General features: G+C 32.3%; 5 protein-coding genes across 17 annotated transcripts in view; 1 reads left to right on the top strand and 4 right to left on the bottom strand.

The window, feature by feature from the left end:
• LOC141528057 (uncharacterized) overlaps window positions 1–7074 on the top strand; it is an 11139-nt gene extending 4065 nt beyond the window's left edge. For 8 of the 12 annotated variants that reach the window (XM_074243909.1, XM_074243907.1, XM_074243906.1 and 5 more), the window contains 3 exons: window positions 1–367; window positions 485–772; window positions 904–1764. The exon at window positions 1–367 is cut by the window's left edge. In XM_074243909.1, coding sequence (XP_074100010.1) covers window positions 66–367; window positions 485–772; window positions 904–1618 — 1305 coding nt within the window. In that variant the 5' untranslated portion in view covers window positions 1–65 and the 3' untranslated portion in view covers window positions 1619–1764. Of the gene's footprint in view, window positions 368–484; window positions 773–903; window positions 1765–1891; window positions 1939–4685; window positions 4895–5224; window positions 5323–5421; window positions 5525–5712; window positions 6142–6608 lie in introns of those variants that run through there. The other 4 variants (XR_012479286.1, XR_012479287.1, XM_074243911.1 and 1 more) reach the window with 4 other exon arrangements.
• Window positions 7075–16837: 9763 nt separating this feature from the next.
• On the bottom strand, window positions 16838–18673 carry LOC141528078 (uncharacterized). Its single transcript, XM_074243934.1, has 2 exons — window positions 17846–18673; window positions 16838–17784 (listed from the first exon to the last, which is right to left on the bottom strand). Exons 1-2 carry the CDS (start codon window positions 18640–18642, stop codon window positions 17706–17708), a joined length of 876 nt encoding a protein of 291 aa, XP_074100035.1. The 5' UTR covers window positions 18643–18673; the 3' UTR covers window positions 16838–17705.
• Window positions 18674–43084: 24411 nt separating this feature from the next.
• Window positions 43085–43903, bottom strand: LOC141528061 (uncharacterized). Its single transcript, XM_074243916.1, has 3 exons — window positions 43728–43903; window positions 43529–43663; window positions 43085–43351 (listed from the first exon to the last, which is right to left on the bottom strand). Exons 1-3 carry the CDS (start codon window positions 43741–43743, stop codon window positions 43173–43175), a joined length of 330 nt encoding a protein of 109 aa, XP_074100017.1. The 5' UTR covers window positions 43744–43903; the 3' UTR covers window positions 43085–43172.
• Window position 43904: 1 nt separating this feature from the next.
• LOC141528060 (uncharacterized) lies at window positions 43905–53595 on the bottom strand. The gene is made up of 10 exons (XM_074243915.1): window positions 53470–53595; window positions 52932–53125; window positions 48203–48295; window positions 47760–47852; window positions 47492–47677; window positions 46524–46709; window positions 45499–45609; window positions 45240–45396; window positions 44686–44783; window positions 43905–43940 (listed from the first exon to the last, which is right to left on the bottom strand). Exons 3-8 carry the CDS (start codon window positions 48266–48268, stop codon window positions 45316–45318), a joined length of 723 nt encoding a protein of 240 aa, XP_074100016.1. The 5' UTR covers window positions 48269–48295; window positions 52932–53125; window positions 53470–53595; the 3' UTR covers window positions 43905–43940; window positions 44686–44783; window positions 45240–45315.
• On the bottom strand, window positions 49023–51331 carry LOC141528059 (uncharacterized). 2 transcript variants are annotated; one of them, XM_074243913.1, is made up of 3 exons: window positions 50587–51331; window positions 50311–50517; window positions 49023–50229 (listed from the first exon to the last, which is right to left on the bottom strand). In XM_074243913.1, the coding sequence occupies exons 1-3, from the start codon at window positions 50747–50749 to the stop codon at window positions 49145–49147; spliced, it is 1455 nt and encodes a 484-aa protein (XP_074100014.1). In that variant the 5' UTR covers window positions 50750–51331; the 3' UTR covers window positions 49023–49144. The 2 variants fall into 2 exon arrangements, with proteins under 2 accessions (XP_074100014.1, XP_074100013.1); XM_074243912.1 differs by having other exon boundaries at window positions 50311–51331.
• Window positions 53596–72089: the final 18494 nt, after the last annotated feature.

Raw genomic sequence — 72089 nt, 5'->3', positions numbered from 1 at the left:
TGTTTACGTTTGTGTTTAAGTAAGAGTTTGATTAAATTAAAATTTTTAATTGTATTTATAATAAAATGAGGATTTCTATCCAAGAAGTTTGTAATTTCGCATGTGCTGAGCCTAGCCATAAAAGTTTTGTAGGTGGAGAGAGTATACTTGAAGCAGGACATCTCATTAAATGTGGGTTACAATCATCAGCCAGCAGTGATGATATAATTGCATTTTGTTTACAAACATCTCACTTAAAAGATGATCCACATGACATCGTGGGAGCAATTTCCAAGGATGGACAAATTCTAGGAATGTCATGCTCATGTAAGGCTGGTTTGAGTGAAGCATGCAAGCATGTAGTTGCTACGCTTTTATTTTGTAATAGGTGAGTTTCTATTTACAAACATATTTATATGTCAAATATTACTGAAAAATAATAATAATAATAATAATAATAATAATAACACAACTGATGTTCTTAAGCTTGTTTTTTTGTTTTCAGAAATGATGTTGATAAGTTGTCAATTATTACGTGCACTGATAAAAAGTGCATTTGGAGTGCTCCTCACAAAGCAGCACTTGAAAAGTATGAGCCTAATCCTTTAGGACAGCACAGCTGCTATGAGTTGAAGAAACAAAAAAATTTAGAAGCTTCCACTAAAAAGCATAAGAAAACTGAATCTCAGGTAGAAAAGGATTATCAACCGATAATACTTACTCAAGAAGATAATGATAAATTATTAAGTATCATGGTGTCAAACATGCATTTTAGTGCATTGGCAGAACACATGTAATTCACTACATAATAATAAAATTGCCTTTAAAAAATTTTTTTTATTTTTTTTTTTTTTCAATTTACTGTTTGCCTTATATGTACAATGTAATAAAGTAGACTAACTTGTGATTATTTATTCTGTTTAGAGCTGGAAGGCATGACGTTATTGAAGAAATTAATAATAATTCTACAAGTGATCCTATTAAGATAAATGCTATTTTTCAAAACCAACGTTCTTCTAAATTTCTAAACGAGCTCGAGCAAGTAAAAGTTAATCCTCTCAAAGAATGCTGCCAAAAAATAATTTCAAATTTAAGTGGTGACGTAGTTGATGTCGGCTTAAAAACTATGGAGTTCCACTCTACGTGGCTTAAAGAAAGACAATTAAGAATAACTGGCAGTGATTCTTATCAACTCTTTACATACAATAATAATAAAAACCCTGATTGGCGTAAAAAATCAATCAAATATTTTTATTCAGAGTCGGTTGTTAATTGCTACACTCAGCATGGTTTAAAAAATGAACCATTAGCGCGTAATCTCTATGACGAGTCAGAGCCATCTTACACCGTAATAGAATGTGGTCTTGTTGTCTGTCACAATAATTCGTGGCTTGGTTTTTCACCTGATGGTGTAGTATTTGATAGTAATAATATTCCTGTCAAATTAATAGAAATTAAATGTCCTTATGAAGGAAAGAAAAATAATTTTCAAGAAACCTTGCAAAAAGTCAAATGGTTAGTTATTGAAAATGGTCAAATTACTCTAAAAAAAAAACATTTGTACTATGCGCAAATCCAAATAGGAATGGCTGTTTTTGTAGTTGGCACTTACTTCTGGAAAACTAAAAAAGATAATTGAAATTAAAATTGACAATTTAAATTATTATTATTGAGGACAAGTGAGTTAAACTAGATTAAGATGATAGAAAGTGATAAAAGTAAACAAGCAGCGACTAAAGTATTTAACGAAAAAAAATAAAAATACAAATTTTTTAGAACACTAAACATATTTTACTTACGGTCGACAAACCTCATCAAAAATTTCTTTTAAACCATTGTTTGTTTCTCGCGCTCGTTTTTTCATTGTGTTTAAAAGCACTGTCCATTGAGCTTTGTATGGATTTTCTTTCAGATTTTCATCCACGCACTCTTCAATGTCACCAATATCCTTTTTAAAGTGTAAGTATGCATCACAAGAAGATTTTAATTTGGAGCATCGAAATATTTTTGTACTCTGTATATCACGAGCGTAGGTAAACCCTTTATAAAAGAGGACCTTTGATCCTCTGCTTTTCCCCGGGATAATAAACATAATTAAAAAAAATTTAATGAAAAACCACAATGAATTATAATAAAATAATTAAAATTAATCACGTAATTTATTTAATTTGAAACAAATTTTTATTTTACTTTAACTAAAACTTTCATTATTTCAATTTTCATTATTTAAATTATAAAAAAACATGTACAAAGACTTGCGATCAGATAACGAATAACGTAATTAATATACGGTGTTAAAATAAAAAAATTATAAACAATAATAAACGACGCTCGTTGTCATGGTAATATCGTGATTACCGATATTTATTTATTTTACAATAAATATAATCATAATTAATTATTATTATTATTATTATTATTATTTTATTTTTCTTAATATGAAATAAAATTATTGGGAGTTGTGCCTTTCATGGTTTCATATCATTCTCACCAATAATCAATTTATGTTGATAAGTATTTAGGCTGTATTCGAAAATGCTCTATCTCTATGAAAATTAATATATCATATTTTTTATGACATGAAAATTAGCAGTTACTTAACAATTTTTTAATTTTATTTATTAAAAAAATTATTTTTAAAAAATTACATATTTTATTTTTTTAAATTACTACATGTCAATTTATAAAAATTTTTTTGCAATAATTTCTTTGTCATAAAATTTTTAAAATTATTAAATATATTCTTACCTAATTTTCATGATTGAAATTTTTGTAACATAAAAATTACAGCAAAAAAATTAATATGAAAAAATATAAAAAAGTAAAAAAATGAAATTTTTAAAAATTATTTTTTTATTATTACCATTGGTAGTAACTATTAAGAAAATAATAAATAAATTTATAAAATAATTTTGAAGCTTTTATTTAACATTAAAAAATGAATGACATTAAAATTAGCACTTGATAATTTTTTTATTTTATTCAACAAATATATTCTATAAAATTATTTGCAGTAGATTTAAAAAAATTCAATTATTGCAGCTGTCCTCGGCGCAATAAAAAAATTTTCAATTCAACAAAACAAATAAATAGTTTAAAAAATTAAAATAGCACACTTTTATAAATGAATCAAACTAAAAGTACAAAATAAAGAATAGTTTAAAAAAATAAAAACACATTTTTTTAAAAACCGAACTAACAAATAGAAAATAAATTTTGATAAATTTAAATTAAGAAAAGTATTAAAAAGTTTGTTAAAAATAAATTAATTATAGTTTAAATTAGAATAAAATATATTTTATTTAAAAAAAACCACAAATAATTTGTTAAAAAATTTATAAAAATTATGAAATATATGCTAAATTAATTTTCTTGAAAATTTTTATGTCATTAAAAATAAAAAATAAAAAATTGACAGTTTTAATTTTTCAAATTCTAATTTTAATGATCCTAAAGTTAGCTGTCAGCTGTCAATTAAAAAAATTTTATTAACAAATTAATTACAATAAAAAAAATGCTTTTAAAAATTTTCATTTATAATGTTTATGAATTTTCACAGGTGAAATTTTTTAATTAAATTTTCTTTTCTGATAATATAAATTTATAAAAAAGTTTCTCATGTCGACAAATCTATCAATTTCAGTGTCACTTATTTAGATATATTTTGATAAAAAAAAATATGTACAATTATTCTACAATACTAAAGTTAGCCGATGTTTTTAATTTTTTTTATTTACTAATTAGAATTCAAAAATATCTTAAAAAAATTCTACTTATAGCTTTTTAAAGGTTTTTACAAATGAATATTTTTTTTCTTTTTTTGTAATAAATTTCTCAATGAAAAAAAAAATTCTAAAAATTTTTAGATGTCAGTTACTTTGATTTTCATAATTATTTAATGAAATTTTTGGATATTAAAATATTGTGGACTCCATTTTCAAATAAATGACCAAAGTTAGTTTAAAAAAGAAATGAAAATTAATTTAGCCGACATCTAAAAATTTTTATAATGTTTTTTTAATTGAAAAAATAATTACAAATCAATAAAAAAAAATTTCATTTGTAAAAATCTTGAAAAACTATAAGTGAAGTTTTTAAAAATGTTTTTTAGTTCTTATTTGTTAAATTAAAAAAATAATCAAAAAGTCAAAAACGTCGGCTAAATTTAATGTATAAAATGAAAGAAGTTTTTCAATTTAAGTAAGTTTATTTAAGAAATAAATTTTTTTTTATTTTTAAAAAGTATAACAATCAATAAATAACAATTGATTGTTCTCAACTTAAATATTACTGTTGTATATTTAATATTATATCACCCATATATTTAATTAGATTAAGCATAGTTATTAATGGGAAGACGTCCATTACCTACAGACCGATGAGTCAGATTACCGGTGACTTAGATAAAAGATACAAGCTCATCCTGATGTTACATTTGTCAAGAGCTTTAATTTTAGTACCCACATCAATTTTTCATATATTTTATATATTTATATGTATATATGAAAAAGATATCAAAAATGCATGTGGGTACTTAAATGAAAGCTCTTGATGAGCATAACATCGGAATGAGCTTATATTTTTAAAAATGTCAATAATTAAAAAATTACCGTGCAATTTTTTTATTAATTACTCATTTTAAATAATTTATTTTTTTCTAAAATTTTTTAATTAAATAATTAAAAATTAATTTTATCTCTCTTCAGTTCGTCAACCATTTTTTGCATTCAGAAGGCTTGCTGCCGATGAGGGAGCCGTTCAAGCAGCTGCTGGTCCAGGGGATGGTCATGGGCAAGAGTTTCAGGGTCAAAGGCAACGGGAAATTTGTAATTTATATAATTACTTATATATAATTACATATAATTACTTGTGAAGCTTTTTATAACGAAAATTTAGTTCCAGTAATCAATAGAAGGTATTTTTATTAAGAGATGTTTAACATTTATATCTCAATTCAATCATAATAATCATAATAATAATAATAAATACAAATTAAACTTTCAAGTTAATTATGTATGTATACTTAAGTAAAATTTAATAGTTTCGCATGTTTAAATATTAAATAATAAAATTATAAATTTAAATATGTATTAATTAAATAATAGCAGTTTAATTTCGCGCGCCATTATTGTCTGTGTATGGTTGTGGGCATGTCTGGTCGTGCAACGTCACGCATCAATATATTTCAATTGTCATTTGTTTAAACTTTTTTTTTTCTATTGAGCATTCAATTTTTCTTTTACAGCGTCTCATTATCAATCTTATTATCATTCTAGACGTGGATACATATTATAATAATGTTTTATCCATTTGAGGCTTCTTGGGCACATGATTTAAAACGATGTAAGTCGAATTAAGTGATCATCACTTGAATGTTTTTATTATATAAATTTTCAAATGTGCATTCAATTGATTAATTAATTATAATTATTATTTTTGCAGGGACTTGGGCCGAGAACGATCTCCTCGTCTGTCTACGACTGCATCGGTATGACCGAACATTTATATTTTCGGATTTATACGAAGACCATGCTGATATCTGGAAGTAAGTTTTTCGATTAATTTAAAATAATTTTCTATTAATTAGAAAACCTTTTATTTAGTTATTAAGTTATTGATTTAATTAGTAATTATTTAATTACTTAATAGTAAATTAGTAATTACTATAAAATAATAATAATTAATAACTTAATAAACCATGCTAATTATTCATGTACGGAATTTTTTTTAAAGCGCCATTGCCGAAGAACAAATATTTTGTAGACGACAAAAAAATTCAGAGCAAATTAAATCACGTTTTTTTCACCTTCTTGAGGAGGCTTTGATAAGTTCTATTAAAATATTTAAAAAAGTTGACTTACCACACCCTGATTAAAAATACTGATTGAAAAGAATTAAAAAATATAAAATGTGAATTCTTTTCAATTATTTTAATATACAGGTTTCTTTAGATATACAATTTGCATGGAGTGACCGCTTCTCAATTCTTTTCAATTAGTATTTTTAATCAGGGCGGCCCAACACCAATAAAATGTAATTTTTTGTTTGCAGGTTTATTTTAATTTATTTCACTATCAGCAGGCAGTGAGAGAAAAGCCAGCCCACTACACGCAATTCATCTATTTCATGAACTTGTGTGAATTAAAACGGGCAGGGAAAATGGTTTAAACAATTTGTATTCACTAAATAATTTTTTTTCAATTTCTTATATTAAAAAATAAAATCTTACGAATTAATTAACAAATAAAAATTACACTAATTAAAAATTTTAATATTTTTTTCTTTTATTTCGTATTTTAATTTTTTTTCAATTTTTTCAATCAGGATAAGCTTATATCTTTAAAAATATAATAATAATAAAATAAAAATAATAATAATAATAATAATTGAAAAAATTATCCTAATATTTTAGCCTGAACCAATGCCTAATTATTTTTACACAATTAAACACATTAATTTATACGAAAAATTTCTGACTTAAAATTTTTCTTCGTTGCCATTAAGTTTTTACATTCATTTATAAATTACATGGCTTTGAGTCTGTTTCTCGTCGGCTGTAGAATAAAATATACGCATTACTGAAATCTTCTTCCTGTGGCTTCTATTTACTCGTCATTTCATCATTATAGTGATACCACACATCTGTATGAGGATTCTTCGCGTATGCTGTATAATGCCCAGCAGAAACACCGTAATGACAGACGCAAGCATACAGATCGTACATATGCTTGCCTAGACTCAGTCCGGCTAAAGGAAATGTTACTTTATCATCCAATTTCATGCTAACGCACTCATGAAATACGAATCTTTTAAGATAAACTATGAGGTACTTAGAATAGCGATGAACGGTCAATGTTTTAGTAGCACACTTTGGACAAAACCATGGATTGTGTTCTTCTAACATTTCACTTTGACTAAATGCCTGTAAACAATCATACAAAGACAGTGGATGTGGTGGACGCTGTTTCCTAACGCTGGAGACGACAACAGGTAGCTTGGTAGTCAGTGGCGGAGAAGAAGGTGAGCTACCTGAGGCATCCCGACCACCATGGCCTCTTGGTTGTTTGCCAGAAGCATTTAAGAAAGCAATTCAATATATAATTTGATTAAAATACATTTTAAAACTGTAATTGAACTATTTCAAATACTATTATATGTTTTAAAATAAAAATATTATGAAACAATTTCCCTGCAATATTTTAAATTTTATTAAAATTAGAAAAAAAATTTATAATTTTTTACAAATTTTTTAGAACTTCTGGATGCGGTACAAGTGATACAAAATTTTTAATGGCTTTTATTATGGCAAAAATAGCGTCATTTTTTGATTCATTTTTCGCCTCATTTTCCAACTTCTCGTCCGTTAATTCGTCCGATATTGCCGACACTATATCCTAATTTAATTTAAAGAAGTCCATACTATTAATCAATTACTCTTTATTTTTTAGGTAATTATGTACAAGTCTGGTCAACCCATGCTGAACCATGTTAATTTTTTTTTTTAGTCAAATCCATCATTTTTTTTTCTAAATGTTCCTTTTTTTATGTACTTTTTAAAAAAAATATATATCAAAAAAAGATAAAATAGAAATTTTATCCAAAAACAAGAGAGCTGAATTTTTTTCCAACTTTTAAAGGCAAAAAAACTATCGAAATCTTTATTTTTTCCTTTGACGACATTCTTTATCATAAATTTTATGAAAAACTAATATCATTAAAATAATATATGTATATGTATAGCTACCCTAAAAAAATTTAGAAATTCGATACCTCATACTTTTTTACAAATTTCTGATAAACTAGTGGAAGCAAATTAGCGATATTTCTTAAGAAGAATAGCACTATAGTAAGAGAAAAAGAAACCAATAATATAAATTTTTCCTTGGGAAAGAACTAGTTAAAGCGAAAAAATCTTAAACGATCATTATTTTGAAGATTTTAATTATCTTGGATCAACAAAGAAAAATTCTTGAATCAATTCACATTTACTTAAACCAATAAGATCAATTTCGTGATTCAATACCTTTTTTCTTCAATACCAAGTTATTGAACTCTTTAGAATGATGGTCATACTTCAAGATTTTTTCCCTTGAATCTAGATAAATGTTTTATCAGCGTTTTCTCATCGATGAAAGGGGGAAATATCCGGCATTTTAAATTACTTACATTAAATTTTAATTACTTTATTTAATATCTACATTCCGATTTTGTCAATTCAATTGCAAGATACTGTTGACAGATTCGTGCTCAAGAATTGACCAAGAAGTTGTATATATAATTTGTCAAGATCTTTGAACAAGTCTTGAACAAGAATGTAACAATAAAAATGGTAAGAAATCTGGTATTTCTTATTACCACATTTTGATATTCTCTGCCTTTTTTAAGCTAGATTAAGTCAAGATTCTTGACCAAAAATCTTTTGAAATTTTTGTCAGAGATTTGACAATCGGACTTGATTTGGTATTGCTAAACGCTGATTTGATAACCATTTACATTCATGTAACATGTTTTTATACTGTTACAGTACTTGGTACCCATGCAGGAAACCCCCAGAGTTGACAAAAGGGCCAGGCTTGGGTCAGTACTGGGAAACCTAGCTTTGGCGTACCTATATTGGCCCATGCCTGGGCCAGGATGCTTAACCTAGCCTCGGCCATGCCAATGATCACCAAACCTTGGGCCAAGACTGGCTCACCCAGCCTCGGCCATGCCAATGATTATCCAAGTTTGAGCCAAGACTGGCTAACCTAGTCTTGGCCATTCATTGGTGACCCAAGCTTGGGCCAAGACTTGCTAACCTAGCCTTGGCCGGCCCAATGATTGCTCGAGCCTGAGTCAGAATTAGATTCCCCAGCCACGGCCATTCAATGGGAAATCCAAAGTTAATTAATCATTAAACAATAGAATTTTAAACAGTAAATATTTATTGCTCAACGAATATTTGTTAGCAAACGTTAAAATTGAAAATTCATTATTCAACCAAAACATTTGCGTATCGTCAAAATTGATATAGTCTTTAGAAAATTAAAATATAAAATTTACAGTTGAATTTTTAATATTGATAATTTTAAACATTAAAATTTATAATAAGATATTAAAAATATACAGAACGATGTACGAAATCTAAAGTAATATAAGAACGTGACGCTTGCATTTTTTTAATAACTAATAAACATTTGTAAAAAAATAGTTAATTTTCATCCAAACACAATATTAAATAACATAAATTATATAAATAATAAACCGTCACACTTGGTCACCATATAGATTTAGCTTATAAGAATGATGAGATGTGCATCAACTCACCGGTCGTATGGTGTAGAGGTTAGTCGTCGGTCTGGGAAGCGCACGGCTCGGGTTCGAATCTCGGTTAGAACGGACGCGATTTTCACTTTATTTCTATAATTAGCGAAAGTTAGATTTAAATCAAGAGTCACGGTCTGAATTTGCGCTAGCTCTACATCAAAATTAAAATAAAAAATAACACTTACAAAATTCTTTTTTATCATTTTTTATCAAATGGCATAAACCAGACTTGAAAATTAACTATTATCCAGTTCTGGTAACTAGGCATGGGCCAGTAGTGACAATCAAACGTGGCGCAGTTTTGATTACCTAGCCTGGGCCAAGATAGGCTGACAAGCTTGGGACAGCCTTGGTTAGCAAGCATGGCCAAGATTTGGCTACCACGCATGGACCAGCCTAGGCGATCATACCTGGGCCAATGATAACAACCAAGCCTGGCACCCTGTTATCATCCCAGACTTTTACCAAAGCTGGGCCAAAGCGGGTTTACGAGAATGGGCCAGAGATTGACAGCATTGCGCCAAGCGAGGCCCATACCTGGCCCCGTCGTATTTTCCTGTATGGGTAATCGTTAAGCCAGAATATTTCTCCAATTCTTTCTTGAATTTATCAAAAGCAGCTTTTGTCAAGAAATCTGCGTACTCGTTTACAAATGCACCTAATTCATGTTGAATATTTAATTTTTTTAATCCATCTATTGCCGTTAACAAATTTGTCTCTTGTTTCGACGTACTTAATAGCTGGAAAAAATTTTTTAAAAATTCATAAAGCGTGCCATGATAGTCGCAGATTGTCTTAATTTGCTTGTTCATGCTCTCAATTATATTATTGGTGAAATTTCCATAATTATTATCGATCATGAAACATGTTACCCATTTATTACGATTAGAATGCCAGTTATTATTAAAATATTCCAATAAGCATTCTGGTACATTATCAACAAATTTCTTGTACATACAATTGTAATCTTCTTCTGACTTAGCATAGATTAAATTACGCAGTAATCGGAAACCATATGCACGTTCTTCTCTGGTTAGTGGTAGTTTCTTCAGATGCCTGTCAAATGTCTTTGTCGTTTGAAATAAACAAAGAAGAAATTGCGCGCTTGGAAAAGCTTTCTTAAAAGCTGCTCTTTCAGTTAAGTCTTTATCGGCCATTACTGATTTTGTGTTTAAGCAAGCCTCTGGATTGAATTCTTTAAAAGTTTCTGCAACCCATTTCATGACATCATAGGTTTCAGATGCTAATATTGACACGCCAACTATTTCTCCTCTGTCAATTCCAGTCTGGACCATTATTAAATACAATGTAAATCCCAAGTTGAATAATTTATAGGTACCATCAATAAATAACATGTCAGGCCAATTTTTCATTGAAGCTTGCATTGAAGCATTGGTGAAGAATAAAGCTTGAAAATAACCGTCGTCTGTTGTTTTTATTTTAGTACTGCAATCTAAAAAAAAAAACATACCTTATAAAAAAAAGTGTAAATTTTTTTTTTATGCTAATAAAATCTATTTAATCTAATTTTTTCAGTAATATTCTTAGGCAAAATGTCTTGCATGTAAATAAATAAATGTCATTAACGATAAAATGGGCCCCTGGACTGAATGCCCTGTAATACTACGCAATTTTATAGTGGTTGAATATAATATTGCGAGAAAATCAAAGAATTGAAGTTGACATTACATTAGAAATTTTTAAACAACAAATAAAAATATATCCCTTGTGGAAATAATTCTCTGAAAAAACTCTTGACAAGTCTTTATAACTCTGAATAAGACTTTTCGAAATTCTTCACATCCCTAACTAAGTGAAGGAAAGACTTAATAAGTCTTCAAAACTCTGCAATACTCTTCAAAAGTCAAATTTTCCCTGCAATTTCGGAATTTCTCAAAGAGTTATTAAGACTTGATAAGACTTGTTCAGTTTTACAGGAAAAGAAGAAAATATTTCTTTTCAAAAAAATTACTTATCAGAATTAAATAAAACTATAAAAAAGAATTAATGCATGTTTTAAAAAAATTTTTTTTAAATAATATTTTCATCACGAAAATACTTTGATGGGCATCGAATCACTCATAGTTGAGCAAGTCAAAACATCAACAGCAAATGAAGTGCACTTGATGTTGGAAACAGATATTACTCAAAGAGTAAATCCAATCGGTATTTAATTTGGACTATCAAATATTAAAGTCAACTTTCTAGGTAGGAAAGAATTTTCTATCCACACGCTATCTGCTGGAATTAATTGATACCTAACATATTTTAGTTTACGAATTTACAGTTAGAATCTTTGAGTATTCTTAGTTTCTAATAGGTGGCATGTGGTTAGAAAATTCTTTCCTACCTAGAAAGTTGACTTTAATATTTGATAGTCCAAATTAAATACCGATTGATTTACTCTTTGAGTAATATCTGTTTCCAACATCAAGTGCACTTCATTTGCTGTTGATGTTTTGACTTGCTCAACTATGAGTGATTCGATGCCCATCAAAGTATTTTCGTGATGAAAATATTATTTAAAAAAAATTTTTTTAAAACATGCATTAATTCTTTTTTATAGTTTTATTTAATTCTGATAAGTAATTTTTTTGAAAAGAAATATTTTCTTCTTTTCCTGTAAAACTGAACAAGTCTTATCAAGTCTTAATAACTCTTTGAGAAATTCCGAAATTGCAGGGAAAATTTGACTTTTGAAGAGTATTGCAGAGTTTTGAAGACTTATTAAGTCTTTCCTTCACTTAGTTAGGGATGTGAAGAATTTCGAAAAGTCTTATTCAGAGTTATAAAGACTTGTCAAGAGTTTTTTCAGAGAATTATTTCCACAAGGGATGCTTATAAAAATTAATATCAAAAAGTTAACCAACATTCTTAAGTTCATAATTTTGATTTCATAAACGTTGTATAAATTACTAGTAATGTAGTTAAGCTTTAATTTTTTAATTTAAAAGTGAACTTTCATCCTTATTAAATTCTTTTCCATCATTAAAGTTATTTCAAATATTTTTTTAAATGTAGCGATAATCAAAATACACAAAAGTGATCACAAAAAAAATTTTTCAAGAAATATAAAAAAATAAAATCAAAAATTATTGGCGAGTAATCTCAATATTTATAAACAGGCAGAAAAATGATATAAATTTCTTCGTGACTATAGTAAATGTTGCATTTACATTATTTTCTTTTTCATTTACAAAGCAGTTTTAGAGTGAAGACAGTTAATTCTGTCAACAAATTCAGAAATAGTGCAAAGAGCTTTTTATTGAAAATTTTTCAACAATGATATCTTTTGAACAAATAAACCAATTTTGATGCTTTACGCAGCATTCAACGTCGCTTTTTTAAGTTCAGAGGAAGTTCAATTTCGGAGTAAATGAAATAAAAACTTAAAGTGAGCCCAAAGAAACCTTTTTTTCTATAATATTCTTGAAATTTTTCAAAACGGATTGAGCTCAATTAATTAGAATATTCATAAGATTCGAGAACAATAGAACTCTAAAAAAGACAAGTCTAAAGATTATAGCTAGAGTCGTCCGTGGCTACCGGACCCGGAATCTAGAGTATTGCCCGTGCAGTATGTTCCTGTAGTCCGTGGCTACTGGATCCGGATTTTAGGGGACATCCAAAAGACATAATTCAAGGTTCCATAAGGTAAATAAAATTAAAAATTAAATTTTAGCGTTATTGCATTTAATTTTATAAATAAAACTTATTATTTGGAGTTTTCATTTAAAATTGTCCCGCCAGATAAAGCATATATATATATATATATTAGGGTGGGTCAAAAAAATCGAATAATTTATTTTTGACTTTATACTCTGAAAAATAGGTTCGTAGACACCTAAAAAGAATTCTCTCCAAGTATAAGCTCTTAATTATAACGGGAAGGTCCTCCGCTTTGCGGGTTTCTATTTTTTTCGAATAATCAGATAAAAAAATTTATATCTCGCTTCCAACTGCTTGGAAAAATATTCCGTGGCATAGATTTTGTGAGAAATTGAATGCTTTACAAAAAAGGTCTCTTATGACTTTTTCAAAAACTCAACCGATTAAAAGATATTCATAGTTGAAGTTTGGCTATTTTAAGGAAAATATTCGTTTTTATTATGAATTTTATAAGTCGATGAAAAAAATTATTTCGGATTGCGGAACTCATGATTTTGTAGGAAATTTACTGCTCTACAAAAATGGTCTCTTATGATTTTTGATTAAGTGAAGCCGTTACGAGATATTCATCGTCAAACATTAACGAATATCAATATTTCCAGTTTTTGATCAATAATTCGATAAATTTTAATTTAAACTATGAGTTTCAGGAAAATTTACATAAATTTGAGTTTCGATCGATAAAGAAATGTTATAAACAATTTTTTTAATATTGTTTTCAGTCTTGAGCTTGTTTGATTGCATTAAAACAAGAAATTAGAGCATTTTTTTCGACATATAGCCAATGATTAGTTTAATTTGAAGTGAATGACATATTTCTTTGTCAAATTTAATATGAAAAGTATTGAATCAAGTGAGAAACAACCAGTATTTAACTTTTTTATAGATAAATTTTTTATTGAATTATCAATTGCAATATAATTGTCTATATTTTTAACATAACAGTACGCTATTACTATAAATAATTTCTTTTATTACAATTTGGGAATGTTTTTGATGTTCTTTGACAACTTGCAATAAGTACTGGAATTGTTCTTCATTTTTTGTCAAGCATTGATTATATTCACTGACTAATGCAACAGCTCGCTCTGCTGAATCATTGACAACTTTTAGTTGTTGAAAGTATTCTTTATTTTCGAGATAACTCTCATTAGTAGGCCATAATTCAACATCGACATCAAGAAAGTCATACGGTAGATCGAAGATTTTGAAAAGATTTAATGACTTTTTAGACACAAAGTCACTCAGAGTTCTCTGCGCCAATGAATTCAAATCTTTTTAGCAATTACAAATCTTTTAGCTTTAGAATCTGTACCTTCACGAGTATTAACAGCTTCAACAATACTTTTTTTTACTTCTAATGGAACGCCATCGTCAAACAGTGATAAAATGGCAAGTTCATCGCTCAAATACCATAAGTGCGAAATCATTTTTTCACACGTAGCTGAAGAAATCAAAGGATTGATATGTTTGTACTCCAATAAATTTTTCATAAACTGCAAGTCATGATAAGCAGCAGTTGTTGCAGAAGTTGATGAAAACCAAGCTTTTAAATACAATGTGACTATAAAAATACAGAAATGACGAAGACCATGCAATTCTTTCTGAGAGAGTTGGAATTCATCTCTGAATAGATACATTTTCAAACTATAAATGGCCTTAGCCATCCATCTAGCATGATGAACAGCACCAGGACGTTTGAAAGAAATCTTTTCTTGAGGCATTTCTCCAAGGAAAATCAATGATAATTCCAATAATTCTTTATCTAACTTATTATAACATTTCTTTATCGATCGAAACTCAAATTTATGTAAATTTTCCTGAAACTCATAGTTTAAATTAAAATTTATCGAATTATTGATCAAAAACTGGAAATATTGATATTCGTTAATGTTTGACGATGAATATCTCGTAACGGCTTCACTTAATCAAAAATCATAAGAGACCATTTTTGTAGAGCAGTAAATTTCCTACAAAATCATGAGTTCCGCAATCCGAAATAATTTTTTTCATCGACTTATAAAATTCATAATAAAAACGAATATTTTCCTTAAAATAGCCAAACTTCAACTATGAATATCTTTTAATCGGTTGAGTTTTGAAAAAGTCATAAGAGACCTTTTTTGTAAAGCATTCAATTTCTCACAAAATCTATGCCACGGAATATTTTTCCAAGCAGTTGGAAGCGAGATATAAATTTTTTTATCTGATTATTCGAAAAAAATAGAAACCCGCAAAGCGGAGGACCTTCCCGTTATAATTAAGAGCTTATACTTGGAGAGAATTCTTTTTAGGTGTCTACGAACCTATTTTTCAGAGTATAAAATCAAAAATAAATTATTCGATTTTTTTGACCCACCTAATATATATATATATATATATATATATATATATATATATATATATATATATATATATATATATATATATATATATATCTTATCCTGAGACACGGTAGTGTCTCGAGCCAAGTACATGTTTAAAAAAGTGAGACAGCAGAAAAAAAATCTCGAGACCTACCGTGTATCTATACTTGCCCCATATGCCTCCCTAACCTTGCTTATATTTACATTTTCGATATTTCCTTTTAAAATATAATTTTTTTTTATTATTTTGCAGAGATCTACGCTACTTAAGCATATTCTATTGATTTTACATACATTTTTCATATATTAATACTTAATTTATATATTTACTGGGGTAACATATTAGGCTTGCGCCGGTTTTGGAATATTCCGGATTTCACACTCTGAAAGTTCGAATTTTTTCATTTGTTGTGGTATGACTGAGTTATGAGCAGTAAAGAACGTGGTAGCAGTGGCACTTGTTACCTACACGCATGCGCCACCGTAGGTAGGAGTGTTCAAAACGCATGTGCAAAAAATGGGAGCGAATATTCAAATACCGTAACTAGATTGTTTCATAAATCTCTTTATTATTCACTTTTTTCCGTTTTTGTTTATTAGATTATTTTGTTATGATAAAAGTTGTATTTTTTACTATTAATTTTAATTCCATTATTCATTATAACTTATGAATAATTTAAATTATTTTGTTCAATAAAAACATAAACGTTGTATTTTTTACTGTTAATTATTCATTAAAATTTATGAATAGTTTTAAATGGAAAACAATTATGATAAGGATTTTATATTTCAATAATTATTTTTAACAGCTGTATTATAAACAAAGTGGTTGTATTTATTTCTTAATACCATTTTCTTATAATTATAACCATTATTTTTTACCAAATTTTTGCTTATATCTTAACATCCACTTGATTTTCACAAATAAAAAATACATATTAAAATGATTTCATAAAAGTACAGACTCGTATATCTTATCTTTAATTTATAGAATAGTTTCTATCATGTCAGATCTATTCCTAATTTTCACATAAAACTTTTATCTTAGTACTTAAAATCAGATTAGAAAAATTTTTAATTAACATACCAAAGCTATGATTGTTTACAACATAATAAGATCATTTGGTCAATATTCAAACGATGTACTTATAAATTAAAATTTACATCATATTATTACTTATATAATTGAGTATCAAATAATCATAACTAATATCTAATCATTCAATAAGCTTTCAAATAAATATCATAATAATCCTCTAAAATTACAAACTTGGATAATCTTTAATTTCAAGCACGGTTTCTGTCATGGAAGATCCATCTCTAATTCTCACATAAAACTTCTTATCTGAGTACTTATTATTTAACGACAAAAATACTTAATCAACATATTTTAATTGTAATTATTTTTTATATAATAATAATAATAATAATAATACTATTCTATCAACATTTAAATGTAGAATGTATATATATATATATATATATATATATATATATATATATATATATATATATATATATATATATATATATATATATTATTTTTCATAAAAAAATTACTTATCTTTAAACTACCAATGAACTTTCGAAAAAATATCAAAATAATAATTTAATAACACAGATTCTGATAACCTTCAGTTTCTAGGACAGTTTTTGTCATGTCTGATCAATTTCTAATTTTCATATGAAACTTATTACCTGAGTACTCATTATTTGACAAGAAAAATATCTAATCAATATATTTCAGTTACAATTATTTTCTATGTTATAATAATACTATTTTGTCATCATTTTAATGTAGCATTTTTATGTAAAATTTTCCATTAAATTGATACTTATATTTAAAAATTCAATAAACTTCCAGAATAAACATCAAAATAATTTTACTCTTATACTTGAGCTAACAATGAATGTATCAAAATGTAACAGGCATCTTAACTTTTTGGATTTTCTTAGATTATCAATAACTTTTTTATTTAGTAATTATATAATCGCAAGTGGAATAAACTCAATAATACACATTTTAGATTCATCACGTCTTGGTTAAAATTTTACATTTCTAGAAACGAACTTTGCATCTAAATGGTCATTAAATAAACATTTATGCAATCAATTTTTAGTTTTGAAAATATGAATCTAAAATTGATTTTGAATTAAATTATCTTTTCACTAAGTATTATTAAATTAAGTGTTATTAAATATTTGATCAAATGATTGTTATTAAAATGTTCAAGTCTGTATGAGAACTACAAAAACTTTATAAGTATCTTGCCATTATTAATAATTATATATAAACCTTGATCAAATAATTTTCATTGAAAATTTCTGAGCCTGTATCAAAACTATGAATAGTTCATGAAAAATTATCCTGTCAGCATCCACTTGCTAATACTTATCATGAAAGAAAAATTCCTTCACATTTTTACTCTGGTTATGCAGTTGAAAAAAGCGACTTCTCCAGTAACTAAAAATTCAGAAAAGAATAATTGTAATGTTATAAATTGAATATTTCTATCAGTACTTACGCTGCATCACGCTCGCCTTGATATCGTCCCCTCCTTCGGTTTCTTGTCGGTCCAGGTACATAGTCTTGATTCAAGTAATTGCCATTATTTAAATAACCTCTATTGTAGCGCGCATTTTGGTTTCGAGCATTATTATTAAAAAATCTTTCAATCTGATTATGATAATAGTTGTCAATGTCATAATTGTTGTCGCCATCATTCCAATCTAGTTCATTTTGACGCAAGTTTTGCCTCATTGCTTTATTATTATTATTATTATTCTGTCCTCTCATGTTTCCACGATGATTATTATTATTGTTATTTTGATTTTGATTCAGCATTACTCTTCTGATTTGCTCTCTGACATCACCATCCTCTCCTGCGCCAAATAAATTCACGTAAGCCTGACGTGCTCTACTAGCTTGATTTTCAGCAGCACGAATAATATTTCTCAACCTATCACGTCTTGCATTAGCGATTCTTTCTTCGGCGTCATCTCTAGGATCAGCATCATCATCTCGAAGACCAGGATCATTACCATTGCCATTTTCATTATTTACAAGACCTTCCTGTTGTCTATTTTGATTATTCATTTGATGGACTGGAATAATCTGATTATTTATTTGATTAGCTGCATTGCCTACATTATTTGCTGGAGGCAAATTTTGATTTTGTTGATTATCAACGTTTCCTGGGTTGAATTCTGCCGCGTTCGGATCTAATGGGTGAGCATGCTGACCAACTTGCATCCGATTGCCGCTCAAATTAACGTTTTGAAGCAAATCCTCAAGAAATGCTTCATCATCTTCAATCTCCATGTTTTTTTTTTTGCTCTAACAACTTAAGACAGAAAAAAAAATCAATTACAAACAACATTACCAAAATTAGATATTTATATTATGTATGATGTTGATTATTATATAAAAATTAATACTTACTCAAATATATATATATATATATATATATATATATATATATATATATATATATATATATATATATATATTTTTATTCTTTTCGACAAACTAGATCAATTAATTTTAACAAGTTATATCATCCACGTGGCTTTATTGTTTTTTTAGTAGTACCTTCTAACATATATAATTTTTATACTTATATATTTTTATTTTCAATAAACAAGATCTCGATAACTGATTAATCAGTTATTTAAAAAATTCCTGGTACATGAGTACAGAGTGGTTTCCTCGGTTTATCCTTTCCTTGATTTTTGAACGATCATATGCAAGGTTATGTGCAACTGTATCAAATGCCGAGTTTACATATAGTCTACACGAGATTTAATATCAAATAATTAATCACTGTTTATATCACCTCAAGATGTCGCCGCTTATTTGAGATGAAAATAATTTCAAATAAGCATTCAGGTAATTAATTACGAAATACTCATAAAATTTGCATACGTAAGTATTTACACTCTGACACTGTTGTTGACTATATTTTGCAATTATAATTTTAACAAATTTTTATAATTTTTATTTTATACTCTATAAATTGTGCGTCGATAATTATGAAACGTCAGTAAGTATGAATTCTATCATGCCGACTTAATTTTTGCTGTGAGTTTTATATCTAATAGTTTGATAAATATAAACTTAGTGTGATGAAAATAAAAACTTTGGAAAATTATTTTTTTATTAACCACGAGATTCTTCGTAAAATAGAAACTTATTTTTGACGTAGTATAGACTACTACTTATGATGTTTATTAATAATTAATATTATAATTATTACATATTTTACTTTTGCTTAGCTATTATTGTTTTAAACTATATATTTTAAGGTTAGAGTCTTATTTTGTTATGCCAAGTGGTATGTTACAATTTTGATTAGTAATTTTGTAAAAGAAATTAAATATTTTTTTCATAATTATATTTTTTTCCAGCTTGAGTATTTTTAAGTAATTTGTTTTTAATAAAATTATATTGGAATCACATCGATAGAAAAATAGTTAAAAAGGCTAACGAATATTTAATATTATTAAATTGAACAATAAATAGCATTTTATTATAAAGTGTTTTCGTTATAATAATTAATTAATTCGATTTTTTTCTTACAGGTACTGTTACTGCCATTGTTATTTGTGAATTATTGATGATTGAAATGGAATTGCTCATATTATCTGCTGTCAATTAGCAGTCATTTTTAATATTCTACTGGTCTAACATTGTATACATTATCTGCTTCTAATCAGCAGTCAATTTTTTTATTCTGCTTGTCCAGCAGTTTTAATTATATTATTACTATCTGCTTCGAAAAAGCAGTCAAAATAAAATTAAAATTTACAATATTTTCTAAAATTTTTAAAACCAGATATTTTTATAAAATTAATGATTATAATTAATGTTCAATTTTATAAATATTATTTACTAAGATTTGTATTTGCTTCTGCTACGAAGAAGCAGTTACAATTGCATATAGAGGTTGTCAAGTGTAATTTTATATAAGTAGTTAGAAATTACCATATCCTTTACCCGCGAAAATGTTTTGAAATTTATGATTACAGATTAATTTTCAAATACATATTTTATTTATGTAAATCAATAAACTTGATACAATTAATTTACATAATTTTTTGACTATTCTTAATCTGAGAAAAGATCATATATATTCTTTATGATTGTACGACAGACTCTAGTACTGATTATGATTATTATTATTATTATTATTCTATAGATTAATTTAAATGAACCTATAGATTTCTTATTATTAATTACTAAAATTTATCATTTAAGTGCTTTTCGCCTTACGATTAAGTATTCAACAAAATATTTTATAATATAAGTTATTAATAAAAATTAACTATTCTGATATAAATTTTAAGTTGTTATTATTTAATATAACCACGGAAATCGATCATAAAGTTGATTTTTCTGTCATTTTAGAAGGTCAAAAATTACTTGACGATCATATTGATTACTTTGCATATCTTTTATCTAATCAGTTTGGTTACCAATGTATAGAATCATGGAAAGTCCAGTTGCCTAATTTACTCATTCCTCTTGATCCAAGTAAAGAACACATCCAAATATTACATAGTCGAGATTCTGAGTATACTCACATTAAAAATGATAATTTTGCGTCTGACCATTGGGTTTGTTCTTTTTACAATACGAAAAAATTTATATTTTTGATTCAACTAGAACTGTCACTGCAGATAACGAGCTTCATGAAAAACATAAAATTGTTCTACGACGTCTTTATCCGAATTTTGTGTTTAACTCTAATACTGTTGAATTTCCAGCAGTTCAAATACAGAAAGGCTGTAATGATTGTGGTATTTATGCTATAGCGTTTGCTGTTTCGTTAGCACTAGGATCGTGGCCAGTAGAAAGTCTCGTTCGTTATGTTTATTATCAAATGCGCCCACATTTGATTGAAATCTTTAAAAGTAATCTTATAACAGGATTCCCTATCGAAAAAAATTAATACTGTAGAAAATAAAACTGCTCGGAAAAGAACAATTCGATGTATTTATTCAAAGAAAAATTTGACAGCAAATGAAAATATGCCAGTCAAGTTACGCAAAACAAAAAAAACCTCTAATTTTGAATCTAGCAACGAAACTAGTTTTGTTACTGCAAAATTCATAGAAAATGAAAATTTATCTGCTGATTTTAGCAAGCAAATCAAATTGGGGAATGAAAAAACGATTGAATCTTCTAATAGAAAAAATAGAAGTCTTTCTAAATCCAACAAACCAACAAATGAACTTGTAAACATCAAAAAGAAAAAAGATCAAATTCCATCACTTAACGAAAATTATTTAGACATGATTAGTCAAGGGAATAAGCTAATAGATCAACACATGTATCATTTTAAAGAATTACTCAGTATCTGTTCTGATTACAATCATCGTGATACTTTATATCTACAAAGGTTAGAGAATATTGAACCTGTAGCACCGACAAATAAACATATTCAAATATTGTACAGTGGAATTTCAAAACATTGGACTTGTAGCTTTTATGATTCAAACAAGTTTTTATTTATGACTCATTAAACAAAGGGGAACTAGATAATGACCAATTAGTTTTCTTACAACATTTATATCCTTTTCTACAAAATAATCAAAAATGTTTTATTTTTCCCAAAGTTCAATATCAAACAAACGACAAAGATTGTGGAGTCTTTGCAATTGCTTTTGCTGTTTCTCTTTTATTTAGACAAAAACCCGAACATATCATATACGATGTAAATTTATTGAGGCAACATTTATTGACTCTTATGAGAACAAATATTATTTCTCATTTTCCAACAATATCTAATTTTAATCATGTAAATTTATGTAATTTAACAGACATTCGTAAGAAAGAACGCAGTAGCTTACAATATCGCATAAATAGATATGGCAGTGACGGTAAGATTGGTTTACGCCAGAACTCATCCAAATGCGTAAATGAAAAGTCAAAGGTTAAAAATATTGATCCAGTTCAAGATGAATTAAATGAAAAAACTGACATACAAATCGTTAATTCACTTGTTTATTCTATTAATCCTACAGATATTCCTCTCATTCCTTCTTTACCTGTAAATTCAGAAGAAAAGGGAGACAATTCACTAAGTTCCATGAATAATACAAGAAATACTAATACTAAAGAAGATATGAAGGTTAAATTTTCGGTTGCTAAAAAAATCGTTAGCAAATATCGTCGTCAATATAATAAAAATAATACTATAAAATTGAAATATTCTTCTGAAACATACATTAATAAATTAATGAAAGTTATTGATAAGAAAAATATTGCTGAACGTAAATTAGAGGTAGAAAGAATTATAAAATGGTGCATGTGCCAAAGAAAAATCATTATAACTACTTTAAGCAAGACTATACATTCAATAAAAAGTAAAGCTGAATTTCATCTCTCAAAAGTAACTGAACTTGAAGACAGTATCGATAGTTATAGAAGCATGTGTGGAACTTCACTTCATACTGTATCAACTGAAACTTATTTTTATAACACAGCCTATTCATTTCAAACTCTGAACAATGAAATAATAGTAACTAACTCTGGTGGACAAGCAGTCAATATTTTACCTCTGTTAAAAAATTCTCATGGGAAAAAACAATGGGTTTGTAGTAAATACTGTCATCCTAATTTTGATTTGAGTATTTATAAATCATATATGAACTTTCTTCAACGATTAAAAGATAAAAAATTAAGAAACTTTTCATTTTTTTTAAAGCTAATATTTTTAAACCACCAGTCATGCAAGTTGGGACATTATTCTAATTGTTATAAATCTAAAAGTAGTTGTAACATATTTTTTATTTCTATTGAACTACTATCACCATTAGACAAAGCACTTGAAAGTGCAAATTTAGAAATTCTAACGAAAATAACGAATGACATGAAAGAGAAAGGAAATTTACTTGATAAAGACCAAGATGGGATTTGTTTAGATGAGGATCAAATCAGATTAAATTACAAAAGTGCATTTTTGGCTTTAACTAAACGTTCGCTTGATACTCCACGTTTTAAATGTATTTCTTGTCAAACATTAAATTTTAGACAGAAGAGTACTGACCTCAATAAGTTACGAAAACCAATAAATACTGAAATATGGTTAAACTTAACTAATTACTTGAAACTGAAACCTTTATTAAATAGTGATTATATATGCGATAATTGTTTGAAAAAGATACGCTCAAATGAATTACCTTCTACTTGTATTTTGAACAACCTTGACTCAGGAGACATACCTGAAAAATTATCGTCAGAGCGAGACGGAGAAAACAACAAAAGTTAGGTTCCAAAATTTTCGTGGTGGCTGCCCTCATGAAGACTCGATCGAGTTTGTCGGTTTAATAGCTTCCGACAAAGTGGCAAAGGCAAGTTAAGGTCGTGAAGTGCGGGTGCGCTGTTAAATCTGTTGGAAAACCTAAAAGGGCGACGGCAGCCAAGTCTGCCAGTGGTACAAAGAAGGATGATGGTGATGTTGATACTAACCCTCTGTTGACCAACAATAATTTAAACATGGTTTCATACGTAAGTCATATAAATTTTACTCTAAATTTGTTTTTAAACTATTATAATAGTTCTATAAACTATTACTATAGTTCACCATTCTGCCTCCAATTTAATTATTTGCGCCTCTTGTTTATAAAAAGATATGTTTTTATTTAAGGGGGTATTCTGGTCTAGAAATTTCAAAAAATCGAAAATTTTTTTTTTTTATATTTTCAAAGTTTAACTATTTAAGAATATGTGTACAAGAGGATTTTTCAAAATTTAAATTATTTTCGGAGATATAAGTATTTTTCTGACCTGGCATCCAAACTTGTTCGGTCGCAACTAATCGAACAAAAGACATTAGGGATTCTCCGTCTACCTGAATCCCTATTCTGAGTAAAACCATTTGTTCCTCTATACAAATATATATATATATATATATATATATATATATATATATATATATATATATATATATATATATATATATATATATATATATATATATATATATATATATAGTTATACACATATATAGTTATATGAGAATCTGAGGTGACCCGTCCCTGATTAAAAATATTGATTGAAAAGTATTGGGAATCAGTCACCCTATGTGAACTGTATATCTATATATACATGAAAAAGAATTGAAATTATTCAAAAGTATTCTAATTTCATCATTTTCAATCCTTTTCAATCAATATTTTTAACCAGGGGTATCTGATACATTTAGTATTCACTTGCATCCAGCTGCTAACAGTTGAATTCTAACCTCTGAACCACGTGGACGTATGTGCTGTGAGTTAAATAATAACAGTTAAAAATATTGTTTAAAAATAAAATGGATAGAAAATCTTCCGCGGAAAGGCGTACGCGTCCACATCGTCAGATGAAAAGGCAATTTCACGGTAATCGATACACGGCACAAGAAGACACCAATTTTACAAGTGCATCAGCAGCAAAACTAAAAAAATCTAATGATGAAGAGGTGATCATTGAAAATAATTACGGCTACTGTGTATTGGAGTTTTTCACGGTTTTCTCGATGATTTCTTCTTTAGTTTTGTGCGCTCAATGTAAAAAAGAGACTAAATTTTCACGCACATCTTTTCGTGGATTAGGTTTTAAAATTTCATTACAATGTGGTTGCGATAGTGTTCAATATACCATCATGTCCATTCGTCGACAAATCCTTTGAAGTAAAACGAAGAATTATTTTTGCTATGCGACTTTTGGGAGTTGGCAGGGAGGGAATAAATATCTTCTGCAGTATCATGGATATCTGTCAAGGATTATCAATCAGTACATACTACGCTTGCATCGAAAACATCCATTTGGCCGCATGTACAGTTTATAACCTCATTATTTCCAAAGCTGTGAAGTAGTTAAACAGGGGGTGCATGTCCAGTCGGTAAAACAGATTCGTGTCCACATTAAGCTGGGATCTATATTACCGACTGTATGTTCGCGACAAGTGTCATGTGTGGTTATGGACGACCTGTTGTTACCGACAGTAGGTGTTGCCGGTGGTAGATATGTATGTCATTTTGAGGTTATGGATGAGGTTTTTATCGAGGTTATAGGTGGCGCTGGTGGGGAATTCTGCCGCCATCTTACTATCCGCCATTTTTTTAAATTTATCCGCTATTTTCCTACCATTTTGAATCCGCCAGCTGGTGGCTGCTATCCGCCATTTTGGTGGCTGCTATCTGAAATCTGCCATTTTGAATCTGATTTCCACCATTTTTATATCGAGCCGTCATTTTAAGTATAATATCCGCCATTTTGAGTCTGATTTCCGCCATTTCAAATTTTGATTCTGATTTCCTGCATTTTTGTTAAAAAATGCACCAGTGATCTCAGCATCAATAATAGTTGCTTAGATCACAGGTGCATTTCATTGTTTATATTCTGAAAAGATTAATATTTTCAAACTGTACGTATGAGGAGTATATGCGAGAAGATACGCCATCTTTCGAGGTTTCTGTCTACTTCTAAACAGGTCTGAACCTGTTCAAGGTCACGGTAACTCCGTAGTTCTCTTTGCTTTATTCCTAACTACGTAGTAGATGACTCATTCTGTTCTAGAATTTTCTAACTGCGTAGTAGATGACTCATTCTGTTCTAGAATTTTCTAACTGCGTAGTAGATGACGTCATCATACAGGTCTGAGCCTGTTCAAGGTTGCGTAACTGCGCAGTTTTCTTTGTTCTATTTCTAACTGCGTAGCAGATGACGTCATCAAACCGTTTTTGAGGTAGAAGAGTGGGGGTAACTGCGCAGTATTTTCTGCCTATATAAGCAGCGCGCTCAAGCCGTACTTCAACAAAACGAAGTACACATCTCCAGTAAAGTACGAGCTGGTGGTGACTACAAGTTGAAGTACAAGTTCTTGGTTATATACATCTTCTACCTATCAGTATTAATAATTGTTAGTATTCATTTACTGTCTAATCAAAATATGAATTAAATGAAGAATCATTTAATCAACGATTACAATTAATTAAAAAATTTTTACAGCAATCAATCATGGATCTTACCAAGATAAATGAGGTTAATTGTCATACTGGGATTCTTCCTGTTAAGAAAATGAATGAGTTGGAGTTTAATCGAGAATATAAGATTAACGGTATCAAAGCTATTACAACTCAGTATGGAACTAGGATTGTTGCTAATATAAACGATGAATTTAACATTTATCTACCATCAAGAACTATTCAACATCTAAAAGATGATAACTTCATGAAGAGTTTGAATGAATTAATAGATTCAAACTATCTGTTTCTGCGTTATCATGGTGGAAAATATAATAAATTTGAATTTATTAATTCTAGTCTTGATGTAAAAATGACCAGTGGAATTATTTAATCAATAAAATATTGGATTTCAATATAAATAATTCATTGTTTTTATTTATAATTCCTCACATTTTTAATTTAAGATTAATATTTGTAGTTCAAATGTTAATGTAGATATGTCAGGGATTTATTTTTAACTTAAATTCCCGCGCCTCTTACAGTAGTGACATCTACTATAAGTTTAAATTCTACACATCTTACAACAGTCACATATACTATGTTTTATTTATCGCGGGGAATGAGAGTGGTTCAAACCTCCCAGTCCACCGCTACCTTTTATAGTGACACCTTTAGGAGAGTAGTGAAAGGTGTTATCCAACGGTAACAGTATACTGCTGTTGTTAGACTATGCCTCCCACCCTGCGACCACTTACCAAGCAGTGGCGCGTCTCAAACTTTATATTAGTTGATAAGTTTGTGTTTATGAAATTTACCTTCTTCTTTCATCGGCCTAATAATAATAATAATAATAATAATAATAATAATAATCATAATATCAATAATAATAATAATACACTAGTCACAAAAATTAAGGGATATAAAAAAAATTCCAAATTTTTTGGTGATTTTCAGCGAGCTGTAACTCCGAGGAAAATGATCGCACAGAAAAAAAAAAAAAAGCAAATTGTAGCTCCAAGTGTCTAGTTTTTAGATATGATCATGAAAATTTTTTGTCATCGTCAGGTCTGGAGAAATCCTAAGAAAACTACTGAAAAAAATTTTTTGAAATTTTTTTCGTCTTAAAAAGGTCTACGGGCTTCAAAAAAATTTTTCGATTGTTTCGTTTAAAAGCTCTTTTAGTAAATTTAATACCCTTTAATTTGACGTAATCAAAAAGCCTGTACGATAATTTGCCGCGGAGTTATCGTCAATCAAAGCAAAAAAGTTTTTTTGACTTTGGAAATCAATAACTCTGGAAATAATGACCGTATAGGAAATCGAAGGAGGGTTTTGAAAACTACACAATATTCTCTATAAGAAAACGTAAACCGCTTTTGAAGAAAAAATTTTTTTGAATTGAAAACTCGGACTGAAAAAAGACAAAAATTCGCATAATTAAGGATATTTGGATAACTTGGTATAACTTTGGATAAAATGGATGAACGAAGGATATCGTTGGTAATTTTTAACTTCAAAGTATCCCCTAAAATCCCTAAGAAATTCAAAGTGCTGCGATTTTTTGTTCATAGTGCCCAGAAGCTTCAAATTCTGTGTTTTCGCAAAAATCACCATTATGAGCAATTTTGTGATTTTTATTCATTTTTCCATTGAAAAAAATTTTTTTTCAAAATTCTTTATTTTTCTATCAAAGAGATTGATTTTTCAAGAAATTTGAAAAAAAAAAAAAAAAATTTTCAATTTTTTAGAAAATTTTTTTCGAAATTTTTTATATCAAAAAATTTTTTTAAAAATTTTTTTTTTTTTTATCGTCTTCAGAATGCTTCACTATTGTCAAAAAAAATTAACTCAATTTTTTCTGTCCGCTACAACTGCCTTAGTTTTAAATCTCATTTTAAAAATTCAATAAAAACAAATTGATATACCCCCCGCGGAGTTCGGCTTTTCCTCACACAAAACTTGAATTTTACGTTTTCTTTTTAGCCTAAATTCCTTACGTGAATTTTATGTAAGCTTTTCTTTGATAAGCACCTTTTGATATGCCTCGTCGACATTTAGCTGCCACAGATGTGGCTCGCACTGTTACCCTCCTTCAAGAGGGCTACAGTCAGGTGGAAGTAGCAGCTTCTATGGGAGTGAGCCAGTCCGTTATCAGTCGGGCCTATGCCCGATTTAACGCGACTCAAAGTTATGATCGTCGTCCGGGTCAAGGTAGACTACGAATCACTACCGAGCGTGATGATCGAGCTATCATTCGAGAAGCTCGTCGAAACCCTACTGCGCATGCCCACACGATCGCTCATCAATTTCGCAATCGTCGACAACGTCCTCCCCAACAACACATATCGGCATCGACGGTTCGAAATCGCTTTCGAGAGCAAGGACTACGCGCTAGACGCGCAAATCGCGTGCCTATGCTCACTCCACGACATCGCCGAGCCCGATTGGCCTATGCTCATGATCATCACCATTGGGGTCGTAGACAGTGGACCAGTGTATTATGGACTGACGAATCTCGATTTTGTCTTCATGGCAGCGATAGACGATCTCTCGTTTGGCGCCGTCGTGGAGAACGAGATCGGGATGGTTTTACGAGACCAGTTACAGCTTTCAATCGTGGATCAGTCATGGTGTGGGCAGGCGTGTCCTTCAATACCAGAACCCCGTTGGTCATCGTTCGTGGGACGTTGACTGCCGATAGGTACGTCGACGAAATTCTGGAGCCACACGTCCTGCTTATGCGCACACGCATGGGGGCAAGACGGTTCATTTTGATGCAGGATAATGCTCGTCCTCACACTGCAGTTCGTACGCGAACTTTTCTCCGCGCCAACAACGTAACAACGCTTAATCATCCAGCGATGAGTCCTGATTTGAACCCAATTGAGCATGTTTGGGTTATGCTTGGGCGTCGATTGCGGCGAGACTATCCGCAACTGCACAATCTTCATCAGTTGACTCAAGCGTTGTTACGTTGTTGGCAAGGAATTTCGCAACGTGATATTCGACGATGCATCAACATGCAAGAGCGTTTACGAGCTGTGATTCGGAACAGAGGTGGCAATACACGGTACTGAGCAGTTACTGCCGTGCGTACAGAGGTCATTCGGCAGCTGCAAACAGACAAACACGCAGACAAAGACACACACACACACACACACACACACACACACACACACACACACGTGTGTGTGTGTGTGAGAAGCGTAAATCCGACCGAGCAACCTCCACGTGGTACGCTTTGGGTAACGCTAATGCCGGCGGTAAAACAACAGTCGAAAAAAATTGAGAAAATTTCGAAAAAATTTTCGAAAAAATTGAAATTTTTTTTTCAAATTTCTTGAAAAATCAATCTCTTTGATCGAAAAAAATAAAGAATTTTGAAAAAAATTTTTTTCAATGGAAAAATGAATAAAAATCACAAAATTGCTCATAATGGTGATTTTTGCGAAAACACAGAATTTGAAGCTTCTGGGCACTATGAACAAAAAATCGCAGCGCTTTGAATTTCTTAGGGATTTTAGGGGACACTTTGAAGTTAAAAATTACCAACGATATCCTTCGTTCATCCATTTTATCCAAAGTTATACCAAGTTATCCAAATATCCTTAATTATGCGAATTTTTGTCTTTTTTTCAGTCCGAGTTTTCAATTCAAAAAAATTTTTTCTTCAAAAGCGGTTTACGTTTTCTTATAGAGAATATTGTGTAGTTTTCAAAACCCTCCTTCGATTTCCTATACGGTCATTATTTCCAGAGTTATTGATTTCCAAAGTCAAAAAAACTTTTTGCTTTGATTGACGATAACTCCGCGGCAAATTATCGTACAGGCTTTTTGATTACGTCAAATTAAAGGATATTAAATTTACTAAAAGAGCTTTTAAACGAAACAATCGAAAAAATTTTTTGAAGCCCGTAGACCTTTTTTAAGACGAAAAAAAATTTCGAAAAATTTTTTTTCAGTAGTTTTCTTAGGATTTCTTCAGACCTGACGATGACAAAAAATTTTCATGGTCATATCTAAAAACTAGACACTTGGAGCTACAATTTGCTTTTTTTTTTTTCTGTGCGATCATTTTCCTCGGAGTTACAGCTCGCTGAAAATCACCAAAAAATTTGGAATTTTTTTTATATCCCTTAATTTTTGTGACTAGTGTAATAACAATAAGCGGTGCTTGTTACGTGGCCTCCTAGTGGCGCACCGCGGGAAACGCAGACCGCAACATCTGGTCTGTAGGCTAACAACGTAACCGGAGCAACGGGCCAACTACCCGTTGCACCGTAATATCTGAGTTCCAAAACAGTATAATCGCAGAAGTGCTCCCCACAACCGGTCCTCTTCGGATGAGGACCAGTCATCAGGTGGGAGGAGCACACCGGACCCGATGACTTATGACGACCCCGGCGCTTATAGGATTAAGTTTAAGTGGACGGAGGAGCTTCGCGCCGATCTCTTAGTGTGCTGGCAGAACAGCGAGCCGGAGGTATCAGGGTATATGGCCCGGATGCACACACTTTGGTGTGGCATGCATCCGGAGCACAGACATTTTACGCCCAAACACCTGCGTAATTACGCCTCATACCTTCGGCATAATCGACGATCGCTGCTGCCAAATAGAAGGCAGTCTAATCGGCCTTCATTTCCAGCACCGCTACACCAAGAACGGCACCGTTTCTCCGAGGACAACGACAACCTCTTTACAGGTCGACAAGTGAGCATCTCCAAAAAGATGACTCACTCAAAACAACAGCTCGACACGATGAACGAAGATCTCCCCACACAGCTTCAAGAGGACTCCACTCTGCTCACTGTCAACCAAGTTGTCTACGGTGCCGCGGCTTCGCTTCTGCCGATAGAGAGAAGACATTCTCTCTCCTTCGAGGCGAAGTTGAAGCTGCGCATCGCTCAACTTGGACACAAAATTGACATTTCTCGGAAACAAGTCTCCCGCATTCAGTGTGTGATAGAGTATGTTAGTACTCAAAGACCGTACACGCCAAAGTTCGTCGCCTGGCGGCAGAACTTCGAAGGCGACATCACACACTGAACAAGAGTACTCTTCTTGTCATCAAAGAAGAGTCTCTTAACAGGTTGCGGGCTCTGGTGGCTTCCAAAAGTCACTAGAGAAAAGGCTGAAGCGGTTGATCGACAACTCTTTGTTTCGATCCAACCCTTCACGCTTTCTGTCACCTAAGACCGCTGTTCCCGAGAATTATCCATCATCTGAGCGAGTGGAAGCCTTTTGGAGTGAATTGTACGGAGATCAACCAAACGTCAACCCGGATACTCCAGCTCTGCACGACTTCGAGGCATTCTGTCGAGAACACCGACGGCAGGATATCGCCGAAGAGAGCCCTGCAGTCAGTGTGCAAGAGGTTCGTAAAGCCCTGAATGGCAGCAAGAACTGGGCTGCCCCGGGTCCAGATGGCATAAACATCTTCTGGTGGAAGAAATTTTCTTCTACACATGCTCATCTGGCCCGGATTTTTACATCATACATTCAGGGCGACGAACCAATTCCAGACTGGCTGGTAGAAGGGCGAACCGTACTCATCCCTAAAAAGGGTGACTTGTCCGACCCAAAGAACTACAGGCCTATCACTTGCTTGAATGCGGTTTACAAGATTTTTACAAAAATCTTAAATAACCGTATCTTGCAGGAGATAGAGCCTGTGTGGCAACAGATATACGAACAACGTGGCAGTAAACAGGGCGTGTCAGGTTGCAAGATCAACTTGTTGGTAGATAGATGCGTCATTCAAGACGCAATCTACTACCAACGCAACCTGTCTATGGCCTGGATTGACTACCGTAAGGCATTTGACTCAACTTCACATGAGTTGATTCTCTATCTGCTCAAATGCCTCGGAATCAATCGCCAAACAGTGGGATGCATACAACGTACGATGCAGCTCTGGCGAACGCGTTTTCACATAGGAAGTGGAAATGCATTGCACGTAACCGGAACTGTTCAGTACAAGAGAGGCGTCTTTCAGGGAGATTCTCTGAGCCCTCTGTTGTTTTGCATCTCACTGCTGCCAATATCTGTTGCCCTCCGACAAACTCGTGGGTACTCTGCGGGGCTACCGAGTGATCGAGTATACTCGATCACTCACCAACTGTTTATGGATGATCTAAAGATATACAGTGCTAACAAAGATCATCTACAAACGGCCATCAACATCGTAGCAGAGTACACACGAGATGTCGGAATGTCTTTTGGGTTGGACAAGTGTGCGGTCGTACACCTGGCGAAGGGTAAGTGCTCTGATACGGGTGGAGATGTCGAATTAGTGGATGGGAGCGTCTTAAGAGAATTAGACGCCGGAGAGTTGTACAGATATCTAGGGATTGAAGAGCGGCAAATGCATGCCGTCTCTGAAGTCCGAACAACTCTTCGCAGTGAGTATGTTAGGAGACTCCGGAAGATCTGGTCATCAGAACTTTCCGGCAAGAACAAAGTCTCAGCTACTAATATGCTCGCTGTCCCGGTCCTACTTTACTCTTTTGGGATCCTGAAATGGCCTCGAAATGAGTTGAAAGATCTCGACATCAAAACCCGTAAAGTCATCAATATGAATCAGAGCATGCACCCTAACTCATCAGTCGCCAGGATGTACCTCTCCCGGAACATCGGAGGGAGAGGATTGCAGAGCTTGGAGCGGCTTCACGATCGTTTGGTTCTGGGTTTAACATACGAGGTTGCCAATTTCACAGCAGACGAGGACGACTTCCTGATGCAATTTGTTCATAGTCATGAAAATGCGCGGAAGGGGTCGTTCTTGTATAAGGCAGCAATCTACGCGGCAAATACCTTAGGTCTCGGAGAAATAAACGCTCTCATTGAACTCCCGAAAAAGGAGTTCAAGAGCGTCGTCAGGATAGCTGAGGAAAAAAAACTCCTCGGTGAACACATGGACAAGTCCATGCACAGCGTGTATTTCAAACACGTCCGTGACCATGGCTTGTCCACCCAGCTGACATTCTCCTTCTTGAAGTCAGCTGGCCTGATGTCCGAGACCGAAGGGTTTATATTTGCCTGCCAAGATGGTGTTATCAACACTCTCGAATACCGTAGCAAGGTGCTCCAGGCGCAGCTTCCGGACACGTCCTGTCGGACGTGTAAACAACATCCGGAGAGTGTGATGCACCTTTTGTCGGCATGTCCTGTGCTGGCAAGAGGTGCCTACATACAGCGTCACAATGCTGCCCTGCGAGTACTCTATTATCATCTCAGATATAGCTGCGGTATCGATGAGACACCAGTGCTGCCTTATCTGCCAGGAGATATTCCGCAGGTTGTTGAGAATGACAGTTCCAAAATTTATTGGAACATACCATTCGCAACAACCCGGCGGATTGACCACAACAAACCTGATATTGTGCTCTTTGACAAGGCTACTCGTGACATTTATGTCATTGAGTTTTCGGCCCCAGCCGAATACAATATCTCGGCCAAAGAAGAGCACAAACACCAGATATATCAGGATCTCCTGTTTGAAATTGGCAAACTGTACCCAGGTTACCGTGTCAAGCTCGTCGTTTTGGTTGTCGGCGTCCTTGGAGGGATGAAACAGTCTTTTGTGTCTTCACTTGCGAAGATACCGGCTTGCAGTTCAGCAGCCGTGTCTCTAGCAGTGCGGATGCAAAAGGCTGTCATTTTGGGATCCCTGCGTCTACTTAGGCAAATGAATTTGGCCTGCTGCACTCACTAACCGCCTTGTTGTGTGGAGTGGTGCAGCAGTAATGGATGGCGCTCAGGCTGGGCCCTCGGAGAGTCGGACTCCGGGGAAAACCCCTCCTGAGCAATTAATAACAAATAATAATAATAACAATAATAATAATAATAATAATAATAATAATAAGCGGTGCTTGCTACGTGGCCTCCAAGCGGCGCATCGCGGGAAACGCAGACCATAACATCAGGTCTGTAGGCGAACGACGTAGCCCGTGCAGTGGGCCAACTACCCACTGCATGGAAATAATTGAGTTACCACAAGATACCAACTCAGAAGTGCTCCCCACAACCGGTCCTTTTCGGATGAGGACCATTCATCAGGTGGGAGGAGCACGCCGGACCCGATGAAAGATGACGACCCTGGCAACTTAAGGACTTACTTTAAGTGGACGGAGGAACTGAGAGTCGATCTCTTGGTGTTCTACCAACGTAGCGAGCCGGGGGTGAGCGGCTATATGGCCCGGATGCACACTCTTTGGAGTGATATGCATCCGGAGCTAGCGCATTTTACGCCCAAACACCTGCGTAATTATGCCGCTCATCTTCGGCGAAATAGAAGATCGCTTGTGCCGGACAGAAGGCAGTCTAATAGACTTTCCTTTCCGGCGCAACTACACCAAGAGCGACGCCGTTCCTCCTTGGACAACAACAATCCCTTTGTAGGACGGCAAGTAAGTATATCTAAAAAGATAACTTACTCCCAACAACAGCTTGACGCGGTAAACGAAGATCTCCGTGCAGCCATCCTGGGAGGACTCCACCCTGCTCACTGTGAGCCAGGTTGTGTATGGTGCAGCAGTTTCGGCTTTTCCGAGAGAGAGACATTGTCTCTCGATCGAGGCAAGGTTGAGACAGCGCATCTTACAACTTGGCTCCAAAATTGACAGATCCCGGAAACATGTCTCCCGCATTCAGTGTGTGATTGAGTTCGAAACAACTCAAAAAGCATACACGCCCCGAATTCGACGCATTGTTGCTGAACTTCGGTGGCGTCATCACACACTGAACAAGAGTACTCTTCTTGTCATCAAAGAAGAGTCTCTTAATAAATTGCGGGCTCTAGTGACTGCCAAAAAGTCACTAGAGAAAAGGCTGAAGCGGTTGGTCGACAACTCGTTGTTTCGATCCAGCCCTTCACGGTTTCTGACAGCAAAGACCGATGTTACTGGGACTTATCCAACACCTGAGCGGGTGGAAGCTTTTTGGACTGAGTTGTATGGAGATCAACCAAACGTGAACGCCAATACTCCAGCTCTGCACGACTTCAAAGCATTCTGTCGGGAACACCGTCGGCAGAATGCTGATGAAGAGAGCCCTGCAGTCAGTGTGGATGAAGTTCGTTCAGCTCTAAATGGCAGCAAAAATTGGGCTGCCCCGGGACCAGATGGCATTAATGTCTTCTGGTGGAAGAAGTTTACTTCTACCCACCTCCATCTGGCCTGCATATTTACATCGTACATTAGAGTTGACGATCCGATTCCGAACTGGCTTGTAGAAGGGCGAACCGTACTGATACCTAAAAAAGGTGACTTGTCTGACCCTAAGAATTTCAGGCCTATCACCTGCTTGAATGCGGTTTATAAAATTTTTACAAAAATTTTAAATAACCGTATCTTGCAGCAGATAGAGCCTGTATGGCAACAGATATATGAACAACGTGGCAGTAAAAGAGGCCTGTCAGGTTGCAAGATCAACTTGTTGGTAGATAGATGCGTCTTACAAGATGCGATCTACTATCAACGCAACCTGTCAATGGCTTGGATTGACTATCGCAAGGCATTTGACTCAACTCCACATGAGTTGATTTTATATCTACTCAAATGCCTGGGAGTCAATCCCGAAATAGTGGAATGCATTCGACGTACAATGCAGCTCTGGCGAACGCGTTTTCACATTGGAAGTGGAAACGCATTGCACGTAACCGGAGTTGTGGAGTACAAACGAGGGGTCTTCCAAGGCGATTCCTTGAGCCCTCTGCTGTTTTGCATTTCACTGCTGCCTATATCTGTTGCTCTCCGTAAAACTCGTGGGTACTCTGTGGGGCCTCCGGGTGATCGAAAATATTCGATCACCCATCTGCTTTACATGGATGATCTGAAGCTATATAGTGCTGATGAAGATCATCTACAAGCAGCCCTCAACATCGTAGCAGAGTACACACGAGATGTCGGAATGTCTTTTGAGTTGGACAAGTGTGCGGTCGTACATCTGGCGAGGGTAAGTGCTCTGATACTGGTGATGATGTCGAGTTAGTAGATGGGAGTGTCTTAAGACAATTAGACGCCGGGGAGTTGTATAGATATCTAGGAATGGAAGAGCACCGCATGCATGCGGTCTCTGAAGTCCGAACAACTCTCCAGAGCGAGTATGTTAGGAGACTCCGGAAAATTTGGTCCTCCGAACTTTCCGGCAAAAACAAAGTCTCAGCTACTAACATGCTCGCTGTCCCAGTCTTACTATATCCTGAAATGGACCCGAAAGGATTTACGAGATCTCGACATCAAAACCCGTAAGATCATTAATATGAATCGGAGTATGCACCCCAATTCATCAGTCGCCAGATTATACCTCTCCCGGTCCATCGGTGGGAGAGGTTTGCAGAGTTTGGAGCGGCTTCACGACCGTTTGGTCCTGGGTTTAACTCACGAAGTTGTCAATTTCACTGCAGACGAGGATGACTTTCTTATGCAAATTGTACATAAACATGAAAATGCGCATAAGGGGTCATTCTTGTATAAGGCAGCAATATATGCGGCAAGAACCCTTGGTCTTGGAGAAATAAACGCTCTTATGGAACTCCGAAAGGAGGAATTTAAGAGCGTCATCAGGAACGCCGAGGAAAAACTACTCCTTGGCGAACTGATGGACAAGTCCATGCACAGCGTCTTCTTTAAACACGTGCGTGATCATGGCTCGTCCATCCAGCTGACGTTTTCCTTCTTAAAGTCAGCGGGCCTGATGTCCGAGACTGAAGGGTTCATATTTGCCTGCCAAGATGGTGTCATTAACACTCTTGAGTACCGTAGCAAGGTGCTCCAGGTGCAGCTTCCGGACACGTCCTGTAGGAGGTGTAGACAACATCCGGAGACGCTTATGCACCTTTTGTCGGCATGTCCAGTGCTGGCGAGAGGTGCATATATCCAGCGTCACAATGCTGCCCTGAGAGTACTGTACTACTATCTTCGTCATTGCTACGGTATTGACGTGACACCAGTGCTGCCTTATTTGCCAGGAGATATTCCCCAGGTTGTTGAGAATGACAGTTGCAAAATTTATTGGAACATGCCATTTGCAACAACCCGGCGGATAGATCACAACAAACCTGATATTGTGCTCTTCGACAAGGCCACTCGTGACATTTATGTCATTGAGTTCTCGGCCCCGGCTGAATACAACATCTCAGCCAAAGAAGAGCACAAAAGACAAATATATCAGGATCTCCTGTTTGAAATTGGTAAACTTTACCCAGGTTACCGTGTCAAGCTTGTCGTCCTGATTGTTGGCGTCCTAGGAGGGATGAAGCAGTCTTTTGTATCCTCACTTGCCAAAGTTCCAGCTTGCTCATCAAAAGCTGAGTTCTTGTCAGTTAGGATGCAGAAGGCTGTTTTACTTGGTTCTCTCCGTCTCTTAAGGGAAATGACTTTGGCCTGCTGTGATCACTAACCGCCTTGTTGTGCGGAGTGGTCCAGCAGTAACGGATGGAGCTCAGGCTGGGCCCTCGGAGAATCGGACTCCGGGGATAACCCCCCTGAGCATTTAATAACAAAATAATAATAATAACAATAATAATAATATTTATATTTATAGTTTCATTTATATTTTTATATTCTTATAAATAACGATACATTAAACTATATAAAAATATAAATTATTTTTCGAAATTCTTAAATCAAATTTTTAACAAAACTATTCAAACATCATTTTCCACATCATAAAACCCTTCATCTTCATCTTCATCAGTCATATTAATAGCTGCAACAACTGCTCGTCTTTGTGCATGGAAATGTACCATCTTCTGAAATAATGCACTTATACCATTTATTCGTTGATAATTATTATCATTAACTTCATTATCACCATCTTTCAGGAAACACCAAGTTAAGCAGTTGTTACTTATACAAATCTTAACTTTTACATCATCTATTGATATTTCCGACTGGTTAATCATATAATCATCATCATTTCATAGTCTTGTAGCTAGTTCCCGGAAAATGATATTGATAGTATCCTCCTCTGATCTAATCCTCAACCAATCATTAGGAATTATTGCACTGTAGCAAAGTTCAAGACCTTTTGATGGATACACTATAATAATAAACGAATAAATGAATAAATAATGATTTTTCATTCAGTTGCAGAACCTTGTTTAAATATATTCATTACAAATCACTATCATGAGATTTGAATTTTTCAGTAATAATAATAATTTCAACTTATATCTCTAGATATATCATTTACATAGAGCGAATATTTTGAAACAAGGAAATAGTTTTATATTATTATTATAAATTAATAATAACGCACTTGGTACATGTAGTTGTCCTTTCACCACATATTCATCATATAATTGAGGATACAACCAAAAGATCTCCGGAAAACACATATCGAAGTGGTGTTGGTATGACATCTCCAGGAACTTTGAACCACCAGGATAATTCCTCATGACTTATAATTAGCATCGTTGCAATATCATTGATGGTGATAATAGCTTCATGAAATTGTTCACCTCCTACAATCAAAAGACCGAGTTCCTGGATGATCAAATTCCATATCGTGTTTGGATTGATTGCAGACCATTCGATAGGAATAATAATTTCATAACTCAACATATTCCCCATCTTGAAAAAATTCAATACAATTATTACACAAAATAAGTTTACCTTTATAATCCAAAGAAATATTATGTTAAATTATATTCATTCAAATAATTTTCAAATTACCTTTGTTTTTGTTCTTGTTAGTTTCAAATTTTAAAATATTCCTAAAAATGATAAATTAATTTATTAATTAACTTATACATTAGTATTATAATAGTTACTATTAATTCATTGAATTATAAGATAAATAGCAGAATAAATTGTAGAAAAAAACTTACAACGCACTTGCTTCTATTGTTGTCACTATTGTTTTTTACAAGACTAACGCTTTACAAGTTTAACCCTGTCTATCTTCACATAATTTTCATCTACGCATTATTTTTTTCTTCCTATTAGAAAAAAGTTCTATGATATCAGCCAATAGAAACTCTTAGTCCCAAAACGCATGATGCTAATTGGTTCTTTCATTGAACACACGTTATATACACACTATACACAGCCAGTGAGTTGATATTTTTTGATGTTAACAAAAATGTTTATAAATGTTGTCATGAAAAATTATTGGATAGATATAATAATCATTTTTTATTATCCTTGAATCCGAAATTTCATCGAAATTCATCATTTTTTCGATTAAAATTTAATCACTGAAAATTCTACTTTAAGGGCTCATTTTGGCGCGTGAAAGCAGCCAGTTTAAAAATATTTGAAAAATTTTTCTAGTTACTATAAATATATAAAATAACATACAACTTTTAATTTAAACAAAATTAATAATAAATAAAATGTTAGAAAATATTAGAAAATAATAATTATTATTTATCTTTATTTCAAAATTATTATTTGATAAACTAATATGAGGTTGATGTGTCCTCTATCGTCGAATCCAAAAATCTTCTATCGCTATATTTTTTAAAATCAATACTCACTTTTTATTTTTCAAATGACTTTATAAAATAATACATGACTTTTAATTTAAACAAATATTAATAATATTAATTATAAAATATTAGAAAAACAAAAATTGATTATTGATTTTCATAATTAAAAAATCAAAAAACCATTTACACCATCTACAGGTGTTTATAAGCATTACTATCAGTAACAGTGTTGGAAAAATTATTTAAAAATTTGAATTTAGTAACTAACAATAATTAATTCTATTCTTAATTAAATGTGTTAGGATATAATAATAATAATAATAATAATAATAATAATAATAATAACAATTATAATTCATTTATTTTAGATTTATTGAGTGCTTACAAACCAATCTTTTAAATTTTTTACATTTTCCAAAGCACATAAATCAGATAAACGATAATGATAATTACAAAAATGATTGTTACAAATTTTCATACTTTTTAGAGAGGGACATTTGAAATTATCGAGATCGATTACAATTTTATTATTACAATCAATTAAATTTTGAACCCATAACTTTTTCTCGATACCTTTGACATAAATAATTTTTTTATTACAAGTTAAATAATTGAGAACTTCTTTGAGCTTGTAATATGAAGTTGTTCCAGCATTCCAACCGATTCCATGATAATTTCGGATCAGCCAGGTATTCAGACGTTGATAGTTGACTGGTAACACCTTCCAGTGATATGGCGGTTGAAATAGTGTGCATGATAACTCTTCAATATTATCAATATCATGTTGAATTGTTATTGAGGCCAACTCCTTAACAATGAAGCGATTATCAGCTCCTCTGAATCCTTGAATGTCTAGAATGATCTCCATTTCTCTGCTCTTGACAACGAAGAGTGACTGAATGATGACTCTTCCAATCAATTCAACCTTTTTATAACCCAATCTCTAGATTTTATCCCCACCACTCGATAATCTTATTGGTCAATTATTTCTTCTTGGTTAATTGATAATTTGATTGGTTATTCAAAGTACACAGTAGATTTTTGAACTACGTAGTATATGACACTATCCAACAGTTCTGAGTCTGTTCAAGGTTGTATAATTTTCAACTGCGTAGTTGATGATATCATCTCAATTTTTTAGGTTATGTTTATGCTGTCCGATTTTTAACTTATGATTTTTAGGTTATGTTTATGCTTTCCCGCCATTTAACTTATGGTTTTAGGTTATGTTTATATTTATCATACATTTTTATACTTATTATAGTAAGGTTTATAATTAAAAACCCAAAATTATAAAAAAGTTTTTCTTTATTTACTATTTTTAATTACATCATGTTTAGTTACTATTTTTAATTACATTAAGTTTATTGATTAGTACAGGATCAATAATTTTATTTATTTGTTGTATTCGTCGGCGAAATCGTTCTCCGTCTCTTGCTGCTTGTTCCCATGGTCCTTTCCTCGCTTGTCTGGATGCAAAGTCCCATACATACATGTAATGTATGGTGGGTTTGGGATCAAACTGCACCATTAAGTAAGTTTTCTCACAGTGCTGCTGATGGGATTGTACTCAATTATTCGATCGTGAATTATCAAGCAGTAAGCAGCAGTTTGATTTGGAAACTGTACTGATGATTCAAATTCCAGGCGTATATCCACAGGTCCAGACTTGATTGACTCGTTCTGCTTGGAACAGTCAATTATATACAGAGGTGCTTTATTCAGAAAATTTTTTTTAGCCAATAGCGGTTCAGCTTCTTTTCCATAGTAAGCACTTTGAAAATTTGTGTACATATCATACATCAAGGCATACTGATTACCCTGTGGAAAAAGTCTGATAAATCCCAATAAAATACGATATTTGATTGGAAGTTATTGCATACTATTGTGTTTTTGAAACAGCAATTTCAGATATTTACCGATTAACGAAAAAAATAATGGATTCATTGGATTTTATCTGGAACAGGAACGACAGATTTGATTGTATCAGTATTTTCAATTGGTTATAATCCTGAAATGTGATACTTGAATTAACCGATAGAGTCAATGAGGCTGTATCAGTAAATTACACACATTATAGTTTTCGATGGAATTATAATCAGTAAAAACAGATAGAAAAGTATAATTAAGTATCGGCAATTCTGAGCTACTGTTTTGATAAAGAAATTACGGATAAATTTACAATGGTTTTCATGTCATCCATGATTAAAAAAAAGTATTGAACCTATGCAACTGTATATCTATATTGTATGTATATACAGATATACAGTGTGTGTAATTCAATACTTTTTCAATACTTTTCAATACTTTTTTTTAATCAGGGATTTTATCAGTCAAATATACATGGTACTCTTCAGTATAATTTTCCATTCTGTTAGTATATCAATCTTTATCGGACAATCCGAACCAGAAGACAATCAGATTGTATGAGTATAATCAAAATATAGATTTTCCATTCATGTACTGTTGAAAAACAGTAATTGCTGATTAATTAATTAATCGTTTTAAATTCTTATTTATATGTATTTTATTAGATATAAATTATATAACGCAGTATATGAGAATTAATGGAAAAGTTTCAGCAATATACGCTTCGTTTTTTAATGTACTATTCCACTATAATATTGTATTTAAATTAATCAGGTTTTATTCAAAAGAAAATGATCTCATTGAATGAGGCTGATGCACATGCATATTTAATATACACGTAGTGCTCAAAAAAAGTAATTACCGTTAATGAAAATCTTCTTTTAATATTTTTTTATATGTATAATATAGTATTTATATGTATAATATAGCTTATAATAATATATGAGAAAGTATCGGCAATACATACATATCCTTCAACGCATGAATCCATTCTTGTTTTACATTTAGGTTTATCAGGTAATCCAAATCAAAAAATGATAAAATCGTATAGGGTTTGTTCCAATTCATTTTCTCCATTCACAAATTGTTTTAAAACAGTATTTGCAAATAAATTAGATCTTTTTATAATTTCCTATATGTATTTCACCCAATGAAAAGTAATATTGCTAATAAAAATCTATGATAATGTATAAGCAATGTTATAATAATTTTTGAACGTAATAATTCATCTTAGCGTTATATTAAAATTTACCAGATAAATCAAATTGAAAAATGATCAAATGACATGAGGGTTTGATCAACAATAATTGATAATAAATTTAATATTTTTAAAATATCATACGTATCATATATATCCCTATTGAAAAACTCCAATAAGATCCCATCAAAAACGACAAAAGCCACTTAGAAAACAATAAAATTTATGGGTTTCTAAGTGGCTTTTGTCGCTTTTGATGGGATCCTATTGGAAATTTTAATCAAGGATATCGGGAATATAACATATTGGCAATAATTGTACTTTGTTATATTACTTGACAAAATTTATTTATTATTTTATTTATTACTTAAAAAATTAAAGATAGAAAAAAAAAGTTTAGTTATCAGCGGCGTCTTCATTGCTACTAGTTTCACTCTCAGAATCAGTACTTTCTTCACTAGAACTACTATTGTCACTGGAGCTAGAAACTTTTTTTTTCTGGATTCTGGCTTTACTCTTTTTCTTTTTTCCATCAGCCTTTTTCTCAATTTCATTAGCCTCTTCTTTTTCAGTTTCTATAACACACAAATATTTATATACTGTGAATGAAATTTGATGCCATAAAATGTTTAGATCTAATTTTCATCGAGACAACTAGGATTAAATATTGTTTATGAATGTTCATGTAATTAAGTTAATGGTATCTCAATATCAATATACAAATATCATTGATAACTTTAAATTATTCTTACTTTTAAGTGGTATTTTTTTTGGTCTTTCTAGATCTGAAATTTTTCCCCGAATATATTCCACGTAGTCGTCAATCTTCTCATTGATATGTTTTTCTGACAATTGCCTGTGTTCCTTTAGATAATGTCTGTAAATACCTGTAAAAAAATTTAATTACCCTCAACAAAATTAATTTTTTAACTAAAAATAAAATTAATTTACCTCTAACAGCAAGCATTTTGATGGGATCTAGTTTTGGTTTGGCAGGTCCTTTGGTTCTGTTGCTTCTTTTACCTGTTATACTACTGGTCTTTAATACGTCTCGAGTAAATATATTTACTGCTATATTTTTACAAAGATAGCATCAGTCCCAGCTGCAGCTTTTGCATTATTATAATCTTGAATAGTAATCCAGACATTTTGACCACAATGAATCTAAAAATATTTCGATTACAGCAATTAATAAAAAGTATAAGAGACAAGCGGTTAATTGCAAGCTGTACTTTCATATATGGCTCTTAACCGTAAGATGGACGGTGGTGTTTATTACTCGATAGGTCTTATTAGGTGACTGAATAGTAGTTACGGACAGTGTCTCGGATACCTTAACTGGTAGAGTCCCGGTCTAAGCTGTCTGAATTATTTTTTCAGTTACCGAAAAATTCCTACTGAGTAAAGGTCCTCCCCTTCGCCTTTATCCTTTATATCCCTAATTCTCAAATTTGTCTTTAATGACAAATTTAACTATCATATATGGCTCTAGTACTCTAGTGATTAGATCTTTTCTCTTGAATTTATTGTTAAATCAGATGTTTAATAGAGCATTTTTCCGACTTGGATCAATTAATTTTTTTTGCGCATTTTTATTTTCATCGCAGCATATATTTTCATATATCGAGTAATTGAAAAATAATTAATAAAAGTAAATAAACACTCCAAGTTAACACTTGAAAAAGATTTCTATAGAATATTTAATCGCTGATCATTTATCAAATTATAGGTCTCTTTTAAAGTTTGATAAGTAAACTTGAGATAGCTTTTCATGCAATCGACAAAAAAAAATTGAAAAACAAGTATTTTTTAGGATACTTTTCATTAGAGTAAACGCAGCGATTCAATTTTTTCTACAGCAACAATAAAATAATTAGATTCAAATTTTTTAGTTTAAATAAAAATTTACCATTTCGGTGTCTATCCGTATAAAACCAACTGGCGGAGGCACTTGTATATTTTCGAAATCTATTGCTTGAACTGCTGTCGGTACTGTTGCGCGTGTACCTGAAAATAATCATAGATATGAATTAATCCATATCAGTTCTAAATAAAGTATGCATTATTGTCGATCGCAAAATGTAAATTGATTCATGTTACATGAAATGTCGATTTTTCCTTTTAAATCGTATTAGTTATGTTGGCTAACAAGTGATATTTAGAGATTCAATGATGGTGCGAAGGTATTATTAAGAAAAATTATATAAGCTAGTATATATTACGTGTATTTTAACTTGAAGAAAGTACGAACTATTTCGATGTATTACTTGCAGAAATAATCTCAAAAAAATAACGAAAATAAAATCTATGACAGTTTACGAATATTGGTCTTTGTTATTTTAGTTTTATTACTTATATCAAATTGTAGAGTTTTTTTAACCGATTTTTGCACTAGTTTCTTGTATTACTGATATAGTAACAATGAATTTAAATGGAAATGATTTATAATATATATAATATTACTTTGAATCTGCTGCCAATTTGACAAAAATGTCTGCAAAGCTGCGGTGACTACTTGCTGAAAAGCCTCTTGACTTTTTTAAATGTCATTTATTTCCTGTCTTACTTCGTTCATAACGCCATTTTCCGATTCATTTCTTTGATTTTTGATTTTACTCTTCTGTAACACAGTAAAGTATGTTATATTAAAGCGAAATAAATTATTAATATTTGAAAAACTGATTCATTTCATTTTAATAGTTTTATTACTTTAATTACGCACCTTCGAACTTTTGCTACGTTTCGGCTTTTTGTCTGAAAGCTTACTTTTCTTCTTCTTCTTCAAAGACTCATTCACAGGCTGATCGAAAAAACGAAAAGGTTCACAGGAAATCTGTAAGTAATATGATAAATAGAAAATTCGAAAGAAACACACTGGCTTTTACATAAATAAAATGATAAAATAACTATATTATTCGTTTTGTTAGAATTCATTTGTTATACATTCTTTGAATGACAGGTAACAATTTATTAGCGTTTGATTATTTAAGCTTAATATTTTATAATAAATTATTTAATTAAATAGAGTTCTAAAATTCACAGTTTGATTTCTATTAGTTATGAGAAAGCTTCAAATTTTCATAACTGATAGAACAGTTAAAAACTGAAAAATTAATGATGTGATTTCCAATTAACAGCTTCATTAGTTATATTGTATTTTCGCATACTAAAGGGGAAAAATATCACAAAAAAGCCGGCAACAATTTTTACCATTTTTTTGAGTAGCTAGTAAGACGGTAAAAATTCAAATTTTTATTTAATTATTATAAAAATTTTTATATTTTATTGAAGTTCGTTTCATATTTTTCACATTTGCAAGATATAAAAGAAGATAAGCACTCGAAAGAATCATAAAATATTTCGAATATTTTATAGTTACTACACTGAAAAAAATTTACTTGATTCAAGAGAAAAAATTCTTGAACCAAGAATATAATTTTGAAGAGGGTAATTGTCTTGAATTGTCTTGAAGAGGGTAATTGAAGACAAAAATTCTTTTATCAAGTAAAATTTCCTTAAATCAAAAATTTTTCTACTACTCAAATCAAGAATATTCAGTTCTTCAAAATTATATACTTGGTTCAAAAACATTTTTTTTTCTGTCTACTTATGTACGATATCCACTTATTTTTTTATCGATAAAATATGAAGCTTAATATATTCTCTACACTTAAAAATATTAATTTTTATTAAAAGTTATTACGTTATTATCATATTATCATGATAAATTAATCATTGTATACATACGTCATCTTGCTCAGCGGCACTTTCTTCCAAGACAGTTTTTGTTGATCCACTTTCGAGAGAAGTATTGTTGGCATTCAGGGTAGTTGCGGTCGAGTCTTTAATCAAGTTAATTTGCTCAAGAAATTCGGGAGTTTCAGCAATTTCTGATACCGTTGGATCAACTTCTTGAGATCCACTTATTTTTGTCTGAAAATATGTTAAGATAAAATTTGAAAATTTGCATTAAGCAGAAATAATGCAAATTCTATCAAATATTGATAAAATTTTTCATCCTTTTTATTTCGACAGGCCAACATTATTATTTTTAATTTATTTCCTAATTCTCGTCAACTTAGAGGCGTTTTTAAACTCAAAAATTTGATTAATAAGAATCAATTTTTTTTTAAGAAAAAAAGTCTTATGTTGAGCAAATTGAAGGACATTTCAAAGTTCGACTAACAACTCGTAAAGTTGTGAAAATGAATGGAATGGAAAAATTTCATAGAATTTAAAGCTTAATAAAGAATTTTTATTAAAATCGCAATTTGAGTAATGTAAATGAAAAAGTAATGTAAATTAAAACTTATTACAAGTGCTTTCGGAAAACTTCACATAAATTTATGTATGTATACTAATTTCAGTGACGTTTTCAGGGTTTTCAGTATTCTATAAATACATACATAAATAAATTTTTGAACTTATGGTATTTCTTAAATCCACATGCCAGATTTACTTGAGAAGTAACAAAATCTGTAAAAAGTTGCGCGTTAAAGATAATTTTAATAGTTACATTTCTATGAAATTCACAAGACAAAAACCGCTACGGTTTAATGAATGTCACTAATACTCTCAAAATTTTTATAGTGCAATATCAACATATTGTTAACCTAAATCATAACAATTTCTAAGATTTTAGCATAATTTTTTAGATAGAGATAAGTGTTCCGCTCACGGATATTTCAATTTAAAATAATTTTTTATCATATTACTTGAGATAGTTGGTCATTGTCATGTTCCTCTGAAATAATTTCTTTTTGTTTATTTCCCTCGACTATATCTCGATTTGGAAGTCCATCTGGAAGAATATCATGTGCGTCGCTTTTTGTTACTGTAATAGATTTATCGTCTTTCTTAACTTGTAATTTTACTGATCCTGTTGATTTCATAGATCCATTCTAGAAATATTTATAGATTGATATTAGATACTTTAAACATTTTCGAAATTGTCTGATATGAGCTATTTTTAATTATACTGACATTTTGCACCTGTCTACTGCCACCATCATGACTTAAATAGCTTGTTGTTTTTTCTATGATAGAGTTTCTCTGTTTTTTAGAATCTGCCGATTTCTGAAAAAGAAAAAAAAATATATATCTATACAGTCACTCACTTCGATAAATACTTTATTATAATTTTCACTGATAAATCAATTTTTATACTACGTATGAGAAAAGGACATAAAAATTTTTTTCCCGCATCTGCAATAGATAACTTTTTACTGTAATAAATTTACTCTATTTCAGTTAGCAGTTTACTCTAAATCAGTGAGCATCGTTTAAGAGCTAATCTTAGAAATTTTGTATTTTTGCCTTCAATTATATTCGTTTTAAATTATTTAATTCTGATCTTTGAATGTATTTAATTATTATTATTAAAAATAAATAATATTATAATTTATAATTTAGTTTTAAATTTTTACCTTCATCCCTTTAGATTTTTTGTCTTTACGATTTTTACGAGATTTTTTGTTGGGCATAGTTTCCATCAATGATTCCGGATCACGCTTTCTTTTCTGTAAAATAGTATGAATTATCGCCGACTATTTGAACGGAATTTAGATATTGTAAACAAAATTTTTACATATACAATAAAAACAAAAAACACTTCATAGATGTAAGATGCAAAATATGTCTAATAAATTTTATAAGCAAGAATATTCAAATTTTGATCTCATAATAAATAACAAAAGCGAAATTTTTAATTTATATAGAAAAATGAAACAATCTACAGTAAAATGGATGCAACTGACTTTGACTTCCTTCGACTTTTTTCAATCTTCATTGAAAGTAGGTCCAATTTTTCTGGATGTAGTGTTTTTGGAGGAGTAGTCACTTCTTTCAGAACATTTTCATGATCTTTACTATGATTTAATATGAATTTTGAATTTTCTTTATCATTATTGTCATGAACTTTGGTTGCCAAATTGTCATGAACTTCTGTCCCATTACTAATAGCCTGTTAGTTTTAAAATATTCAAATTTTGTTTATTCAATAAAATATGATTTAATATACACAGTTTAATTTTGAAAAACTTTTTAGACATACTTTCTAATTAAGCAATATTAATAATGAAAGTAAAATTACAGTAATAGTCAATGCTATAAAGTAAGTTACAGATAGTGAGTTCATAGAAATTTATAAGTTATAGTGCTCTGCTTTAATATTACTTAAATATTTATTTGTTATTAATTGGTTCAACCATTTCTGTTATTATAATAAACTAGTTTTTGTGCGAAAAATGTAATGAGATAATCTATGAATTTTCAGAATTTTTTAGCATAATTTTAATAGAGAAAAATGACTAATAATACATGAAAAAAGATTACTATAACACATAATATTAACATAATACAATGAATAATTATGTCCCCAAATTTTTAGGGAAGAAGCAAATGTAATCATTTTCACCAGTTGAAAAAAAAATAACTTTTGTTCGTATACTTTGAATACTGGCGATCAAAATTTCTTGTCTTATGCTTCTTACTTGTAAGATATGAGATAATTGAACATTTGATTGGAAAGCTGTTTGAACAGTTAATATTTGATTGCCATAAAGATAACACGTATTATTTAAAGAGAAAAAATCATTAATCCGAATAAATTTTTTTGTATCTAACTGAACTACAGTATCGTTTGTTTTTGTAGGACGTGTATAAGCTGTGCTGCGAAGCACCATTTTATTATAAATACATCGATCATAAACTTTAGTTGAATGAGTATTGTCAAAATATTGGTGCATCAATAGAATCAATTGATCGTCCGGTGATTTCTCAGTGCCAATCAGTAAAGCATGATCATCACTTCGTGTACAGTTCTTCAGTTTTCGTGGCTTAAACAGATCCTTACAATAATTACGGCATTTCACAGATTCAGTATTATAGTCAATGTTGCATCTAATATTTTTCTCTTTCAATATAGAATTAACTATTTGATTTGAGACACCACTAACTCCTGTTATGTAACGTTTAATAAGAAAAATCATGCTTTCAAAAGGAAAAGCAGAACTTGACCACAATGGTCCACTTTGCCTAACTGATTCTACAACATGCAACAATGAGTATAAGTTAAATGTCATCGAGTTAACATCGTAAATTAGTTGACAATCACGTATAAACTGAAGTAAATTTATTTCACATAGTAAAATATCTTCTTCACTTATATTGTCTGTCATCAACGTATATATACTTGAAACTAATAGGAGGTACGACTGAAAACATTTTTCATCGAGAATACCCGCTAGACACGGTACACTATCAAATAATAGCCACGATTCCCATTCTGAAGCTTTCCATTTTGCTGTTTGATCTACTGTTCTCACAAGTCTATGAATTTCTTGAGGTCTTTTAATGTGTAATTGACGAGCCATGATCTTTTTTCGTTGTTGAGGATTTAAATAATATGGAGTTCCTGGTTTAGTCCACAATGCCCATAAATGTCGGGATACACCTAATAAAATGCCGTGCATGTAATCTAAAGGAAAACCCCACACGCAGTCGAAATGTTTCAATTCTAGCATTGCACAATTACCTTTGACGCCGTTTATTGACTTTCCCAATTTTTCCACTTGTTCTACATCTTTAATATGACTTTGATTTGTTCGCAATAATGGAACTTGTTGAGTGATAGGGTATCTCATAGCAGAACTATCGTAAACTCCAGTCGCATAACACCAACTACAACCTAAATATCCGTTGAACTGGAAACGGTTTTGGATAACTGGTCTAGCAACCGAATCTACGCATAATAAAAGACAGAAAAATTTTAAATTTCTTATTCGATCCTCATTATCAGTTATATTTATACCAGCTTCCATTATATTATTTGCTTTTTCAAGAAATTTTGACATGTAAGTTTGCATAAATTCGGGAGATGGCTCAGCCGATGTAATGTATAAACCACCAAGAAGAACGTTACGAAACCGCAATGTTGGTGATAATTCATTTATATGAAGTTGTATTGGCCACATACTTCGTTTGTAGCTTTTTGTAAGTGGTGCGCCATCTGTGTTGACGTTGTAAGTCAATGCGCCTGGTGAAAGTTTTTGTACAGCTTTATACAGTTGGCTGTCATATATATCATTTATAACTCCATCATCAATAAATCATTTTTTACTTCCATATCTCTGAATAATAATTTCAATTGATATTTCAAATCAATAATGATAAATTGATTTTTACTCGCCGATGGTAGTTTTTACTTTGCTTTACAGTCAGAACATTGAACTTTTATTTTTTTGTCCTTATCCGATAATTTCCTTGTATGTAAAATGCGTTGACATTTTTCTGTCTGGCAATAAAAATTTGATTGAATTTTCTTTCTTGGAGGATTATATGCTTTCGACCGTGAATAATGGGAAGCATTCCAAGATTCAAATGCTGGACCAGCTAAAACTTTTATTAAATTAATTAAGTCATCTTGGTCATTTCTTGTCAAATGTTTAGATACTGAAAATGCCGTAACCATTAGCAATACATCTGAGACAGTACTACTTGACTGTGGAAACATGATTGTAGAACCATTCATTTTATCACAGTTAAAACGAAATGAGTCATCGGTCGATGAATTGTCTGAATCCGATTCGGTAGTTTGCTCATATTCTGAATCTTGCTCTGAATCTACTTCACTTTCACTATCAGAAGTTTCTTCATTATCTGAGTCACTGTCGCTATCAGAAGTTACTTCACTATCTGAGTCGCTGTCGCTATCAGAATACGGCTTATCATTTGAGAAGTTACTTTCGGAACTTAGTTTATCATCTAAAGTATTGCCGTTTTCTAAATATCTTGATGATACGTCACATTGATTGTGAGTAGATTGTTGTTGATGAGGATCCGAACAATCTATCTGAGTTTCCTTAGAAATACAATGCGAGTCTACTAAGCTAGTACTGAAGTCCATGGTGGAATTTTCTTCCATAGGGTGTTGGTGTTGTTCTAATGACACTACAGAAGTAGAGCTAATGGATGACTGAAGCAATTTTGTCGTATTAGAAACTAATGGCTCAGTTATTGGAAAATCTGTATTATTAGCATCAAATATGTTTTGAGGACTGTTTTCTATAAATTGATGAAAGAGAACTTAGGTTTTGCCATTTCAAAAAAATAATGAATATAGATTTTTTTTTCCAGAATGCATGTATACGTTACCTCCTGAGAATAAATTTTTTTCATACAGCTGTTTTATTTTATTTTTATGTCGAGATCGAGTTGCTCTACTAACTTGATAAGGATTATAATCTTTAAATAAATATTGTTTATTTATCCGTCGGCTCTTTTGCTGTTTCATCTCTATCTATAATGAAGAATCGAACTGCATTTATAAAGATTGATTAAATGTGAAATCTTGAATAATTATGCTTAAAAAATTAGAGATAGTAAGAAAACGGTAATTTTCAAAAGTAGCTTTACTATCGGCGATGGGTTAATTCAGAAGTTAAAAAATTAAAAAATACATTTTTTAATTTTACTGATTCATACGATACTATTGAAATAAATTGAATCGCTAAACTGTAGTTCAAAGTATCAATTTATGAGCATATTACCAATATAATAATAATATATTATTTTCTCAAAATATAATAGTCCAAGACTAATTATAACTAATGATGATACATACATAATAAACGAAAAACAAGTATAAAAAAATCATTTCAATAACTGATCTCTTTTACTAATCTATTTTGTAAAAAATAAAAATTGAAAACCGCGTAAAAGACACCTAAAAATCAAATGAAAGAAAAGAAGAAATAAGAACAAGTTCGTAAGAGTTATTTTATCAAATACTTTACTTTTAATTCCAAAAATAACATTATATTTCAATGCTAAGATATGACTAATTTTTTTTTTTTAAATACTATAGTAATGAATAGAAAAATTTTTTCAATTGAAAGATTTGAATTTCAAATCTACAATGTGACAAGTTTTTTAGTGTTGATATTATCGGAAACTGATTATTGATTCCTTGTTATTGGGGATTGAAGCACGCTAATGTAGTGCATGATTAAAATTTATAGTTTTATAGTTCCAATTTAAATGACAGTTTTTTTATGATAGACAATTCCAATAGCTAGGTTTATTTAATAACTTTCATTAAAGATTTATGAAAATCTAAGAATTAATTTAAAATAATAATGCCTTAAAAAAACTTACCGCCAATTTAGCCTTCAACTGTTCTAATTGTTGGTTGACAACAGGATTTATGTCAACATTTGAAGTTGTTTTATTTTTCGCACTGCTTTCATCAATTTCAGTGTCACTTAATTCAGTGGCTGAATCTTGATTTTGAGGAGGTGGAACTGTGATTCTTTTTGATTTTATTTGTTTTTCGAGTACATCAATTGTATCTGAAAAATAATAAATATTATAAGCACATCCATCACATTACACGATAGAAAATATAATACATTATGCCAAATTATAAAGATAACAGTGGTAATAAGAACCACATTATAAAATATTTTAATTTCTTTGAGTGGATAATAGTGTAAAATACTGTTATGCATTCGTACAGACAAATTAACTAAGTTTGAAAAAAAAAACCTTTGAAACTTTACATTTATACAGTTATTAAAATCATTTGGTTTCATTTATATTAAAATCAGGACAAATTTTGCTTATAATTTTAAAGTGTTCAATACATTTTCTTAAGAGTTTAAAAGGGACACATTAAATTCAATAGAATACGTACCTTCAACGAATAGCAGCAAAGCTTTTTTTGGTGGTTGATTTTCATATAAGATATAGTGTTGTTTGTTTCTATTTACAGGTAGCTTTACTTGATCATAATTTTTTACCCATATAAATGGAATAGTATCATATTTGTCTTCATCTACTAACTTGATGTTAGCAAACATGGTGATTATCCGTAGGTCACTAGAATATAATAAATAGATTCAGTTAAGTACATAGTACATACTTTTCTAAAATCAGAGCATGCATACTAAATTGAATATCTATATTTAACAAATTTATTCTAATCCAACATCAAACAAATATGTAAAGTAAGTAGATACTAGTTTTGTTAACAGTGTATGTCGGGTCTTTTAAATATTTTTACGTCTCTGAACAAAAAATCCGGCTTCGTAAGTCTACTTTTATTAATAAAAACAATTGAAAGTTCCTAAAGTCATTTTTTGACCTGCTATAAATATATGATAATTATAATGATTGCTGACTTTTCAATAGTACCTACTATATTCTACCTGTTAAACTGAAAACACTAATACAATCATATTATGCACGGCACTTGTTCGAATTAATATATCACTACATTAACAAACTTTATTTTAAAATTGCAATACTATTAAGTAATGTTATTATTACGTTAATCATAAGCAAATAAAACAAAAACTCTGTTAAATATTCACGCACATTGAAACAGTTATTCGGTAATTTTTACAACACATAAAAATTAAAACTTATTTTCATTGTTCAAAATAATTACTGCAGAGTCTCATGTCGTAAAATATTTACAAAATTAAACAATAATGAAGAAGTTTTTAAATATCAAAAAATAATTATTCTTCCAAAACTTAATAAAAATATTCAGTACTTACGTGTATGTTGGTGTCAATGGATTACTTGAAATTATATTAAATATTAAATTTTAATTATTTAAATAATTTTTTTGTCAATTTAACACCGCAGTTAATTCACTGTGAACGGCTAAAAACAACTGAAACGACAGCCAACGTGACTACCGGCTTCTACACACTTTGGCGGGCTTTAGTTATGTACAGCCGATTCTCGTTAAGAGTTCGATCTCTTGGCCAATGAAGAGTATAGAGACGTGTGGAGGGAGTATGGGAAACTTCTATCTACGGACTTGTAATGAGCGATCTTATAACGCGACTCGACTGTCTACGATAGAACTCTTATACTTTCAAACACTTCAGATTCGACTTCCCCTACTTTTCAGTGGAAGCTTTTTCTCCATCTCGTACCCCTTTATTTTACTAGGTAAGTGAGAAAGACAACTCTTACTCTTCTTTATTATTAAAAATACTCAAGATTATGGTGTTTATTTTGTTTGTAAGAAATAAACATTTTATTAAAGTTGTATAATTTTAAAAAACTACTATAATTACATAAATTCATACTTAATAGAAAATGAGAAATTAAATATTATTTTCTCTTAAGTAATCCAAATGTTGTCAGTCATTCTTCTTATTTCAAATTATAAAATTAAACACGTAATTTCTTTTAGCTTATAGGTACTTTGAAGTAACGATTATTTTTTATTTTGTAAAGCAATTTCAGAGTATATCTAATTACTTTTTGTGTCTAAAATATCTATCAAAAAAATAATTAATATCATAAAGATTGTTAATAATTTTTTTTTAATGAGATTTATTTGATTGTACGGTTAAAACAGTAAATTCGTATATGATCCTTTTGATCATAAAAATCAGTAACTGCAAATGAGACATTTTGGATTTTACAGGTGAAACTGAAATTAAATTTGTTTAAACTTAAAAAACTGAAATAAATAAATGAATTGTATTTTGTAATAAATATCTGACTCAATCGGTACTCAAAAAAAAATTTCTGATAAAAATTATTTCTCATTGTTTCTCATTATGGGAAGATTTATATAGGTGTATAACATATAGAAAATCAAAGAAATATTGTTGTGATATCCTATAAAATTCATACAAAAAAAAAACTGCAATTGCTTATAGTTTCAATTACGGTTAATTTAATGGAATGTCAGTTTCAGTTATTGGAATTTAATGTGTTTTTGAAACAGCATTTCCTCATGAATAAATATAACATAATCTCATTTCTGTATTGTAAATATATTATTATTAACGATAGAGATGAGAAAAATTAAATGAGCAATTACTGTTAATTTCTGATAGAAAAATTGAGCAGACCATCCTGTGTAATACTAATTCAACTATAAGTTGGAAAATCCGATGCATATATAGCTTGTACGACCTAAATGCATTTGCAGACGAAAAAGTATAGCTTCGAGCAACTGTATATGCTTATGAAATTACTGTTTCGATCGGGATGTATTTAACCCTATGAATACTCTAACCGATTATCCGAGTAAAGTCCAATCAATTGAAAACAATGATACAATCCTATGAATTACGATAAGGAAAACACGGATAGATTTTAATTTTTGGTAACAACGGATAAGTTATGATAGCATTTATATCGGAGCATTTTTTGGTCCACATAGACGTATCAGGATTCTTATGGGAACTTAATATTTTCTATCAGGCTTTTTCCACAGGGTATGCACAATGTTGAGGTTCAAATTTCCATATGGATAACTCTGAGAGTTCAAGAACAGCTTAATATCTCTAATGTTGCAGTGGTCAAACTCGCTTGCATTTTGATCCGGTTGATTCTTTCTTGCTGTTTGGAATCCAAGGATAACAAAACGAGGTTTCTCAAGCTGATTTGTTGTTTTGATTATCCAAATATGCTTGTTGGTAGCTGGTAGCAGTGGATACTCATACAATTCCCAAGTCCGGAAACTGATTGGGATAGCTGGATCGGAGGTTATGTAATTCAACACCTCGATTTTTTGCTTGTCAGACATTGTTATATACGGTACAATCCACTCAATTTTTTGAATCGTAATTGAAACATTTTCATTCTCAACGGTAACAACATAAGCATTTTGATCAGTATTTGATCTGATCAGTATCAATTCATGCTTGGCATTCACGATAATTCGTTGATAATCTTCAGCAAATCCAAGAATGAAACTCAGCGGTACTGAGACATCAAAGTAACCGCTATTATCAGTCAGCTTGTTGTCATCTTCATTAACAATCCAACCAGCATTTTCCAGAATATTTTGTTGTCCCGGGCTCAGAGAAGCGTATCCTTTCATAACACTGGTGATACCAACATTCTTACATCTATCGATTTCTACACAATTGAGCTCATAACGTATCTCTTCAAACATATGACAAACAGCCATGTTGACCATCTTCGTAGTAGCACTTACAGCAGTACCATCAGCTTTCCTCATTCTTCCATAAAAATGTAATGTGCTCTTGCTTGGGAGCAAGCACAGATCTTGATGTTGAACAGCAATCCTGATTTCATCACTGTTGTTGAATGTTGATGATGCATATGGCAAGTGTGAATGAGCTTCACAGTGTGCAATAGATTCATCGAAAATAATCGATTTTTTTATATCTAAGATTTCCACCATGGTATAACGCAAGCTAGACAACAAAAATTTATTTTTATCTTATGAATTTTCCACGTAATTTTAGTCCTAGACTTTTTAGGAACTCTCTGTTCTGATGTGTTAACACTTTCAGAGCTTGATGATGACTGATAATCTTTGGGCATGCTGCAATCCTTTTATACCCACTACCAGTCTTTGTCTCGTATACGATACCCATTACAGACTTTTTATATGCAGTCTTATCGTTATCGTCTCGCCACGGAAATTTGCTATTCTCTCGTCTTGGTCAACAATGCGTAGTCTCAAGTTGTGTATTGCTCGTACGGCGACTGGCAGGTAAATGATGTTTGTTGGCACTTCCACTATTTTATATCCTGCTGGAACCCTTGGAAAAAATTCATGGATTGTATGATTCTTCTCACCATTGATGTACGATCCAGTAGTTATATTGCACTCGATTCTCAGAGCATTGATTTTTAATATTTTCACTGGTAAATCAGATTTATGAGTTATGTTAGGTTCAAGAACCCGATTGGTAAATCCAAGTAATGATCCAATGGAATCTTCAGGTTCAAAATTTATATATTGATCACATTTTATTTCACTTCTCAACTCATTGTTGTTTGCTTTTAAAGTGAAACTTAGTTCAGGTAATGTCTTGTTTATATAAGTTTCAATATCTTTAATTTCATAACTCCCTGTTGGTATAGTTATTTCTTGAAATCTCTTGATTATACTTCTTTTGGATCTTTTTGATGACACACAAAATTTATTAGCACCAACATCAATATTTGGTATTGAATTGAATGTTAGAAGCTTAACGAGTCCAAGTACATAATTTTTTGTTGATGATAACTCAATCGGTGGAAAATAATTTGCCTCCAGTATGGAGGAGTTTCCAGATAGTGTCAAGGTGAATGACTCTGCCATGACTGATGCTTGTATTCCCGAGTCACTTCAATTTATAGTTGTCCAGCCAGGAATTTTAAGCACAAATGTCCACATATGATTGTATCAAAGTCTTGATATCTTTTATGATTGTACTTTACGCTACCAACATCGAGATATTTCATCAAGTCTTGTGGGGGTTGCAGATTGCCAAAACTGTCAAAATAAATTACTTGATCATGATTCTTCTTGTATGCAACCCAGTGAGTTCCAGGTCCAAGTTTATCATCTAAATTTATTATAGCTGATTCATTTATCTTTGGTCCAGATTTTGGTAAATCATTTCTCATGAAAACTCCACGAAAATTTGGAATTTCAAGTAGCTTGGCATACTTTAATAAATCGATGTTAGTCAGTGCTCGATGTGGTAGCTCTACTGGTTTTTTGACTTCTTACAACCAGTTCCCTCTGGGTATGGTTTCAGATAGAGCCCCATACCACTTCGGTAAGGTTTGAGGTATAATCCTCTACCTACAGCTATTTCCTCCATCTTCAAGTTGTGACGTTTCTTTTCAACAAGTTGATTTTTAGCTGCGCTTGCATCGTTCACAGCTTTTGCAACACCTGCAGCTCCACCTGTCAGAGCACCAACTGCTGATAACCCTGCGAACAGGGGAATCAAGAAAGGAAGTATTCCACCAATCTTTGATGGAACTGGTAGAATACGAGGCAATCGAATGTTTTTCTTTCCACCAGCTTTCTTGACAGCCTTGCGGCCACCTTCAAGGGCTGTTTTAACCGGATCTCCACCAGGTTGCATAGACTTTTTAGCTCCATCTACAATCTGTCTTAGAGCAACATCCTTTTTCATGGAAGTCTTTCTTTTGACTACTTTGCGTTTATTTATCTCACGCTTCATTGTTTTTCTTTTAATTGTCTTACGCTTAGGAATAGGTTTTTCTTTTTTAAGACCCATACCGAAACGTCTTTTTAACTTCATGATTTTATTTACACTCCAAGCAGCAGCTTTTTCACCAATAGTAGCGTCCCTCGCTTGAAATCGTTGCCACGCTTTCTCAGCAAGAATTTTATCAGCCTCGTGACGGGCTTCCAAATTTTCACGATTTTTAGAGTAAGCTATATCGTGTTCCTTACACGCAGCGTCCAGAGGATTTATGCATGGATCACCTCGACCTAACCTCTTACCTAACTTTGTACCTGGACCGCAGTACTGGTACCCAGGGATATGGAGTTCAAGTGGGAGCTTGTTGATTATGTTGTTGAACAAACGTTTACCACGTCTGCTCTCAGACATGTCACATCGAAGACTGACTCGCTTATCTATATAAGCCGGTATATATACCTCTTGAGCTCAGAATACAATCAGCAGTCATGGACAACAAACCAAGAGCTCAGTTGCCAGTTATCAATTTTGATCAAATTGTTCAAGGAACCGGTGTGAAACTCAAACGACACGGTGCTTTACTTCCCAACAGTATCCGTGCAGTGTTTTGCGGACCAACAAACTGTGGAAAGACCAACGCTCTATTGTCTCTTATTGTACATCCAAACGGCTTGAGGTTTGAGAATATATATCTTTACTCAAAGTCTCTTAACCAACCAAAGTATCAGTTTCTCGAAACACTGCTTAAACAGATTGATGGTATTGAATTCTTCATATTCAGCGATCATGAGGCTGTAATCAAGCCTGAAGATGCAAAACCTAACTCCCTGATGATATTTGATGATGTTGCTTGTGAAAAACAGGATCACATCAAGGCTTTTTTCTGCATGGGTCGACACAAAGATATTGATAGCTTTTATCTCTGTCAAACTTATACACGAATACCTAAGCATCTGATTAGAGATAACGCAAACTTTCTCGTGCAATTCCGTCAAGATGAAATGAATCTGAAGCATATTTATAATGATCATGTCAATACAGACATGTCGTACAACTCATTCAGAGATTTATGCTCGGCATGTTGGAATAAATGTGGGTTTGTGGTAATAGATAAAGACAGTGAATTGAACAGTGGTAGGTATCGCAAAGGATTCGACTGCTTCATTAGTATAAATTGAGGTACTTTAGAGTGTGATAGTCATACATGCTGTAGACGTTAACCTGTCAACATGAAGCCTGAAGAAATATCAAAGCAGAAAGATATTCTGTATCAGATATCTCAAGCCAGTGATGCCATCCGACGGAAGCACAAGATGTTGAAGTTGGGTAAAGATACAGCTGAGAAAGCTATGGAGGAAATATTCAAGCCTATTGTGACACCACTCCAGAGTATAGTTGAATCTTCAAAGTTGAAAGGGGAAAATATTAAGAAAAACCACAGGTTCAAAAACAAGAGGTTGAAAAATCTTTGTATGATGATCCAGAAGTATACAACAGTTTAATAACAGATGATGAAAGTTCATTTGATAATACAGCACTTGCTATTACTCAGCCACCACCATCAACAAGTACTCCAGCTCGTAGAAATCCTCTTCTCACTAATTATCTACAACGTTTAAGTAAAAAACATAAAGATAATGTTATGAGATATGGTGGACGCAGAAAACGTGGTGAAATGCATATGGGTGATTCACCTATTTCATTTGCAAATGATACAATAACTGTCAAAGAAAAAAATTATCCAATAACTCCTGGGTTGTTGGAATTATTATTTAGAAAATCACCAGAGGATGCACTCATCACCCCAGATGATAAGGAAAAGTACTTGGACATAATTCAACATACCAACGCTCATAGGAAAAATTATGACCCAAATCGTACTACACTACTGGAAAAAATTAAGGGATCAAAAAAAAATTCCAAATTTTTCGGTAGTTTTCAACAGGCCGTAACTTTGAGAGAAATGGTCGTACAGGAAATAAAAAAAAGGAAATTGTAGCTCCAAGTGTCTAGTTTTTGGATTAGTACTTCAAAATTTTGTAGCCTCCGCGGTTTCTGAGTAATCGTAGAAAAACCAGCAACAAAAAAATTCACAAAATTTTTTTAGTTTTTTTTTTGGTCTACGGGCGTGGAAAAATTTTTTTAGCTTAACCACCATAAGAATCGGATACTTTGTTCATTTAGCTTTAATTTCTTTTTTAAACACCCTGATACGTCCACTCCTCGCTGAGATATCGGTCTTCAAATGGAAAAGGATCTTTTTGTCTTTGATTATCGATATCTCAGCAACCAATGATCGCACAGAAAGTTAAAGGTGGGTTTCAAGAACTTGAATGAATTCCCTTAACGACTGTCCATTGTTTTTTCGAAAAAAATTTTTCTTTCCGTCACATGAATTTGAAAATGCAACAAAAAAAGGGCTTTTAGTGGTTTTTGGAAAATCAAGCGCTGGTTCGAAAATATTGAGGAAACCACTAATGTTAAGTGTGCCTTTTACAGTTCAATATGTCCACAAAAACCCTACAAAGAATCAAATTAATCCAGCCAGCCGTTTTTTTGTTTCACTTGATCGAATTTTTGAAAAAATTAAAGGATCACGTTTTTTGCTCTGAAAAGCTCATAATTTTTAAAAATGAGAAAAAAAAATGGTTTTTTCGAGCTTTTTCCACATTTTCGTTCCAAAAAGTGCTTAAATTGAAAGAAAAAAAAAAATTAAAAAAAAAAATTTTTTTTGAAATTTTTTCTCTTGAAAAGTTTAAGAAAACAATTACCGCCGGCATTAGCGTTATCCAAAGCGTACCACGTGGAGGTCGCGCGGTCGGATTTACGCTTCTGTGTGTGTGTGTGTGTGTGTGTGTGTGTGTGTGTGTGTGTGTGTGAGAGGTATTTCAGGAGAATTGAGACCCGGTGGCTCGTCAGTTCCACCGTATTTAATGACTCCAAACTCATTCTCTGAAGGTTTTTGTTGGTTCAATACCGGGTATTACCACCCCTGTTTTCAATAACGGCTCTCAAACGTTCAGCCATGTTTATGCAGACGGTAATTTGAGGCTGCGGAATGGTATTCCAAATGTGCTGAAGCGCGCGCTCCAAAGCAGCTAAGTTCTGCAAATTTGGATACTCTCTGCGCAACCGATGGCCCATTATATCCCAAACGTGCTCTATGGGGTTGAGATCTGGACTCATTGCTGGGTGTCGCAACAATGTGATGTCATGCCGCTCAAAGAAGCGCCGGGTAATGTTGGCTGTGTGTAGACGTGCATTATCTTGCATCAATATGAACGACCTCAGATGTTGTCGTCTGCGCAGAACAATGGGCCTTAAAATTTGGTCGATGTAACGTCTAGCTGTCAAATTTTCGCGTACAATTACCAAAGGTGTTCTCCAATTTCGTGAAACGCCGCCCCACACCATAACTGATCCACCGCCGTAGGCAACGACTGGACGGACAAAGTTCTGGCGAAAACGTTCTCCACGACGGCGCCAAACGAGAGGACGTCGATCGTTGCCATACAGATTAAAACGAGACTCATCAGTGAATAAAACATTTGTCCATTCCCTCAAGTTCCAATTTCGATGATCGTAAGCATACGCTAAACGAGCTCGACGATGTCTTGCTGTCAACAGGGGTACACGATTAGGATGTCGTGCGTGTAACCCAGTTTCACGAAGACGGTTGATGATTGTTCGAGAGCAAATGTTTCGCACTTGATGCCGTCGTCGCTATTGCTGTTGTTGTTGCTGTTGTCTGCGATTGGGGAAGTTTCGAGCGACAATATTCGCATTGACGAAAGGTTGTCGTCGAACTTCTCTAACAATTGTTCGATCATCGCGGGCATTAGTGACTCGATGGCAACCTTGTCCGGGGCGACGATGATATTGATTCGTCTCTTGGTATCTGGTATAAGCTCGAGATACGACAGATTGACTTACACCCATCCGGATAGCAACTGCATGTTGAGTGTAACCTTCGTCGATAAGAGTCACTAACCGAGCGACTTCCACCTCCGATAAATGTCGTCTAACCATGATTAAGAATCAAAAGTCAGAAATTTTCAATTTTGATCAAAAAATTAAAAAAAATTTTTTTTAGCGCAGAGGGATTAGTTTTAAAAAAAACTGTTGAATGAAGCGATTTGCTAAGGATTCACAAAAAGAAAAGAAAAAAAAAACTCCGAAAAGCGTATGAAAAAAATCGAAATTCGATTGGGGGTATTAAGGGGCACACCTAGTGTAACGGCCTAAAAAAAACGTGATTTTTGGGAATTTTTATTAAAAAAAATACTTTATCAATTATTTTAAAATTTTAAGAATATATTTATACATGTTTTAAGAATACATAATGAAATTTTTGAAGAAAAAATTAAATATTTTTTAAGTTATCGTCGATCTCTAACGGCGCGAAAAAAAAGGTCCTTCACTGCTGCAGTGATTCCGGCCTTCTCCGTGGATGAAATCTAAAAAAATATCTCGTTAAACTAGATAATATTATCTGTACAATGACCTACGATAAAAAAAAAAAAAATCAAAAATTGACAATATGGCGGCGTTTTAAAAAAATAGTCGAATTTTGCCTAAAATTTTGGTCGTTTGTGGCCTCGAAAATTCGATTTTTGATCAGATCAAAAAATCGATAGGTCATTGTACGGAGAACTATATATAGAACATGTAAAAAAATTCGATAGTGATCGGATCATTTGTTTTTGAGTAATCACTGCAGCAAATTCGGAAAATGCTGTTTCGAGAAAAACGCGTTTAAAGATAAAATGATCGTTTCCACTGTTATAAGTGGTTTAAAATCATATTTACAGCTAATCTGCTATTCCAGGGCCATATAATACACCTTCCTCTTCTTCGAAAAGGGCTTGTTCAGCTGAAGAAGCTTTTCTTCGAGATGATCGACCTTCTTTTGAAGAAGCCCTTTGGCGATAATCAGCGATTCGTATTCTCGTGTCGTCCTTAAGAGCCGCAAAATCTCTTGCTGCAGGTCCAACTATCACTCCCATTACATTGAATATCTTCAAAATTGACGAATAACCGTCATTAAATATTGCAGTTGCAAAATTATTTGACAATTCAATAGTTTTGAAGCCATTATGAAGATGCTTGGGTGAAAAGTGCCAAAGTAAACCGTTGTAGCTTTCATTGTTGTTTTGAGTATTGTTACCTTTACATCTATCAAGCAATTCATATCGAGATAAGTCTTCATAAATAGGTTTTATAGCTTCTTGTACTTCTGGATCCAGTGGGAGGTAATCGTGTTTAAATGTACTAGTGATTCCTTCAGCTTCCGCGCGGCGATAAGCGCACCAACTTTCAGCGCCTTCTGGACAATTTTTATGATTTGGGTTTTTGTCAGTTGAACAGAAATGATAAAATGTTGCCCAGATTGCTTTATACATTTCATCTACATTATCTTGATTCCTCATAATTGCTAAACCATAATATTTTTGGAGTTTATTTATAAAATTTACAGTTAACTTTTGTGATGTTTTACTTTTTCCTCCTAATTTCTTATTAATGTTCTTTACACTTCGGCAACGTGTTCCCATTCTTTTTTCACATGTAGATAGCATTCCAATTTAGCAACAGGAATATCATAAGGATTCAAATCTATAAGTCCTTTGTGGGTAGCGCTATCACCATCACCAATATAGCGGGTATATTTTACACCATATTTACTAATGGAACGACCAAACATGTCTTTTACACTATCCACTTCCATTTTTGAGGCAGATCCTTTATGATTGGCATCACATTCTTCATCGTGTAATGATAGCCATTCCTCATAATCTTCAGGTTCGCTATCTTTTTTTTTCTTCCAAAAACACAACTCTGACAATATGTAGATTTTACGCATGAATCAAGAATTTTCTTGCTGTATTTTCCTGCCAGCGTAACTACTCCAAAACGGGAAGTATGGCCACGTTTTTTCCAGGTACCATCGCCGCTAACAGTTAAATTTGTCTCCGAATTTTCTTTCTTTAATGTAAGCTCTTTTTCTTCATTTATAGCTTGCTGCATACTGAGCTTACAAACAGTTTCGGCTGCAATCTGTAAATTCGTAAAACATCCCGCAAAAGTTTGGTCGTAAAATTTGCATGCTAAATCCATTAATCCACAGAAAAAATTTATCCCATTTATTCCGATGCCCAATAGACGCATCACAGCAACAATACGTTTATTTATTTCAAATGCGTTATTAATCATTGGTCCAGAATTAATATACGAATTGCCACATTCACAAATAATAGCAATTTTGAACCCTAGACCTCTTGAACTTGCTTGATTGAAAGTAACTTTTTTTTGACAGGTTTTACACACCACTAAATTACTAATTGCACTAAAAACTGATAAAAATTGCAAAATACAATATCCATGAGATGGGTCAATCACAACATTATTGTCATTATTTTGTAATAACTTTTCTGCGGACGTACTGGTATTCGCAGTAGATTGCTCAAATGTAAATCTATTTCCGGTAAACTTGAGTTTTTTCGCAATTGATCGATGCTTAGGAACATTGTGAGTTCCTTTTTTATTTGAATATGAAGATTGATCACTCATTTTCAAGAAAATAGCACGTGTAAAATTATGATGCGCTCGATACAACGATCACAATGAGACTAAATGTGTCTGGCTCCGAAAATAATTTACGTGGCAGTAAACGAAAAATTTCTAGAAATTTCTAGAAATTATTATAATGATATATTTTTGTATACCTGAGAGCCAACAATAGAAACTGGAATCGTGTTATAGGGGCTGGAAGAGACAGTAGACTCTGAACAATACTTCAGGTACGTTTCGCAGCTAATGACACTCTAGCTGCCGAGCGGCTGCTCTTTAAAATGTTATAACTCAAAAACTATTTGAGATATCGATTTGAAATTTTAATATGTTATTTTTAAAGGTGTAATCTACCGAAATATGAAAAAAAAATCGACTTTTTCGAAATTTCACACTAGGTGTGCCCCTTAACGTTTTTTATTAATTTAATTAAAAGGAGATCAGTAGAATCAAGGAATGCAGCGGTGGAAAGGTGATAAAAATCATTGGGCAATGGTTTTTTGAGTGTCCTTAACTTGTTAAAAAAAAATTTTTTCCAAAAAAAATTTTAAAAAAAAAATTTTTTTTTTTTGAAAATTTTTTTTTTTGAATTTTTTTTTGAAAATTTAAGCACTTTTTGGAACGAAAATGTGGAAAAAGCTCGAAAAAACCATTTTTTTCTCATTTTTAAAAATTATGAGCTTTTCAGAGCAAAAACGTGATCCTTTAATTTTTTCAAAAATTCGATCAAGTGAAACAAAAAAACGGCTGGCTGGATTAATTTGATTCTTTGTAGGGTTTTTGTGGACATATTGAACTGTAAAAGGCACACTTAACATTAGTGGTTTCCTCAATATTTTCGAACCAGCGCTTGATTTTCCAAAAACCACTAAAAGCCCTTTTTTGTTGCATTTTCAAATTCATGTGACGGAAAGAAAAAATTTTTTTCGAAAAACAATGGACAGTCGTTAAGGGAATTCATTCAAGTTCTTGAAACCCACCTTTAACTTTCTGTGCGATCATTGGTTGCTGAGATATCGATAATCAAAGACAAAAAGATCCTTTTCCATTTGAAGACCGATATCTCAGCGAGGAGTGGACGTATCAGGGTGTTTAAAAAAAGAAATTAAAGCTAAATGAACAAAGTATCCGATTCTTATGGTGGTTAAGCTAAAAAAATTTTTCCACGCCCGTAGACCAAAAAAAAAACTAAAAAAATTTTGTGAATTTTTTTGTTGCTGGTTTTTCTACGATTACTCAGAAACCGCGGAGGCTACAAAATTTTGAAGTACTAATCCAAAAACTAGACACTTGGAGCTACAATTTCCTTTTTTTTATTTCCTGTACGACCATTTCTCTCAAAGTTACGGCCTGTTGAAAACTACCGAAAAATTTAGAATTTTTTTTTGATCCCTTAATTTTTTCCAGTAGTGTATTTATGAAGATACAACAATCAAGTTCAATAAATACATTTCTGATTTTATCACCAAGTTCGGTAGAGGGTTACCAAAATATATGATTGCAAGAAAACAGAGATTACCAATGGACTATGTTTACTGGGATGATCCAAATGAACTAGTTGATCGTTTGCGACTACTTATGGCATCTCAAGCTGCTGGAAATCCAAGTCACACGAATGAAATCATATCAATTATTGAAGAGCTTAGGGAGGCTGGAGTTATATATTAAAAGCTTCTGAAAAATTAAATCATTCGCACGCTGACAGTCAAAGTGTTCATAACCATGAGCATCGATATATTTGGACGTCCACTGACAATGATAAGTCAGGTCAACGAGGCCCTGCTGGTAGAGGTTTCAATGTAACTTCTGATGGAAACTATAACATTGAGAATAAAAGGCTGTGCAATCTCGGTAATCCTTCAAATGAACATGATGCGGCGACAGTGCAGTTTGTACTGAGACAGATGTCTGAACTGAATAAAAGTATAGACAGTGAACAGAAAGAGATTATTTCACATTTACACTCTGAAATAGTAATACTGAAAGCTGCTGTGAGAAATTTGCAGACAGCTATTGAGGAAGTTAAAGCAGTACTTTCCTCTCATCAAAATAATATCAAATATCTCGTTAATAATTTCAATGGAAGAGAAAAAGGTGGTGATAGCTGAAGAGCTTCACAAACCAGCTCGCAGGAACTATAAACGTCGTCATGTTGATATCCGAGGTCTCGATGAGACTTGGCAAGCCGACTTGGTTGAGATGATTCCATATGCAACAGTCAATAAAGGATACAAGTATCTGCTTACAATCATAGACATATTTTCTAAATATGCATGGGCAGTTCCAATTAAATCAAAAAGTGGTGGAGATGTCACTAGTGCTATGAAGTCTGTACTCCAGCAAGGTCGTGTTCCTAAGAATCTCCATGTTGATCAGGGTAAAGAGTTTTACAACAAAGAATTCAAAGATCTGATGAAGCAGCACAAGATAAATCTGTATTCAACATTCAGCAATCTCAAAGCATCCATATGTGAACGTTTCAATAGAACACTCAAGACTAAAATGTGGCGAGAGTTTACAGCTCGCAGCAGCTACAAGTGGACTGATGTCCTTGATGACTTGGTGAATACATACAACAACACCAAACATAGTACCATCACAATGAAACCTGTTGATGTTACCGCTGCTCAGGAGAAACAACTATTGGAAAATATATATCAACCACTGAAAACCAAATCGAAGCAGAAGTTCAAAGTTGGAGACAAAGTCCGAATCAGCAAGTACAAGCATGTTTTTGACAAAGGATACACGCCAAACTGGACAACAGTAATCTTCACAATCAAATCGGTGCAGAATACGAATCCAACGACGTACAAGCTCGTGGACTATCAGGATCAACCAATTGAAGGCGGATTTTACAACGAAGAACTCAGCAAAGTCAAATATCCAGATGTATATCTTGTTGAAAAAGTAACTAGAAAACGTGGAAATAAATACTATGTTAAATGGTTAGGCTTTGATACTAAACATAATAGTTGGATCAATAAATCAGATATATAAAACACAAATTATATTTACATTGTTTTTATTTACAAACCCTTAATACATAAATCCTTAAAAATATATTTACATTATTTTTACTATTACAAAACTTTTTGTCTCTTATTATTATTTTCATCATCTACAAGTTTTCTTTTCTTAAAATCTAAGGAGCCTTTATAACCCCAAGGCACAGTATCAGTGCTTGCCTCAATGAGTTGACGTTTATCATCAGCCCAACTGAGAGCAAGTTTCTCCTGTTTTACTGTGTGCACTTGATGTTTTTTGCTTTTTATCATATACTGCTCTTTCTTCAACAGCACATTTTCAAAAGACATCTTTTGAAGTCATCAAACATGATGGTCTTCAAGGCTGATCCTCCGATACCCTTTGCCCTTTTTTTGATTCTATCCTTTTCCTTCTTAGGATCATGGATTTCAAAGGCATACAATTTGGCTCTGAGACCCACGAACTCGGACATGATTTTTCCATTGTTCTCATCCTTCATGAGTCCCAGAACCTTTTTGTTAACAAGGGGCATGTTGAAGACGTTGTTAGGTGGGTAATCGGAAGTATCAAACCTTGAGATATCACGTTTGATGTCTTCATAGATGTTGGGTACATTGAATTGGTATTCATCAATTTATAAAAGTTCTTTTCGAACTCATTTTTTGCAAGCTTTCGACATTCAGTATTTTTATCGATATATGATTTGAGCCAGTCTGATTGCTCAAATTTCAAGACTCGATGTATTTTCTTAAGAACTAAACCTAAATCTAAATATTGCTTTAAATTCTTATAATGTATTACATAATTAGACTTATCATACAGAGTTGTCGTGAGTTTTTGTTGTTTGCTACCAGGTGGTACAAAATGTTCCGGCCATAAAGGTAGATCTTTGTGTAGATCATGTAATTTCTCAGGACAGTGTAGATCTACTTCAAGGATGTAGCCTACACTCTCATCATTATTGAAAAACTGATCTATATTGTCAACATTTTCAACCCATTCAAATTTACCCTTGGGTAAAGACATACTCATCGCTGCGCCATACAAATTATTTACATCATAGTACATCAGGTATGTTTCGGGGTTGTTTGAATCAAAATCTTTACCCATGTACCGGTTGTTATCTTCAGCGTGTCTATTAGCACACCTCGATACCCCACCGCGAACACCCTTCTCAATGAAAAGAAGCATCTCAGGATCAGTTAACAGTTCAAGTTCTACTTCAGTATGCTTTAACATTGCAGCGTTTGATAGACCGGGAGCAGTATAGAAATGAAGTGCATCGAGATTGTACGTCTTGAAACAACTAAGTCTAAAGTTTTCAAAGACATCAGCCAAGAGAAGTACGTCAGTCTTCAAATACAAGTCTGAGTACTCTCCCAGCGTGTTGATTTTAAATTCACTCCAAACTACTTGAGCAAAAGCATAGTCATCATCAGAAATAGTTGAGTTTGTTAATTTTGAATAAAATGATTCCTGGTTAGGTAACTGTGTCTCGTCTAGTCTGTCAATACTGTCAATGTACTCATATGGGAATACACCCTTACGTATTGCTAGTTTAAATTTGTCAGGGTCAGGGTAGTGTAGTCGCGTAATCTGTTTGTCTTTGTCATCGAGGTATGAAGCTAATTTCTCTAAACTGGAGGCCATGAATCTAAAAGAGTCAGTAAATCTTAAAGAGACTGAAGTATTTTCAACTGATTTTGTGAAAGAAATGTAACGCTCTTTATTGATTGGTAATAATGAAATTTCACCCTCAAATACTGTAGCTAAGGATTTAATTATAAAGTGCGAGTCATAGCCAGATAAATTATGAAAGACAACTGGAATAATAGTGGATTTTTGATAATTAACGTTACATGATTTATGAGCTGCGTTTCTATAGTTACCCGTGAAGTGACAATGATCATAAACTTTATCTGAAGCAGAAGTGATTGGTTTTTCACAGATGTGACACTCAGTTGCCTGATTGTGTCTATCTTGTTGCTCTTTCGTTAATGGTTTCATTTTAATAGGATTCTTTAGAATTTTTTCAAAGTTCAGAGCTAATGACTCTAATTGTTTAACAAACCAGTTAATGCAATCAGGAGAACGGTTTAATTCAAATTTGGAGAGTGTGTTATCATAGCTGCAATGTACATAGTAAGCAATACTGTGTGGAACATGTTTATTATTTGTCTTTTCATCATCTCCTGGGGGTTCGAGTGTGCATTCTAGATCCGCGTAAACCACAAACGGCACAGTATCTTTAGACTTAAAATCTTTGAATTTCAAAATTTTAATTTTTTCACTGGGAAATTCCATGCGGACTTTGTTAGATTTAAAACAGTCTACTCGGTGCTCTAAATAACATTTTTCTAATTTGAAATGATTCAAACAACGATCACAAAACTACAATTTATGTTTACCTAGAGATATTTGACTTCTAATTAATGCAGAAAGATTATGTATCCATGCAAAGTGATAGACTGACTCAATATTATCTAAATTGTCGGTATAATTTACACTTTTTTTAATCATTAATAAATGTATTGTCGGTATTTCTGACTCGAAGTTGCTTAAATATAATGGGATAATAGTGCTTTTTCAGACTTTTTACCCGTGAATTCTGACTCTATACCATATACATTAATGCAAAGGTTATTCATTTTTTCAAATTTCGGCACATCATTAAGTTTAATTGGAAATTGAATACCTTCATAGTTCAATCTGACGCTGAAGTGACGATAACTTGAAGGGTCAGCTGGAACCAATACTGGTGGATGCAAGGCAGCGTTGACACACCACAGGAAGCAGAACTCATCATTGTTCTGGATGTTCGTAACCGCATGCTTCCTGATAATATCCTGCGGTAATCTGACGAAGGTGGAGTTTCCAACTTGGATTGGTGCGAATCTTGACATAGTCACCATCAAGCTGTTCGGTCCAAGCAGACTCCATCCGGAACCCTCATGCTCAAAACCTTCAATTCTGTGAAGTAATTTGTCATAGACATGTTGACTAAACCAATCCTGAAGAGATGTGGCAGGGAGAATCTCGCGGCTTTTGGTGATGAAAGACTTTCGCTCTTCTACATCTTCTTGTTTCCGGAATGTGCAAAAGAGTTCAACATTCACTTTCAACCCTGCCAGATCTCTCAAGACACTCTGCACCTTGTTGATGACGATGTCCGTGAGGCCTGGAGAAATGATGCTGGATCTTTGTGATGCTGGTTGATAACACATCCAGTCTGGATGTTAGCAGCGAAAGCATTCTCCAAGTCCTTCCATTTGACTCCTTGGTTGAGATCTCCACCAACAACTTGGTTACCGAGTCTGGAGAACTGATCGGTAAACCAGTTGAGTTGGTTGATGTGTGCTTGAACACTTCGTCTCCCTTGAATTGATGTTCCAGGATCGAGTAATATAGTGTTGAAGTACTGGATAGTTTCATTGCACACCCTTAAACACCTTTGACGATGATTATCAGTGAGCTGCTCTCCCAACAGATCAGCATATGAGACAGCAATAGTGTCCACCGAGTTTTTGAGAGCCTCAATGAAGTTAGGTTGAGCCATCTTAGGAAGACGCACACTTCACTACTGTCTGTTTACACAATATTGAAGGTTATGCACACTGTTTATAGGTTATATACACTGTTTATAGGTTATGTACACTTTTATAGGTTATATACTAGGGTGATTCAAAAAAAAAGAATATTTTTTTTTTCGTTTGGTACTCTGAAAAATAGGTTCCTAGACACCTCTAAGAAAGCCTCTCCAAGCATGAGTTCTTAATTGTAACGGGAAGGTCCTCCTTCTTAC

Source organism: Cotesia typhae, unplaced genomic scaffold, assembly GCF_013202065.1.
Source record: "Cotesia typhae breed Kobodo isofemale line unplaced genomic scaffold, CoteBio_Ctyphae contig_42, whole genome shotgun sequence".
Lineage (NCBI taxonomy): Eukaryota > Metazoa > Arthropoda > Insecta > Hymenoptera > Braconidae > Cotesia > Cotesia typhae.
Note: the sequence above shows the minus strand (reverse complement) of the source record. Positions and strands in the feature narration are given on the sequence as shown.

What these genes read in the sequence shown, in the direction of transcription:
- LOC141528078 (XM_074243934.1), bottom strand. Translation starts at nt 18,642, where the DNA reads ATGGAGATTGAAGATGATGAAGCATTTCTTGAGGATTTGCTTCAAAAC. An exon ending in CAAGGCGAGCGTGATGCAGC is followed by an intron (nt 17,785 to 17,845) that starts GTAAGTACTGAT and finishes CTGAATTTTTAG; the next exon opens with TTACTGGAGAAGTCGCTTTT.
- LOC141528061 (XM_074243916.1), bottom strand. An exon ending in AAAAAAAATACCACTTAAAA is followed by an intron (nt 43,352 to 43,528) that starts GTAAGAATAATT and finishes TGTGTGTTATAG; the next exon opens with AAACTGAAAAAGAAGAGGCT.
- LOC141528060 (XM_074243915.1), bottom strand. Translation starts at nt 48,268, where the DNA reads ATGGAAACTATGCCCAACAAAAAATCTCGTAAAAATCGTAAAGACAAA. An exon ending in AAAAATCTAAAGGGATGAAG is followed by an intron (nt 47,853 to 48,202) that starts GTAAAAATTTAA and finishes TTTCTTTTTCAG; the next exon opens with AAATCGGCAGATTCTAAAAA. An exon ending in GCAGTAGACAGGTGCAAAAT is followed by an intron (nt 47,678 to 47,759) that starts GTCAGTATAATT and finishes AAATATTTCTAG; the next exon opens with AATGGATCTATGAAATCAAC.
- LOC141528059 (XM_074243912.1), bottom strand. Translation starts at nt 50,749, where the DNA reads ATGTGGCCAATACAACTTCATATAAATGAATTATCACCAACATTGCGG. An exon ending in GTCAATAAACGGCGTCAAAG is followed by an intron (nt 50,230 to 50,310) that starts GTAATTGTGCAA and finishes GCATTTTATTAG; the next exon opens with GTGTATCCCGACATTTATGG.